Source organism: Juglans microcarpa x Juglans regia, chromosome 2S (genome assembly GCF_004785595.1).
Source record: "Juglans microcarpa x Juglans regia isolate MS1-56 chromosome 2S, Jm3101_v1.0, whole genome shotgun sequence".
Taxonomy (NCBI): Eukaryota; Viridiplantae; Streptophyta; class Magnoliopsida; order Fagales; family Juglandaceae; genus Juglans; species Juglans microcarpa x Juglans regia.
In genome coordinates, this window is record NC_054597.1 from 11,511,673 (window position 1) to 11,573,161 (window position 61,489).

The window sequence follows — 61,489 nt, forward strand, 5'->3', positions numbered from 1 at the left end:
TAAACCTCTTGGCAAGGGTCACCTCGGGTCAGGAAGAGGCCCCTCTTCCGAATCGCATTATAGCCTGAACGGTTGACATGCCAGCTATTGGGATCAGCATATCTATCGTCCAGCCATCACTGCCGGAGTGGGTTGTCAATATCATAATGTACCTCGGCGAAGACCTGGTCCCTGGCGACCAAGAAGAAGCACGAAAGATTAGGAACAGAGCAGCGCGTTTCACGTTGTTGGAAGGAGTTCTATATAGGAGAGGCTTTTTTGAGCCATTCTTAAGGTGCGTCTCGCCTGAGGAAACCCAGTATGTCCTAGCTAAGATACATGAAGGAATTTGCAGAAATCACTTTGGAAGGGCGCTGGCCACCAGGGTCACACTTGTGGGGTATTATTGGTCCCACTCCCTTAGGGATGCAGAGGACTTCGTTAAGAAATGCCCCAAGTGCCAAGAACTTGTGCCCGTTCCCCACTGCATGCCAGAAGAACTGACATCCATCATGTCCCCTTGACCCTTCGCACAATGGGGGGTTCGACCTTATTGACCCGTTTCCCGGGGGCAAGGGATGAGTGAAGTTTTAAGTAGTAGCGGTCGATTACTTCACAAAGTGGGTGGAAACAAAAGCATTGGCAACCATCACGACCCAGCCCATCACGAGATTCCTCTGGAAATCCATAGTCTGTCAGTTCGGCATTCCTCAGAGCCTCATATTAGACAATGACAAATAGTTTGACTGCTTGCATTTTAGGAGTGGTGTGCCGAGCTCAGGATCAAAACCAAGTACGCATCTCTGGGACACCCACAAGCCAATGGATAGACATAGGCGACTAACAAAACCTTACTGAATGTGCTGAAGAAGGAGCTGGGGGGACCAGAAGAGGAGATGGGCCAAGGAACTCCCTAGTGTATTATGGGCATACCAAACATCCGTTAATACCCCTGAGGGAGAAACACCTTTCGCGCTTGTCTACAGGACCGAAGCTGTAATTCTAGTGGAGGTGGGAATGCCCACTTACTGAGTTCAACACTTCAACCCAGACCGCAACAACGAAGGATTAAAAGAAAACCTAGACCTCTTGGAAGAAAGGCAAGAAGAATTAGCAAGTCAGACGACGAAAAACAAAAGTAAAGTCGAATAATACTTTAACAAACGAGTCCGACTTCGGGCCTTCAAGGTAGGAGACTTGGTCCTGAAGCAGACGAGGGTCACCACCTAGGAAGAAGGAGAGCTAGGTCCCCGATGGGAATGACCTTTTGTGGTGACAACAAGCGGAAGTCCTGGTTCTTACTGTCTAAAGAACCAGGAAGGTCGCGAGCTGTCCCACCCATGGAATGTCGAGCACCTAAGAAAATATTTTGTGTAAGGGCCATGGAATTGCCCTAACAATGTAACCAACGACTCATGAATGAGAAAACACTTATGATTTCATCTCTATTTGCTTTTATCTAAAAGCTTCGATCATACAAGCTAAGTCTCTAGACTTATCGTGATGCATTGCCTAGGGCCAGAGCCTCCCAAGCTCTGCCCTGTCCACAACAAGTCGGACACAAGTCCTTTGACTTGTTGACCTTCATGCTACAAGCTAAGTCTCTGGACTAGCTGCGATGAATTTGCTAGGGGCAGAGCCTCCCGAGCTCTGCTTCACCCACAGTCAGTCAGACACAAGTCCCTTGACTTGCCGACCTTCGTGCTATAAGCCAAATCTCTAGACTTGCCGTGAAGCATTGGCTAGGGCCAGAGCCTCTCGAGCTCTGCCCCGCCCACAACCAATCGGATACAAATTCCTTGACTTGCCAATCTTCATGTTACAAGCCAACTCTCTAGACATGTTGCGAAGCATTGGCTAGGGCCAGAGCCTCCCAAGCCCTGCCCCGCCCATAGCCAGTGGGATACAAGTCCTTTGACTTTCTGACCTTCGTGCTACAAGCCAACTCTCTGGACTTGTCGCGAACCATTGGCTAAGGCCAAAGCCTCCTGAGCTCTGCCCCTCCCACAACCAGTCGGAAACAAGTTCTTTGACTTGCTGACCTTCGTACTACAAACTGAGTCCCTAGACTCACTGCAAGATTGAGGCCGGGCTAGAGCATCTCGAGCTCTACCTACATGGCCCTTGGATACAAGTCTCTAGACTTGCCGAGCCCCGTGGTCGACAAGGCCCAGACCCTAGACTCACCGCGGGGGTGAGGCCTTGAGGTGAAGGCCAGACTCGTCGCGCGGTTTACATGTAACCGTGCGGACAAAGGTCCCGATGAAATAAATCCCGAGACCCATGTGCAAATAAAAAGGAAAGAGAGAAAATGCGAAAGAAAAAGTATGCAAGGAAAAAGGAGGAAAATGTGATCCATATATATACATGAGTCAAGTAAATTTACATAAAAGCTTGGGTTAAAAGAAAAAGGAAGAAAGTGAAACAACGAAGGGGCTTAGAGCCCGTACAAAAGCGATTAAGAGGACTAAGGGGGAGCATCCGGGAGGAGTAAAGGCATTCCTGGCTTCCCAAGGTTCTTGATGAACGCATAAGTCTGAGGGTTCGGTTTCAAGGTTGCCAGACTCGAAGTATTGAGATCCATCTCGAGATATTCCTTGTAGTCCCATGGCCCGAGTGCACTGAGTCTGGGACCTAATCTCCCCCATGTACTGGGCGCTAGCCTCTTGGCTAGATTCCATGATCGATATCTGTGTGTCTCGTGCCAAGATGGTGTTCGCTGCATGCAGCAACTTGACTTTAAGGCCAGCCTCCTTCCGTTGCACCTCAGCCCTCTAGCGTTGGACTTCCTAGATGAGTGAGAAATGCTTGAACAACTACCGACAACTACCGGGCATGCCTACGTGCAGAAGGCCTGTTATTGGACCATCTGGTCCTTCTCCTCTCAAAGTGTTAGGAGCCCCCTTCGGAATGGCTGCAATTCCTCCTCCCTCTTCTCCAGGTCCTTCTGCACGTAGGCATGCCCGTCCCAGAGACTCTTGGACTCTAAGGAAACTCGGGTGAGCTCCACTTTGGTCCTAACCAGCTCCATCTTCAGCCCAGATTTTTCCCTCTTTAGTTTTTGGACTTTCTCCCTAAGGAGCCCATGGCGCTTCTCCAAGGACTCAAGGTTCTCTATTAGCCCGTTGCGCTCTAAGGAGAAGGTCTCGATGTCTCGGTTCTCCTCTTCGAGCTCCCTGCGCTCCTCAACGATAATGCTCACCAATTGGTCCTCGACCTACAAAAGAAAAAGGAGGAAGGGGAATGCCCCACTGGATGAGCTAAGTAAAAGGCAAAGCGCACCTAGGCAAAAAAGAGCCTTAGTTTCTGGGTCTTCCACTCAATCGCCTCTGCCCAGGCCTGTTCAAAACCTGGGCCAGTGATCTGGCTCGCCCCCGGTTCGGCACGGGAAGAAGAGGCTACACCCCTTAACTGCCATGAAGACTGCAACATGTCCTCGACGAACTCTAAGGAGGGACCTGCGTAGGAGGCTTCCGGCACGTCATCCTCCACCCGTTCGGGAACCTCACTTTCCTTCATGGGTCCCTCAGATACAACTGGGCCCAAGGAAGGTTCTTCAGTTTGCGAGGGCCCCCCATCAACCATAGGCTGAACCTCCTCCTCTGTCGGGCTTGAGGGCTTGGCTGGGACGCCTCCTTCGGAGAAGCAAGGTAGAAGTCCACCTCTGGCTCTAGGGAAGATCGCAGGGAAGGCGACGGGATCGACACCCGATTGTCGCTAGCTCCACAACAAAGGGGGAGCTCGGGCCCTCTCTTTCCCTATCGTCGAGCATTGGTACTGTAGAGGAGGATGGACCCCCGACACCAACACTTGGGAGCCCAGGCATTGAAGGGGAAGCGTCATCCCGATCGACAGCCTCCAGGATAGAAAGAGAGATCGAGGACCCCGTGGCGGCCATGGGCAGAACAGGCAGAAGGGCCACTTGATTAAGTGTCTCCTCGAAAGAGACAGAAGACTCCACGACCGCCGCCCCACGAGGGGCTGGTTGAGTGAAGGCGTTGAAAATGGCAGCCTGAAAGACTTTGTCATCTTCCTCCTCTTTGACCATAAATGTTGATGGGACACACGCCGATGGAATGAACGACGTGGCGAACGTCAAACGCTACATCCTGGAAAATGAAGTGGACCCCCAAGTAGGTGGAACCGAGACCTTAGGGGCGCTTGGGACGCGTGAGTTGGGATCCCCTAGCCTTGCTCCTAGTGGACCCCTAAGTAGGTGGAGCAGGGACCTCTAGGCGCACTAGCATGCGCGCTGGGATCCCACGGCCTCGCTCCTTAAAGCCTTGTGGGGAGAGGGGGATTTGGTTTCTCTGACTCCGCTCCGGGACGAGCCTTCTCTGCTCTGGGACCCCTTGGCGTCGCCTTTGGGAGCTTGGCTTGCCTTGCCTCGAGAAGCCCTGCCTGCCTCGTCATGAGCCTCCTTTGGCCATTTCCCTTTGCTACCAGTCATAAGAGAACTTGAGTGATGCTTCTGACCACAGGGCGATGAGGGGACCCTCAGGAAGTTGAGCCTAAGCACGTACGAGCGGTCGGGAGCGGTCAAGTAGTTTCTGATATTGACGTCGGAAAACATTGTGTCGGTCTCCGTGTCATAAGGGTGGGCCGATACACAGGACAACACTTTCGCTAACCTGGCCTCCTCCCTCCAATACAAGTTGACGGACAAGCTCTTGGCCAAGGGGACGTACAACTAGACGACTTGAGCGGGAAACTCTTCATGGTCCTTTTCTCCCTCGGGGTACTCCCATCCTGAATCTGAAACAAAGAAGAACTTCTGGGACCAATCCTTGATGAGCGAGTGGTGCGATTCGAGGTTGGCGATGTGCCTCCCGAATGCGCGCGCCTGGAAGCTATACAAACTCCCATCCAGGCGCAGCATATGGTACACTGACAAAAACTCTCGAGCTGTCTAGTCGAGATACTCCTCTGAACCGGCGCTGAGATTCTCCGATAAATAATGCACTGGCCACTAGGAGTGGCCAGGTGTTCGGGTGAAGTTGCGCGGGGGCCAACCCTAACAAATTTTGAACGTCCTAAACGGGGTGGCAAATTGGGAGGCGAAGCCCGTTCGTGAACATGAGGGGGTAGAGCGCCACACGGCACGCGACGCCCTGGGACCTCCAGAACAACCGACGCAGGGATATTGTATTTCGCCCTAAACTCCTGAAGGGCACCTAGAACCACCGACGACTCCTTGCTCTTCCCGGCGAAGTACAGAGGCTTGGCACTTGAGGAACTCTTTGGGGCCATCGAATTGACACAACAAGATGACGAGAATGACGGAGGGGAAGATAGAAAGCTTGAGTAACGGAGAGAACCGCTGTGGAGAAGAACTCGAAAGAGAAACGACAGCAATGGAGGAAGTGAGAAGACGGAAGCAATGTGGGAAATGGGGAGAGAAACTAGCGAAGGAAAGGAAGACAATAAGGCAAATGATGAAAATGAGAGGCATCCTGACATAATGGTTGGCCTCAAGAAGACCAACTGGCGTAGGACTCCGCAGACATGGGAAGCCACGTCGGGTGCATGGGGAGCACGGGCCAATAAACGGCCCGGGATGTGGGTAAACGCACCCCGTCGAACCCAACCGGCATAGGACTGTAGAGACTGCAAAAATCGAGGTGATCCACGTATTTAATGATGTGGGTAGGTGGCCTCGAGAAGCCCAACCGGCATAGGATTGTGCAGAAGTAGGAAGCCTTGTCAGGCGTGTGGGGAGCATGGGTGGATAAACAGCTCGGGATATAGCACACGTGTTGTCGGAAAGACAACAGAAGCCAAAGTGATCTCATGTTAACGACGGGGGAATAATCGCAAGAAACACACCCGAGGAAGGTGCGGCAAGAATGCTTTGAATTCCCACTACACGTGTGCTAGGAATTTGCGAGGCACTATGAGGGGAGTAATCCTCGGGGCGGAGTAGGCCCGATCCACAAGTCCCAAACAGTCCCAAAGAGTCCCAGAGCCCAAGGATAAAGGCTGGCCCGGAAAGGGAAGCAATCGAGCAAAGCACGCAGACTAGAGGATTGAAGGCAGGACTGTCTGGCACCACTACCAGTTGACATTTAGGGACATCTCATATCCCTGAACCCTAGCGACCGGACAAGTTAGAGGGATGGCCATACAAGATCGGAACCACGCCACATTTAATGTGACAGAGATGGGCACGCCACGACAGGGAGCCACGCCGCATTTAATGCATCACACAGCTCGACATGCAATGACGTGCCTCCTGGGGTGTTAGTGACAGCTGCAATTAGGTCTGGAGAGTCTGTTGCGCAGTAGGGAGGGTGCAGGGACACCTGACCCCACTATGGACAGCACACCCACTACCTCCATCTCAAGGATCGCCTCAGTCAGGTATAAATACCCCCTCCCCAAGCTAGGGAAGGGGTTAAGACTTCCTCATACTTTAGTTCATTATGCTCTCTGATTGAATGCTTCTTCCTTTCACTCTATCTCAACAACTGACTTAGGAATTAGAGGTACCACGGTACCCCGAGCCCCCATTCTCTATCTCAATATGATCTAGACCGAGCTCAATGGCGTGGAGTTGTCCAGCTGTGAAACACGATATCAACACCCTGAATCCAATAAATAATGATAGATAGATAATTTTTTTTGAACTCTTCTCACAATCATTTTTTTTAAGAATAAAATATTGTTCATTCATTATAAAGGTGTATTTTTCAAAAGAAAACGTGAGGAGTTTTGCTATTCATCATCCCCACACAATACGCAACACACTTTTTTATTTTATTTTTATTTTTTGGCTTTATTCTTCTTAAACTTATTGAATTATTTTACTCATCATCCATATAACACACATTTGATAAGAATAAAAAAAATATAGTGTATGGTGTGTAGGGATGATAAATATAATTTTTCAAACATGAATCATGGTTAAAGGTAGATATCACTTCTCACCCACTGTTTAATTTTGACAGGAAACCAGTCCTCTCAGTTGTCTTTACGATCTTTACTTTTTTTTCTTCTTTCCAAGTCAATCACAACATTTATTTATTGCTAAAGTCTCGTTTATTTTTATGGATGAAATGAGAGGAGATAAGTTGAGATTAAAATTAAAAATTGAATAAAATATATTTTTAATATTATTTTTGTTTTGAGATTTGAAAAAGTTGAATTATTCATTTTATTTTGTATTAAAATTTGAAAAAATTATAATAATGAGATGAGATGAGTTGAGAGAAGTTATGAAAACAAACGAGGTGAAAACAAACAAGGCCTTGAGTACGCATGGGGAAAAAAAGATGAAGAAAAACACACACGGGGACGGTTTTGGTCGTTAACGTGTCCAGTTGTGGTACGCATGCATCTTTGAGCTTCAAATGATAAACTGAGAGAGAGTGAGGGGAACTGTGGGAGAGGTGAGAGAAAGAGGAATTTTCTTTGTTCAGTACTTTTTAGAAATCGTGATGTTGCTTCAGCGTCAACCCATTAATGGGTTCTCGCAGTACCCCCAAGTGAGTCCATTGTTTCGAAGACGAGGCAAGACAGCTTTAAGAAACCCGAGTTTGAGAGCACAATCTATTCCCTCCAGAACCCAGGTACCCCTTTCTGAAATTTCTCAGACAATCCTTGTTGCCGCAGGAATATTTTGTTTCAGTTTTTGTTGTGAGGTAATGGTCCAATTTAATTGTATGACAATTTAATAGAGTATGCTTGTGTTTTGATTTATGTAGAGAATAATGGAGAGTATTTCAGTGAGTGGTGAAGTTGGTGGTGCTGGTGGAGCATACTCATATAATGCCTTGAAGAGATTGGACCAGCTTTGGTCTAGTATGTGCTCTGCTCAAACAGGTTTGAGTTTATTTCACTTATCATAGGTTTCTACCCCTTTTCACACTACGAGTTTCTCTAACTTGCAGTCAATTGTCTGAAATTTACGTAATTTTTACGTGTGCATTTTGCAGTTGTTCAAGAACCCCAGCAAGTGGTTTCTAGAAGTCGCGGTACCTTCAGCCATTCTGATGTGGATGAAAATGCAGTAGATACATTTGATGTGGTAGTTTGTGGAGGTACTTTGGGAATATTCATTGCAACAGCCTTGAGTTTCAAAGGTCTTCGAGTAGGCATTGTGGAAAGAAATATACTAAAAGGGGTAAATACTGAACCGTGGAATTCTTCATAAATATGATTGATGGCAAAGAATTATTTTTAAATGATCAGTTGTTGCAAGTGAAGTAGATTATATAATTTGATGTTGATTCAGAGGGAACAAGAATGGAATATCTCGAGGAAAGAGCTCCTTGAGCTTGTTGAAATTGGAATTCTCGTAGAGGATGATATTGAAGAAGCAACTGCTGTGAAATTTAATCCTGTAAGTTTTTGAAATTCCCTAAATGGTGAATATGAAGTCCACTTCACCTTGGGCCCTGTAAATTCTGCAATTGGCGTCAACAATTGTCTTTACTGTGAATTCTTCACCTTGGTTTGAACTTTGTTGGCTAGATGATCCTTAGGTGAACTTCACCTACTTAGTGGCTTGATGCGAAGCATTTGTTTTGATAGAACTTCACCTACTTCTATAGTTGGCATGTCGTCACGGTACATATTCATATACTTTCAACATAGTTCATATGCATACTATAGGAGGTCTTGGAACAGTGACCATAGTCTGCGATTTTTGTTGCAGCCTTATTCTAGAATCATTAATCTTGCCATAATAATTCTAAAATTTGACACCATACAAAAAAATTCAGACTTGGATACATTAGTCCTGAAAAAAAGTTGCAAATGCTTTTTGAATGGTCAGTAAGGCAAAAAACTTTCAACTATGCAGCACTGCAGCATTAAAGAAACTAGTCGTGCAACTGCTCGATGTGTGACTGATTGTGAAGTCATGGAAATGCGATCTTCTTCGAATTTTATAATGCAATAAATTAAATATAATGAAAAGATGAAAATGGTTATATAGGAAAGAAGTAGAAGTATCTCAAATTATTAGAATTCCAAATTGCATAATATACATCAACACGAACTTTCAAATTACTTTAAATTTAAGTTACCAAATTTGTGGACATTTAATATAAGAATGGATGATGTGGCTCAACAGAATCAAATTCCTGCTTAAAAAAATGTATTCGTTATTTATAACACAGTTCTATAAATATTTATATCCAGACTCAATTGTCATAGTGCATAATGGAAGTGATTCATTATGTAAAGCATTAAGTATTCAAAAGAAATTCAATATTTTGAAAATTTAACTTTCAATGTAGGGACATCTTAAATGTTGGACTCTCCTTGAGTTATGATCCAAGGAGGACCTTCACGGTTTTAGCAAAACAGGTTTTTTGTAACCGAAAAATTCTTCCTAAAGTCTATTGACCTGTGCCACCAAACACACTTTCCTAAAGGGTTTTCACCGGGCTGGAAGTTCTTATAGCAATTTGAACATGCCAAATACTGTCCACTGCCAACTCTCTCCTGTGTCATCGCTTTGCTCCTGATGCTATCCTAATTGTTTACACCTTTTTTTTGGCGTTCATGAATATACAGAACAGATGTGGATTTGAAGGGAAAGGTGAGATCTGGGTTGAAGACATTCTTAATCTTGGTGTCTCGTGAGTTTATCTTGTTTCCCTTTTTTACATTTTGTTTCACCGTTCATTGTTTTTAAAAAGCAAAGGGGAATGCTAGATTTTGAATTATTGTTCATAATATTCTAGATTTTGAATTACACAATTCCACTGATTAAGGAAATTGGTAGTTTTAAGAAAAGAGAAGAGGGCCTTGTTTCCGATACTCATTTGTCATACTTATTTTCAGTTTCTATCATAACAGGCCTGCAAAGCTTATAGAGATTTTGAAGAAACTTTTCATTCCCATCATATTGATTTTCAGTTTCTATAATTACAGGCCCGCAAAGCTTATAGAGATTGTGAAGAAACGTTTTATTTCCCTTGGTGGAGTCATCTTTGAAGGTTACAGTGTCTCTAACATTTGCATATATGAGGATGCAGCAGTAAGGTTTCTGACAGTTGCAAAGTGCTTCTTTTAGATTATCTTATAAATCTGATGAGTCTAATTAACATTTTGTCACAATAATAAGCTGCTATGAGAACCCACACCACACGACATGACATGTTGGTAAGCAGAAACATGATTCAATTCAGAACTTTAATGTTATGAGATGAGGATGTCTACATGGAAGATTGGGAAGACTAGAACTAATAAATTAGCGTTGGGGGGGGGGGGGGGGGGGTATAGTTTGGAGATCAAGAGGTAGTTTGATGGGTCCTGGTTTTAAAATTAGTAAAGAAGGCCAATTACGATGATGTTTGACTTTTGCTAGTTTAAAGTGTTCAAATCCCCTGAATAGAAATGGAAATTGAATTTGGATATAAACAATAATCTCAGTCCATGAACATTTAGATTACATAAATATTACTGCCACCTTTCTCTGTAGGTCTTGCAACTTGCTGAAGGAAACATTTTGTCATCTCGTCTCATCATTGATGCAATGGGGAACTTTTCCCCTGTGGTAAAACAGGTCTGGTTTCTCTTCTCATTCATGATTGTTGTGCATATATGCTATATTATTCTTCAATCTTCAAGCATATATTGGCCTACATTAATAATTATCTTCACCTATACATGTATATGAAGCAAGTATACTTTCTAGGTGTGTGTTTGCACATTTGTTGTGTTAGTAGCTATTCCTTTTTGCTTAAAAGATTGTGACTGGTCAACTATATTGCTGACTCTGATTTATCCTAGTCAACCTAATGGCTATGTGGCCTTTTTAACAAAATCTTCCTTTTATTTTTTTACAATCCTTGCATATTGGAATCCGATATCCAATTCACTTTAAAATCTGGTGTCGTTAACATTATTATCAAATTAAGTACTTGATGCATGCCACAGTCTGGCTTGAACTTCTACTTGCTGTAATGAGTTGTGATTTACAGATAAGATGCCAGAGGAAACCAGATGGTGTCTGCCTTGTTGTTGGATCCTGTGCTCGTGGTTTTAAGGATAACTCTACAAGTGATGTCATATACAGCAGTTCATCAGTGAAGAAGGTTGGAAACTCAGACGCTCAATATTTTTGGGAGGTAATTCTTTCTCCTTAGTGTCAACTTTTTTTTTGTTGGGATTTTAGCATCAAACTTTCTCTGAATGTTCCTCAGGCATTCCCCGCTGGCTCAGGTCCAATGGATCGTACTACTTATATGTTCACATATGTTGATCCTCAACCAGGATCCCCGAAATTGGAAGAACTATTAGAAGAATACTGGGCTCTGTTGCCAAATTATCAGGTTATATTTCTGATCTGTAGGCAATAATCTTAAATATCATGCTTCCTCTGTATCCCAATAGGTGTGGAATCTTTTTGTTTTTTCTCATCTTAAGTTAACTGCGTCTTAGAAATCAAACTAGCTCAGCCTCCTTTTGTTATTTAGTTTACGCCAAATCTCTGACTGATCCTTACACATGTTTGGTTGTTTGGCTATTGGTTGTTCTGGTCAAGTTTCACTAGTTTTTGAATTGTAGCTCAAGGTCCTGCTATTTACACTATGCAAGCTGATTGATGCCCTATAAGATCATCATTTACTCAATATGTCCACAACCATTATAGAATTTTCAAAATGAGTGATATGCGCATGCCATGCGCACTTGCATGCATGCACATGCTTGTATGATGAATGGAGTGACTGCTTTTCAGTCTACGCATATTGGAGACGTAAGAGAGAGTTCTTTTATGCATTTTCTAAACACACGTATTGCAAATGAAAGTGATGGCCCTTGGTTTTGTTTTAACCTTGTTTACTACCTATTCTCAGGAAATTCTTTTTCTCCCAGAATTATACTTCCCACTTGTTCTCTCCCCCCTCATAATTTCGTCTTGATTTCCTTAATAAGTTTCAACTTCCCCCAAAAATATACCCAATACAGTCAGTAGCTTGTATACTACCTTTCCTTTCTTTGATGCCTTGCATCAGTTAACCATACAATTTTAATGCGTACTTTGTAGGGAGTCTCTCTTGAGGAACTGGAGATACTGAGAGTTATATATGGGGTGTTCCCTACATATCGTGACAGGTACAGGAATTGCGAAAATTTTCATAAGGTTTACCTCAATGCTATTAAAAGTATTATATGATATCCATGAAAGTCTTATGTCAAAACTCTTTAGAAAATGTGTCAGGTTTTCGTATGTAAAGAAGTTCAAAAATGAAGTATTGATTGTAACCTATGGAATGGGAGGTGAACATGATCATAAGCTATGTTAGGTGAAACAGATGTTGTCTTTGTTTTGGTTGTATTTCGGTCATAACTCTCAAGAGTCATAATGAAATCCATGTTTTAGGCTCATAATGTATAACTTATTTGTAGCACTAAGACATATTCCCCTGATAGCTTAGTAACTTTGTAGTATATCTGATTGTATATATTTTGGCAGCAACAATTAGCTTTGATTTTTGGGGTTTCATATAATGGTTAACAGATAGCAATTGTGAACAATCTTGTAACAGAGTTGTTAATTTTCAAATTCTGAATCAAGATGAATGGATGGAAATAGATGTAAGGCCTATCTCTTTCTGAATTATTAATGATACGCAGCCTCTCATCTGGTGATAATTATGTAATTTGAGGCTTGTGTTTTTCACTGACACTCTTGATTCCTTTATTATTTTAGATTCACCAGTTCATACTCTTTTATATCGTCTTTATCTTATATTCATGAATATGACAAATATTCTCATACTTCTATTATCTACTCTGACAATTTCATCATATATGACACGTTTTCATCATTGATGGTGGTGAATCGACTGGACAGCCCACTGCCAGCAGCTTTTGATCGTGTTTTACAGGTGATGTATGTTATAAACTTCTAAAATCCCAATATATTATGCTCTTATACCAATCGAATACAAGCGTCACACAATCATTCTCTGCAGTTTGGTGATGCTAGTGGCATACAATCACCTGTGTCATTTGGTGGTTTTGGAAGCTTGACTAGGCACCTTAAGAGACTGTCGACTGGTATACTTTATGTATAATTTTAGCTGCATATTATTTTTCCTATTTACAAGGTTCTAGGATCAATGTGCAGCCCCCACACTAAAGTGAAATCGTTTCAGTGGGTTTTTCATGACATATGGGTTTTATTGCATTGGTCACAGTTCCTGTTTTATGACTATGCTGTATTTGTCATGGTCGGAACCTAAATAATGGTGTTGGAACCGGGGGTAAATGAGATGCAATCATTTATTATGTGTCTATACATCAAGTATTGATAATGTGTAATAAATGTTATTTTAAGGGTGAGATTTACTAATATTCTTCTTCCCTGCGAACAAAGGAATATGCGAAGCAATCAATGGAGATTTTCTTGACCCTTACAACTTGTCACTGCTTAATCCATATATGGTAGGTGACTTGGTGCTTTCTATCTACTACATGGTTATGCTGCTTCTGTTATGGTCATCTGAAATCCTAATTAAAACATATGTACTGCAGCCCAACTTAAGTGCTTCATGGTTGTTCCAAAGAGCAATGTCGGCGAAGCACCAATCTAATGTCCCACCAGGTTTTATTAATGAACTCCTTCATGTCAATTTTCAGAGTATGCAGGTAGGCTTCTGTTTCTATATAAGAAAACAATATAATTTTTCAATTTCTCCATCGTTATCTTCTCACTCTGTTCTCTAATAATTTTTTGGCTCTCATCTTTAGAGGTTAGGTGATCCAGTTCTAAGACCGTTTCTGCAGGTTATTTTCCTATTTTATCTTTTCGGCGCTTTCTGATTGCCATCTCATTCAGTATAATTACTTATTTTTTCAAATTAGAAATTATAAAATAATTTCTCTTCTTCTGAAACACTATATTGTGACAGGATGTCGTACAATTTGTGCCTCTTGCCAAGACATTAGGCCTAGTCATGTTAACTAAACCTCAACTTCTCCCATCAATATTCAAGCAGGTAATTAATAAGTTAGTTCCCTTCCAAATTTCTTTTCAACTCTCCAACTTGTGTGTGTCTGTTACTTACATCACAGCGCAACATCTTTGCATACTATTTGTATAGACATGTCTCCCACTTATTTCATTTTATAACGGCAGATACTCCTATTGCATATGATGAAAATAGGAAAAGCTTTTTTTGATTAGGGTGTAGATTATCATCTTAAGAAAACACCATCCCCCTTTTAATTGATATTAGCAATGACAAAGCAGAGAGAGATATAAAAGCAGAATTTGGCAAATCTCTTCCATAGCTGGCCTGGTATATGACCTGTCTTCATCCAGGCATAGGACTGGCAGTGTAGCATGTTTTCAAATAGTCCTGAAATGCATATTGAATAGTAGGGCACACATATTGACTCTTTTGTTGGTGATGCGTAAATTGACATAAATTTAGTAGATACCGTGTAAAATCCTTATAGCTCCTTGATGAATATGCACAAAATAGCTGTCACCCGAAATTCAGATATTGTCAAATAAATTTATCATTTTTCAGGTTGGTGTCCCTGTGCTTCTTGACTGGTCTGGACATTTTTTTATGCTGGGTTGCTACACGTTTCTCTCAACCTTTGCTGACCCTGTCATAAGGTAATTGTTTCTCCACACTCATGTTTTCACTCTCAGTTAATCAAAGGACAAGCCTTAAGAATTATAGTACTATCCCCAACCTTAAGACACTTGTTCATATTCATTTTATCTGTTTCTCCACGATTCTTACTAGTTAAATATTTTGCTAGGCCATTGCTCAGCTCACTTCCATCTAAGATGAGTTATGAGTGGAAGCGGCATCTTGAGGCTTGGAAATATGGAGCCGGTTTAGATTACAAGCTGTAAGGAGTCACTCGAAGATGACTGAGACAGAGATAGTAAGAAGGGACATGCAGCAGCAGACATGTCTAATTGGATAGGATGGTAGTTTTTGAAGAATATGTGAACCGCCATGGAATTCCTTGTACTACCAAGCTTGTGCTAAATAGATCTTGAAGGGTGGCTAGTCAATGAAAATTGATTAAAGATATTGTAGCACTTCCTTCCACCCAATACTCATTTTTACAAATTTTTGTATTGTTGTCTGATGACAACTCAAATGCCCCTTCACTGTGCTAACCAATTTACTCATTATTTGGCTTTAGTGATATAAACAAATTGAAAAGGCAATTTTTACTTACAAACACAAGCAGAGGCTGGATGGGTAAGATTGCTTATTTTGGACATCTATTACAACAGGATCTCCCAAAGCAAGGTTGTGAATTGCAAATCTAAATTACCTCAAATGGATTCAGATTGCTAAAAGAGAAGTCATGCAGATCGATCAATGGTTGTCCTACATATAAGGATAAAGAGTATAATCAAATTTCAGATTCAGCACTCATCCGTTATAACAAACCCATTCGCACAAGTATTTGTATTATTTCCCCCTTTTCTCCCCACTACACGCCTTGCAAATGCCAGCCATATGCTGATCTTTTCGTGACAGGCCTTTCTTTATTATCTTCCTATCTTTCCAGGTGCCATTTCTTTGACATATTTGTTGGGTTGGATGTGGAGTCTGGTTTGCGAGCAGAAAAGGCACAGACAGAGAGTTTGTTCTACTATCGCTCGAGCGAAGCTCAATTTGTGAGTTCGCTCGAAGTATACTTGAACGAAGCTCAACCCATGAGTTCGAGCGAAGCACTAACCCTAGTGTTTGCTCGAACAACACTCGATAGACCGCTCGAGCCAAGGTTTGATTGTGTGATTTTAGAGAGAACAAAAAGAGGCAAAGTGAGAGCATGTTATGAGAGAGAAAAAGCCCTAGAGAGAGAGTTAAGATTGTGTGAGTAGAGTGTGCTCTTGTAACTCACCGTGTGGTTGTAATCTCTTATGGAATAAGATCCCTTGTAGATCTGTGAATGTAGACACGTTACCTATTATAATTTTAGCCTCTCACAAACAAGTATTCAAAAAAATCAAATTAATGTAACTGGTTATAATATGCAATTTATAATTGAATATCAGACAACCAAATCCCAAGAAAATATATGGTTAACGTGATCGGTTTAGTTTTCTATTTAAATTAATTAGAAAACCCGAAATCATAGTATATATTCATGCAAGATCAAAATAAAAGCAAGAATAATAAAAGAAATGCTAAATCCATACAAGAAATTACGTGGTTCGACTCTAATGGTCTACATCAACGGCATAAATAGTCTAGGAGTTTTTATTGTTGAAGAATGCATCAAAGAAAACTTGAGTTTACAATCACTTACAACCAAAGATCACTGCACAAAATATGGACTGGCTTCTTCATATTATCCTCCAAAGAAACCACACCATAAAAACACATTTGATCATCTCCTCAATCTTCAATTTGATATTGGAAAAACTAGGGTTTGAAAAACCCCTTCGTTTCTATCCAGAATCGCGTGTGGCGTCGAATGAAAGATAAAGTAATTTTTTTTTCGATTCCCGTAGCTTGACTAATATTACAAGTTTGCCATCACTCAAATATTACAAGTTTGCCATTAATCTATTTACAAATATGCCATTAATGAAATACAAACTTAAAAACTTGACACACCTTCAACAAATCTCCACCTTGACAAGTCTTTTATCCTTACAAAGTGATATTCTTCTTCCTCTAGACTGTTCCTGCAAAGTAATCCGAGCTCTAATAGCTACCCATATCAATCAAATTTAGGCAATGCCTAACTTGGTAGCTGGTAGGGATTTTGTCATCATATCAAAAGGGTTTTCCTCAGTTGGAACCTTTTCTATTTTAACCTCTCTAGATGCTATTACATCTCTCACAAAATGAAGTCAAATGTTTATATGTTTAGACCTTTCGTGGTATACTGAATTCTTGGCAAGATGTATAGTGCTTTGGTTATCACACCTTTAAATATGTCTAACTCATGTGAAAAACCCATTAACCACATAGCCTTCTTTATTGCTTCTGTCATAGCAATATATTCAGTTTCGGTTGTTGGTAAAGTAACTACAAATTGTAAATTAACTTTCCAACTAATAGCTCCTCCGAATGCTATAAATACATACCCACTCAAAGACTTTCTGGTATCCAAATTAGCAGCATAGTTAGAATCCACAAATCCCTCTAACTCACTTCCCTGTTGCATATCCCCTCCAAACCTCAAACCTAGACACTGAGTTCCAATTAAGTACTGTAATACCCACTTCATAGCATGCCAATGTGGCTTCCCAGGGTTACTCATAAACCTACTTACCATGCCAATAGCATATGTTAAGTCAGGTTTAGAGCACACCATAGCATACATGATGTTTCCCACCATGCTTGCATAGGGTATATCTTGCATAAATCTAATGTCTTCCTCGATTTTAGGGCCTTGATTTATGGATAGTTTTGAATGCTGTCCTTTGGTGTGTTAACAAGTTTTAAATTAGACATGCCAAACCTGTTGAGGATTTTGGTGATATAATTTTTTTGAGATAGATAGAGAAATTTTCTTTTCCTGTCCCTAACTATTTCCATACTTAATATCATCTTAGCTGGCCCAAGTTCCTTCATCTCAAATTCTGTTTTCAATATACACTTGACTTCCTCAATTAGATCGGCATCCCTACATGCTATAAGTATGTCATCTACACACAAGAGTAAGTAGATAATGTGGTCCTCGAAATGCCTAAAGTATACACAGCTATCATAATGACTCATTTAAAACCCATTATCCAACATATGAGAGTCAAATCTTTTGTACCATTGCCTTGGGGACTGTTTAAGTCATACAATGATTTTTTAAGTAAACAAACATGCTCAATGTTGGACGCATTTACATAACCCTCAGGGATTGCATATAAATAGTCTCATATAGTTCATCGTGCAAGAAAGTTGTTTTTACATCTAATTGCTCCAAGTGTAAATCTTTATAAGCAGCATAGGATAGAATTAACCTTATTGAACTGTGTTTAACAATAGGTGAAAAAAATTCATTAAAATCTATCCCTTCCCTTTGAGTGAATCCCTTTGCTACCAATCTAGCCTTATACCTAGGACCATCAACTCTTGGTATGCCCTCTTTCCTTTTGTAGATCCATTTAGACCTTACCAGCTTAGCCTTTTCAGGCTTAACAACCATTTCCCAAGTATGATTTTTTTTCAAAGAATCCATTTCCTCATCCATGGCCTGTACTCATTTATGAGACTCAATACTTTCTATGACTTCCTTGTAGGATCTAGGATCTATTTTTATAACTTCATCTACTATGGTCAAAGCATAAATAGTCATCTCAGCTTGACCATACCTCTTGGGGGTTTTATAACCCTCATTTTTTTATCTTTGACCAAGTTGTATGAACTAACTCCACCTTGGTCCTTATCACCTAAAGTGGAAGTTTGAGTCTCAGCATCCTAGCCTTCTAATTTTCTCAAATTATTGTCAGGTTGCTCCACCTCAAGATCTATATTCTCAGGGTTAGTATCCTAAGTGAAGTTTTTTAGTTTTAACTCGAGTCATTTCATGTTCATTAAAGGCCACATCTCTACTAATGATACATTTTTGTATCCCTTGCTCATCAATCCATAACTTGTACCCTTTTACTCCCCCAGGGTACCCTACGAAGATACATTTCATAGCCCTTGGTTCTAGTTTGTCAGTTCGGGTGTGAGCATACGCAACACATCCAAACACCCTCAAGTAGTCATAATTAGAAGGTTTTCCAGTCCACATTTCTTGAGGAGTCTTAAACCCTATGGCTGAAGAAGGACTCCTATTAATTAAATGGATTGCAGTTGTGGTAGCTTCAGCCCAAAAAGACTTAGGAAGTCCTGAGTTTGACAGTAAGCATCTAACCCTCTCCAATATGGTCATATTCATCATTTCGGCTAGACTATTCTGTTGAGGGGTTTCCCTTACTGTTTTATGCCTAACCATACCCTCATTCTTACAAAACTGATTGAATTCACCTGAGAGATGCTCAAGCCCATTATCAGTTCTTAATTTTTTAACCTTCATTCCTACTTGAGTTTCTACCAATTTCTTCATTTTTTGAACTTTTCAAAAGTGTCACTCTTATTTTTAAGAATATACAGCCACACTTTTATGGAATAGTCATCAATTATAAAGGGGAAATAACTTCCCCCTCCATGTGAGTTGACCCTAGCTAGAGTCCAAAGGTCCAAGTGCACATAGTCTAGGGTTTGTTTTGTAGTGTGAGTGATTGTTTTAAATCTTACCTTTTTTGCTTTTCCAAGGATGCAATCCTCACAAAAAAGGTAATTTTTTTTCAGCTTTTTCTCACATAACAATCCCTGTTTATGAAGTTTTAAACATCCCTTGTGACTTACGTGAACTAACCTTTTGTGTCATAGAACAACCCTATCCCCACCCTTCTCAAGGATAGAAGAAACCTCACCTATAATAGTTTTCCTAATGAGGGTATACAAGCCATTTTTAATGACTCATTTCATCACGATAAGTGAACTCTTAGCAACCTTAAAAAATCCAGATTCAGATCTAAAGGTGTACCCGGATTGGTTTAACACACCTAGTAAAATTAGGTTCCTTTTTAATTCAGGTATGTATCTAACCTCAGTTAAGAGTCTTTCAATACCATCATGGAGCCTTAGTCTCACTGACACTATACCCTGGATTTTAGAAGACTTATTGTTGCCAAGCATCACAAACCCCCCATATAAACCAGTAAAAGTTTCAAACCATGTTTTATTAGGACACATGTGAAAAGAACATCCTGAGTCAACCTCAGACACGTTTAGAACCTTAGCACTCTCATACTCATCACTCACAACCAAGGCATCCCCCTCCTCCTTAGGTCCATTTCCTGTGTAAGGTCTCTTCTTGGGATAATCTCTTTTGAAATGCCCCTCTTTGTGACATAGGAAGTATTTTAATTGCTTCCCTTTAGACTTAGACTTACCCCTCACATTATTTTTACTATTCTTTCCCTTATGACCTCTTTTTTCAGCTCTTCCTCTCACAGTCAAGCCCTCCCCAGCTTCAAATTTTATTTTAGACATGGCTTGTAATTCCCTGGAGTGTAATACGGCCTGAACCTCATCTAAGATTAGTGTTTCCCTCCCATACATCATGGTCTCTTTCAAACTAGCATAAGAATTATCTAGAGAACTTAACAATAAAATTGCTTGATCTTCATCGTCAATTTTAATATTAATATTAGCCAAATCTAAAATAATTTTACTGAAAGCATCGAAATGGTCAGAAATCGATAAACCTGCGGACATCTTGAATGTGTAGAGCTTTGTTTTCTTGTACAGTCGATTGGCCAGAGATTTTGTCATGTAGAGGCTCTTTAATTTCAGCCAGATTCCAGCAGCGGTGTCTTCATTGGATACCTTCCTCAAAACTTTGTCTCTGAGAGAAAGAATAAGTGTGCTGTGAGCCTTCCTCAAGATTTCTTTCTTATCCTTCTCTTCAATAGATTCCATTTTCTTTTCTCCAAGAAGAGCTTCTTGGAGACCCTGTTGAGTGAGAATGGCTTTCATCTTGATCCTCCACAGCCCAAAGTCATTTTTTTCCATTAAACTTTTCGATATTGAACCTTGCAGTCCCCATCGAACCTAGCTCTAATACCACTTGTTATAATTTTAGCCTCTCACAAATAAGTACTCAAAAAAACCAAATTAATGTAACTGGTTGTAATATGCAATTTATAACTGAATATCGGACAACCAAATCCCAAGAAATATATGATTAACGTGATCGGTTTAGTTTTCCATTTAAATTAATTAGAAAACCCGAAATCACAGTATATATTCATGCAAGATCAAAATAAAAGTAAGAATACTAAAAGAAATGCGAAATCAACACAAGAAATTATGTGGTTCGACCCTAATGGTCTACATCCATAGCAAGAATAGTCTAGGAGTCTTTATTATTGAAGAATGCATCAAAGAAAACTTGAGTTTACAATCACTTACAACCATTGATTACCACACAAAATATGGACTGGCTTTCTCGTATTATCCACTAACAAAAGCTTACCATAAAAACACACTTGATCATCTCCTCAAGCTTCAATTTGATCTTGAAAAAACTAGGGTTTGAAAAACCCATTCGTTTCTCTCCAGAATCGCGTGTAGCGTCGAATGAAAGGTAAAGTAATTTTTTATTTATTATTTTATTATTTTTATTTTTTTGCTTTCGATTCTTGTAGCTTGACTTTAAATATAAACTTATAATATTACAAGTTTGTCATTAATATATTTACGAAAATGCCATTAATGAAATACAAACTTAAAAACTTGACACTTCTTCAACGTTACCTAACCACATAAATTTAGTGTTGTGTAAATGTTGTTTTTATTTGTTTGTCATCACGAAACAGTTGAAAAAATCTATTCATCATATCAATTCTCGTCATCTTCTCATCATTCCATGATGTGATATTAAATGATAAGTTTATAAGTGAAATATAATATATAATCTTCAATCATCTAATGTCACATCTAATGCTACTTATAAGTAGCATTACTCACAATAATATTATAAGCCTGCAATCAAAAGAAGGCTGGCTTGTTTGACATATTATATGATCTGGTCAACCGCTTATGCCCCAGGCAACCCGATCGATCGATCGAGTTCCCTTGAGCTACCATATATAGTTCTTTTTGGGGCCGGGGTTTACGAGTGATTCTTTATTTAAATAATTAACTTAATTAAATATACCATCGTTTACTTATTTTTTTGGGCCACGGAGTACTGATTTGATGATTGATCGACAAGCCTTAGGCTCAAATATGACATGCGCAAACATATAGGCAGGTCGCGGAGGCACTCATGCAACCATGCAATATGTGCACTAACACAGGTTGGACCAACCGCATCCTCGTCCTCATCACAACCAATTACACAGCTTGCCTAGCTAGTTTCTAGAGCCACTCATTAATGCTGCTAGGATATATATATATATATATATATATATATATATATATATTATAGGCAGGGAGTTTCCCGCTTTCATGCTCTCAGCATACCTTTGGCACATAATCTGATCTCTAGTACTGTTGTTTTGAAAAAGGTAATTGTTTCTGCTGATGGCTCCAAAAGTACATCAAATATGGGAGTAGTAGCACAACAGAAGAGAATTACATAAAAGGTTCTGTGGTTACCCTGGTCCTTACCTACTACTGTATTTTTCGATGATTGCTGATGCCTTATATTCTATTGGAGGAAGTAATGCATATATACTGAACCCTTGATTAGGACCAGCATATATTTCTTTTATGTCCACAAAAAATGGGTTTCCTTAATTGCATGCATGTAGTTGTATGAAAAACAATGGGAATTTACACCATGCATTCATCATTCAAACTGAGGCCGGGCGCGCGGGGGCCTATCATCCTAGATCATGTGCGGGAACTATTATGCTTGATTGTGGTAAAAATTAGTAATTACTGATCATCAGTGTCACTGTCAGAGACATACACCCAATTGGGTCATCTGATTATGGAAGAAAAATGATCTTCCTTGGGTATAATTTCGTAGAGAATCAAAACTTATTGCAAGTAAGCCAACCAGGAAAAACAAGCCATGACTTCTAGCTAGCTAGCTAGCTAGCTAGGCTTTGATAAGAAGAATGCTGGATTAAAAGCAAATAATGTTTCTAATCATGAAGCTCATTCCTGTGTATAGAGTTCACTGAACAACACAATGAATCAATCCTACGATACTTCTAACATTTATTATTGCACAAATATATATCATGAACCGTCTCGCAGCAAAGAGGCAGATTAAGCCTTCCAAGTACTAACAGCAAGCCTGATATTATTCTTCTTCTTTACCATGATCTATACAACATCTCTACCCACCAAACTTATAGCTAGGTATTCTAGACGCTTAAATTATATATATATATATATATATATATATTTTGTGATACAAATTAAATAATAAAAGATAAAATAAAAGCAAGATACATTGTGATCTGATTCATGGGTTTGATCTTCTTCCCCCTCCCAAAAAAGTACTATCGTCGCTTGTTGTGTAATGGGTTGGAACCAGAAGGCACCCTTCTCATCTCAGACTGGAAGTCTCTGGCATGGCTTGCGAAGGGAGTGTCAACCTTCGGACGAAAAACACGTACTTGAGCGGTTGCCGTGGAAGGTGGGCCGGAAACGCTGCTCACCCGAATGCCGTAAATTAGCCTAATTGGAGTAAACACAAGGCCGAGAAGAGCAACCAGGAGGCAGAGGCACTGAAACCGGTAATTCATGATGTTTGAAGAATATTTGAGAGCTAGAGGCGTGAAAATGCAAGGTACGTACGTAATGGCCTCCTCAAGTCTTCTCATATATAATAAATACGTTTATCCTTCTTTGTTTTGAATGTTGGCAGGCCGCCATATATATATAATAGCTTTGACATCGATCGTCCTATCATGATCAAACGGATGGCAAATCTTGCCGCATTTTCCTTTTTCTAATCCCATTTTCTTGTTCTTTCCTCGTAACTTGCGCAGTGGGAAAATTAAATTAAATTTCTACCTCCATAATCAACTATGTTTGCCTATATTAAAAAAATAAAAAATCGGTGCCTAACACGTAGGAGATGACATGGGGGTATTTTGGACATAATGAAAGAAGTCAAAGGTTCGATACATGCCGACGCATGCACTCGATTGGCCTTGAAGAAATTGGTAACAACTAGGGTACTACTCGTGTGGTTAGCATTAATTAGTCAAATTCATGTGCATCGATCATTGTACAACATCGTCTTCGTCAACCGATTAATTAATTACTACATGAGATCATTTGTATAGACAAAAGTACACGTGGACTTGTAACAATATTCTCAAGAATTAAACACAATGGTCGTGTAATTAGAAAAACTGTCTGATCATCTGCTATATATATATATATATTCCAGTGGTACTACTACTACTACTCATCCAATTAATTAATTAAATAAATTGGAGCCTTCATTTTCCTTCTCATGAAAATGCCTCCAAAATCTTCTTTTGAATGATTGTGTCGCATAGTAAGTTAAAAGAGTATGATTTATTAACGTCTGTGGTGGGAAAATGGTTAAGATACTCCTTTTCGAATTCTCCTTTTTAATTACTCCCTACTTTGAATTTTATAACCTAAATTACAATATATATATATATATATATATATATATATATATATATATTAGTTTGTCTCAGCTCATGTGATCGATCTTGACCCACTTTCCCCATTTCCAATTTCATGAAGACTGACCTCTTGCATCTATATGTTGCCCTTCTTTACAAATCAGGCAATCTGGTAATAATTTGTCAAAACTACTAATAAAGACGATTTTAAATTAGATACATGAAGTGAATTTTATAACATTTATGGATGAAGATTAGAGTATGCATGCATGCCCCTATCAAGATCTCTTTCTTTTAACCTTAAAATTAGAACAAAAACTCTAAAATATCTAAGTCTTATTCTCTAGAAGATGTAAGAAAATCATATTGAAAAATGCTAACTGTACTTAATAAAAATATACCTTTTCACGTGTTAGTTATTGATCAATTGTATTTAGAGTAGCCAGGTGAGAAGATATAATATCATTGATGGAACTCTAAAAAGATTTGGGTAATGCTAGGGATCCCGCTAGGGGATATTCCAGCTCATACTCCCGCTCCTTTTTCTTTTTATATATATATATATTTACATTTTTTGTTTTTTTTACATCATTTTTTTAATATTTTTAAATATTTTTTTAAAAAAATACAATATTGTTAAAAAATATTTTTTTAATCACTAAGTAAAAAAAAAAAAAAAAACTAAAAAAAAATGTGAGCGGCAGCATGAATAGGATCCCTATCATTTTTCAAAAGATTTCTAGAAATCTTTTGATGGAAAGTCATTATGATGATGAACTTATAGACAAACATGATCAGTTTCCTACAAATATGAAAAGGTTTAAATTCATCATAGCTAGTAACTTTAAAGATAACATAAACTACTTGAGAAGTGGAGATCAACAATAATAATACTAATATTCATGCACGATAAAGTTGGGAATAATAAAATGCATGGATGGTATTAATTGGGCCAATGGAAGTTTCTGGTTTGTACGGCAGAGGCGTGTGGAGGCGTTTACTTTTCTCATCTAACCACCAGAGAAATCCAGCTTGGATTATATGTTGGCACTGACTTTCCCTGGTCCGCCCTCTGCACTATATTTTATATCACTTTCAAACCTGTATTTATTTTGGCAACATTTTACCACGCCACCGACCGACTCTCCGGAAAAGAGACGGAAATGCGGTGCATATATATAATTTGAAGCCAGTTAATTAAACTACTTAATTTGAACCAAAGTCTGTGGTCTGGTTGATATAATCTCCAGCTTTCAAAAATAAAAGTCTGGAATTCGAAACCCGGCAACTTTCAAAAGAAAAAGAAAAAAAAAAAAAACTACTTAATTTGAAGTTTTGAAGCCTTTATCATATATGGTGAATATATAATGATCATAGACACAATTCTTTAATTTATAACTCTCGACACAATCATGTTTTAAAATAAGGGTATCTTTATAAAATGATGATAGTTTTATAAGTTGTTTTTACAAAAATACATTTCATTTTAAACATTGTTGCATAAACGTAAACAATGGAAATTATTGCGAAAAGATCAGTTGTGTGTTTATCATTTTCTATATATGGTTTGAGATCAGATAATGGTAATTAGTGGAGGATGAAAAGGATCAATGGCCACCATGCACAGATGGATGTGATGATATTCATGTGATTCTTGTCTAATTTTCCATGAGTGATCAGATCCTTGAATTTGATCCTAATGTGACATCAAACTTTGACGCTTTTTCTTTCCATTTATATATGTTTCCCACCATTACTACAATTATTGCCGCATGCACGTACAATTAATATTTCTTCATAATCAATAACTGATCTGGACTACTCTTGCATGCTAGCTGCACTAGAATGCAACATTATTAGAGTTATTCAGCTTGCCACTTATCAATACCTATAAATGTTAGCTCCTCCCATATCTGCCTTAGTCCTAAAGTGCTAGCTGGTGGCCGCCTAGAAGCCCATATATATTGATGCATCAACGTTTTTCATGAGTGGGTGAAAATGTTGGATGGCGGCATGTCTAGCTATTATGATTAGATATCATGTATTGTTGTTTGGTTGCAATATGCAAAAGATTCTGGGGGAAAAAGTAGTCAAAATTCACTTCATAAGGTGAGGCGTGGCATCGACTCCAGGCTCTTCAAAAGATATGTGGGAAAAGCACTCCGTTTTAGACTAATTTGTGGGAGGAAAAAGTAGTCGGTTTTGCGTAATATTGTAAGGTTGGGTGTGGCATCGAGTCTCCGTAGATCTGAAAGGCATCTTCTTTTACTTTATGTGGTTCTTGTCTAAAATGACACTTGATGATATTTTGAATAAAAGAAATACCTGTCCATGCTGATCTCATACATTAATAATACTGATCATCATGGTTTCCTTCTGGCCTTATGGATGAAGCCTTGAAGGACTCGTGCAGATAGTCAACCCACTTCCAATTTTGCCAAAATCGTATATTTTTTGGGATCAGTTTCAAGGAATATTATTTATACGAGTCAAACCCCTTAATTCACGAAACCATGTGAAAATTTAAGCATTTAGCTGGCTCCAAGTTTTACCTTCATTTCAATATTTGAGATGTAAACCAAATAGGATCCATTTAAAATGAGTTTTAAGTTTTTATCTAAATAATCATGCTATTTATGATGAAATGAGATAATGTGTAAGATTTTCAAATATTAAGAGCATTGCTACCCGTAACATCCGAAAGAAAAATACTTTAGCTACAAATAGATTACATTAAAATAAACTCACAAACTGTTAAGGATAAGGAAGCCGTAGAAGATAAAGATGCCAAAGCTAGAATTTCAATTCCAGTAGACTTAGTTATCTAGTTGTCATCCAGTTGCTATACTTTCTCTTATCGGTTTGTTATGGCTTCTACTACCATCGTACTTGTAATTCTCTATTAATAATACAATCAACACAACTATAAAGTGTGTTGATATTTTCTTCAACATGGTATCAAGAGCCTAAGACTAACGTCATCTATGGCAAATCCCAGTCCACCCATATTAGAGACTCACGTCTCTTCCCCTTTTCTTCATCCACCCGTATTTACAAACACCTTCCCTGCACATCTTACATCCCTTCCCAATTTCACCCCTATCAAGCTTACAAGAGATAATTACCAACTATGGAAAACGCAGGTTGTTCCCTATCTCAAAGGTTAGCATCTGTTTGCTTTTGTTGATGGATAATCCTTATGTCCTTCCCCCATGATCACTACCGCTACCAACCAAACCGTGCCCAACCCTGCTTTTATGCAATGGATCATGCAAGATCAATTAATTCTTTTCACTCTAAATTCATCCCTCTTCGAAACGATCCTCACCCACATTATCAAATGCTAAACTTCTCATCAGGTCTGGTCGATGCTGGAACGGATGCTCACCTCCACATCCCGTGCTAGATCCATGAATCTTCATTATCAATTAGCCACACTCCAGAAAGGTGGTTCCTCAATTTCGGATTATTTCCATAAATTTACTACCCTTGCTGATACATTAGCCACCGTTAATCAACCTCTCAATGAGTTGGTCTCGTTTCTACTTGCAGGTCTAAGACCAGAATATGATTCTTTTGTTATATCTGTAACAATCTGAGTTTATCCACTTTCTTTGAAGGATCTATACGACCATCTGAAAGCTCATGAAATTCGGTTGGAACATCACCAAGCACCCAATGATCTCACTCTAGGAGGTGTGAATTTTACATCTCGTTCGCGTGGGTCTCATGGTGGACGCAGTTCTGGACGTGCCTCTAGTTTCAATGCTGGTGCCCGTGGTTATGGCCGCTCAAATTGTGGCAGGGGTCGTGGTCGAGGCTTTAGTCCATCTGAATCTCGACCCGTTTGTCGAGTATGTAACAAACCAGGTCACACTGCTTTACGATGTTATCATCGCTATGATGAATCTTATGAGCGTGATCGTCTTAGTCCAACAATCTGAATTGGTACCCAGACACGAGTGCCACTTATCACTTGACCTCAGATCTCTCCAATCTCAATATCACTGATGAAGAATATACTGGCTTAGATAAAATCCGCGTTGGTAATGGAACTGGTTTAACCATCACACACGTCAACACCTCTAAGCTCTCTACCCCTACAATTTCCTTTTTACTTCATAATGTGCTTCATGTGTCGCAAATTACCAAGCATTTAATTTCTATTAAAAAATTCACTACAGCTACTAACACTTTCTTTAAATTTCATCCCACTTATTTTTTTTGTTAAGGAGCAACGGGGAAAATTCTACTGCACGGACTGAGTAAGAATGGGCTTTATCCCTTCTCTATTTCAAATAAAACTTCTTCTCCATCTGCTCTTGTTGGCGAACGAGCTTCGCTTCCTCAATGGCATTCTTGGATGGGTCATCCAGCTTTCAAAATTGTTCGTCATGTTTTATTGAAATTTTCTTTACCAGTAACCGCGTCTAAGTCTAGTCTATCGTATTCTGCATGTTTAAGTTTTAAAAGTCGACAGTTACCATTTTTTGAGTCATGTACTCGTGCTTTGGCACCACTTGAATTGATTTATAGTGATGTTTGGGGCTCTTCTCCTATTCTTTCTCATAACGGTTTTCGATGTTATGTTACTTTTCTAGACTCATATAGTCGATACACGTAGTTCTATCCCATAACTTTTCGATGTTTTGTTCACTATCCACGTTACTGGCCTCCCTTGGCATTTTTCATCGCCAATCTTACCCTCATACTCATAAACAAAATGGTGCTATAGAACGTAAACATCATCACATGTTGAGACTGGTTTGACTCTCTTAACTCATAGTCATGTTCCTCTTAAATATTGGGATGATGCATTTGATACTGCATGCTATTTAATCAATCGGATGCCATCACCTGTCTCTCACAACCAATCTCCTTTCACCTATCTTTTCTACAGTGATCCAGATTATTCATTCCTTCGTATTTTTGGTTGTGCTTGTTGGCCCAACATCCGACCATATAATCGCCACAAGTTACAATCTCGGTTCACTCATTGTGTCTTCCTTGGGTCCCAATCACAAACGTTACAAATGTCTCAACCAACTTATTGGAAAAATAATTATTTCCCGAGATGTTGTTTTTGAAGAATCCTTATTCCCATTTCAAATTAGTCCTCTACTCCGACCCAACAAGAGTCTCCCTCGGCACCATTTATCATACCCATTTTAAAGCCCAATACTTCCTCATCCCGTGCAACAGAGCAGGCCCCGCTCGTGCAGGTCCTTCCACATCAAGCCCATTCCAACATCCAAACCCCTCCAGCCCACATGGATCCTTCTCCTTCCCACATCTCCTCTAACCTTTCACTCTCATTACCATCACCAATTTCTTCACCATTGAATCCTCTAGAAAATCCCAGCACTCACTCAACCTCAAATACTCCTCCATCCCAACACCCTATGATTGCTCGCTCGAAGCACAACATCACTAAACCAAAAACCCATAGCAACGGCACCATCAGGTACCCTTCCCGAAAGCTCTAATTGCAGAAACAGAATCTCTCATGGTTGAACCATTGTGTTACACCAATGGGGCCAAGCACCCTCAATGGTGACATGCCATGAACCAGGAATTTGATGCGTTACTCAGAAACAGTACTTGGATTCTAGTACCCCTCACTGCTGCCCGAAACGTAATTGGGTCAAAATGGGTCTATCGGATAAAACGAAAAGCAAATGATAAGGTGGAATGCTACAAGGCACGTCTAGTAGCCAAGGGCTACCTTCAACAAGCTGGAGTTGATTTCTCAGATACTTACAACCCAGTGATCAAACCCACCACAGTAAGAACAGTTCTATCTATTGCTATTTCTTCAGGCTGGGAAATTAGACAAATTGATGTGCACAATGCGTTTTTAAACGACACATTGACAGATGAGGTTTTCATGACCCAACCTCAGGGGTATACTTACCCACAATTTCCAAATCATGTTTGTAAATTGAAAAAGGCTCTGTATGGCCTAAAACAAGCCCCAAGGGTATAGTTCTCACGCCTCAGTAATCGACTTCTGGACCTTGGTTTTCATGGGTCACGATCAGATACTTCTCTATTTATTCACACTTCATCCACATTCACTATGTATATCCTCATTTATGTGGATGACATTTTGATCACCTGCTCACACAAGCAAGCTATTGATGAGTTGTTAAAATCGCTACATTGTGACTTTGCTATCAAGGATTTGGATAGTCTGAATTTTTTCTTGGGTATTGAGGCTATTAAGTCAAACGGGCAACTTATATTATCTCAACATTGGTATATTATGGATATACTCAAAAAGACAAAAATGCATGAGGCCAAACCCATCAGTACTCCCATGGCTACCTCTACCAATCTTAGTGCTTTTGACAGTGAAGATTTCAGTGACCCCACACTATTTCGTAGCACAGTTGGCGCTTTACAGTACTTTTTAGTCACTAGGCCAGACATAGCATTCACAGTTCCAAGTTATCTCAGTTCATGCATAAACCAAAACTTGCTCACTGGCAATCAGCAAAATGCCTACTTCGGTATCTAAAACAGACCATCAACTATGGTCTTTCATTTAGCAAGTCAAGCAACAACACTCTCCAAGCATTTTCAGATGTTGACTGGGCTGGGTCTTGTGACGATAGACGCTCGAATCAAGCACTGAAGCGGAATATAAAGCACTTGCAAATACAGCCGCTGAACTTCAATGGCTCCAATCTTTACTGCAGGAACTTGGACTTAAAGCATCAGCTCCTCCCATCTTATGGTGTGACAACATAGGAGCCATATATTTATCATCCAATCGAGTTTTTGATGCTCGTACAAAGCATATAGAAATTGATTTTCACTTTGTGCGGGATATGGTAGCCAAGAAACTTATTGAAGTGAAGTTCTTATCCTCCAAAGATCAACTAGCCGGTATTTTTACAAAGCCCCTTTCTTCATTCAGGTTTGCAACACTTCGATCCAAGCTCAATGTAGTCTCTACTTCATTGGACTTGTGGGGGCGTGTTAAGGATAAGGAAGCCGTAGAAGATAAAGATGCCGAAGCTGTAGGAAACTAGAATTTCAATTCCAGTAGACTTAGTTATCCAGTTGTTATACTTTCTCTTATTGGTTTGTTATGACTTCTACTACCACTGTACTTGTAATTCTCTATTAATAATACAATCAACACAATTGTAAAGTGTGTTGATATTTTCCTCAACACAAATTAACGTGGTTTAATGTGGTACATCATATTATAAAGTTACTTTTATTGTAAAATAAATCTAACAGATTTCATGAAGTCACGTCAGTTTGTTGATTTACTTTTGTGTGTTTTTTTATTTTTACTTTTTGTGTTTATAGCAATTCTCTATTTCAAATGCACCTGTCACACAATTGAGTATAAATTTTCAATTTTCAATGCTTGTTGGGATGTTTAAAATTGGCTATTTAAGTATGGACATGAAAATCTAGTGTTGCCTTGAAATAAACATCATGTTAGCATAATTTAAAACCCGGGACAAAAAAAACTGGCTACTAGAAAGAGAGAGAAAAAGTGCAAAGGGCTTAGCTGAATAAAGGTTTGCACATCTACTAATATGTATTTCTTGAAGTACTACTTGTTGCTTTGTGCTCTCCCTCCGCACAAAACCTCAATCCCCTTATGTTGTCTTGGAGATCATCGTGAAAATTAATGGAACGATATATAATAGACTAGTTAAGTTTGTAATTTTGACGGTCCAGATGAAGCAAATGATTAGACTCCTTATCACTCCTACTTTTGATGATTCATGGTGACAATCAGGAATCGGAATACACCATGATTGTAGCTATATATAGAACCTCCCCCACGAGGCCTTGCTTAATTTCTTCTATAGCAATGCCTTCTAGTTCACAACATTTTTGTTCATGCAAAGATCATATCATGTTATGAGTATGAAAGAAAAATTTCCAGCAAAGTGAAATTTTAGATTTTCCTGGATTTCTAAATGGTACTGATCTAGAATGATCAGATTTGGCGATCATCAGATGCTTATTAGAAAAAATGGTAGGTAGGAAATTGTGTCCAATTTTAAGAATTTATCATATTCGATAATGAAAGTCAAGCTGCCACATTTCAGTCTATACTCTAAAAGGAGTAGTCAACAATATTATAATTGGAGTCCTTTAAAATCAAAATGAAGGGTAATAACTTTTCAATATTCTCAAATAATGTGAGATCTCATTCTCCATTTCTTATTCACCTTTTTTGAATTGTTACACAATTTATATCAAATTTTAAAAAGATTCAAAGAAGATATCATGCACGTTAATTAACATATAATCTTCCATTTCATTTCATGTGATTTCATATATATCAATATGCATATGTAGCCATAAAATGTTTTAAATGCTTAAAGATTAATGAGTTGTTTTGTTTTTTCGTCAATACGTACAAATCATGTATCAAGTAGTATAACTTGCTTAATAAGATCGCTCGGCACACAGTGCCACTATATTACAATCTCATCAACTGATCCTAGGCACTGTATGAGCAACTGAATTTGCCTCTTTTCCTATGCGCTTAATAAATTTGAGTTTTGGAAAGAAAGTGGCCAGCTGATAAATGTCACCAAAGATGGCGTCGCATAGACATTTTAATGGCACAGTTCTTGAGCTTGTGATCTACTGTAATCGTAGAATCAGATTCTACTGTCAAATACCCAGATGGGTAGTTAACTATAGGTCGCCTCTCAAAATAGCTAAGCCTTCAATATCTTCAACTTCCTGTTCACCATAGTACTCAAATTTGCATGTAGCCATCAAAACATTAGGTCAGTGTAAAAATAATAAGTTGGCATGCTTTTATGACAAAACTTAGTACAATTGAGTTGTAAATACGTTAGATAGAGTCTAGAAAAAGTAAATGATTGCAAATTTGTAAAATCTAATGAGAACTAGGGGTGTGCATCCGGACCGGTTTTTTTCCGGTCCGGTCCGGAACTCGCAAATTCGGGTGTATCCGGGCGGGTGAGAAGAATCTGGATCCCGTTACCGATCCGATTCTATGACCCGGTTATCCGTAACTAGGTCATTTAAAAAAAAAGAAAAACCGCCCCATGCTGCAAAATCCCTAACTTTCAAATCCCTTATGCCTTTCTAAATACCTTCTCTTCTCCTTTCTCTTCTCCGACTCTCTTCGACGCAGCGTCTCTTCTCCTTTCGAATTCCTTTGCAGTTTGCACATTTGGGAGAGAGATGCAGAGGCTACCATCCAACATTTTTGAAGTCTAAGCTTGTAAGGTATATTTCTCAAACCCTTCTCTACTATGTCATCTCTCTTTCTCTACTCTGTTAGTTTCTATACGGTATGGTCATCTCTCTTTATCTATTTTGTTAGTTTTTGTAAATGATGGGTTTCGAGATTTTTGATTATGAGTGTTGGGTTTTTTTTGTAAACGATTTGTGTTTTTTTTTTTTTTTTTATGTATGATATGAGTGGTTGTTTCAGATGGGGAGGGTTTGTTCTGGTTTTGGGGAATTAACCAAGATTTTTGCATATTATTTTAGGGGGCAAGGTGGGTTTGTTTCTTGTTTTGGGGAATTAACCAAGGTTTTTGTTTCATGTTCTCACATTTTCGGACTTTCAGTAGACTTGTTTCAATTAAAATGAATTTTTCAGTGGGTATAACTCTATTTCTGCTATAGAACACTCAGCTAGTTGTTTTATTAATTTATACATTATTATAAGGGCTAGGTATTGCTTAAATGGATTCCTTATATGATGGAAATATCTACAAATACGATTAGTATGATAAAACCAGTTCTCTGAAAACATGTAATGGGAAATTAGAACTAAGAGGTATAGAGTCGAGGAAGCAATTGGCCTCCACAGTCTGAGTTGGGTACTAGAATCCACACAAGCAAACATTTTTGCAGATATTGAAAAACAATACAAATGAAAAGAGGATGATAAAATAATAGAAAATAATTAAGACCTTGCTTATTGTAATCCTTCTAGAGTCAACCTGATTTGCAATTTGCTCATAATGATATATATATATATATATATATATATATATATATCATTATGAGCAATTAATGTACTAAACAAAAGTCATATTAGTCATATTAGTTGTTGCATTTTCAAGGGAGGGGCCAGAGAAGGAGTATGTTCAACATAAGTTGATGGACAAAGTAAGTAACTCAATGAAAAAGATTCCAGGAACAGAATACTCCACAGGTGATTATTAGGTTATAGACACTTATTTTAGAAACTGAAACAAACATGGTTACATATTGTTTTATTCTCTTGTTCTTTTTGACTTATTGTTTCTAATCATTATAGTTTTCATTTATCTGTTGTAATTGATGTTGTTGGCAGCTTATGGAGACTCATTCCAGTAGAAAATTTCCCAAAATGGCATCACCAGATCAAGGTGAAAGAAATCAATGTTTCGCCCTATTCCAGATTCAAGATGTGAAGACTAATGCATTTTTTATCTTTGTAAATTTATGTTTTATTTTAATTAGTTGTGATGTATTATTATTTATTTTATTTTTTGTAAATTTATGTTTTGCATTGTGATGTAATAACAATATTATTTATTTTGCATTTTTATTTATTTTTTTGTTAATTTATTTTTTTATAAAAATATTTTAAAGTGTTTAAATTATTTTTTAAAAAAATTTGGGCAATTTAAGCATATCAGATTTTTTTTTTTAAAAAAAAAACAAGTGCTATAAAAATATTTTTTAAGTTTTAAAGTCTTTGTTTAAAAAAATAAAAAATTAAAACCGGATTTATCCAGTTATAACTCGGATTAAATCCGGTTACAATCCGGATTGAATCCGGTTATCCGCCCGGATTAAATCCACGCCCAGATTTTAGCATCCCGATCCGGATCCGGTTATGGCCGGATATCCGAATCTAGATCCGGTTGAACACCCCTAAAGAGAACGACCTAGTCAAAGTAAATTATCTATAACTTTTGATTCTCAAACCTGATTGAGCTGATTTTTGTAGCATTGAAAGAATAACTCAATTATCTAAAACTTTGAGTTTCACAGTTATGTTCAGATTCATACGCTTAAGGGGACAAAACAGCTCGACAACTTTGAGTTGGCTCGACTTTTGCTCGAATGAAAATCCTGAGAATTGTCGTGTTTATTTATTTTTGAGAGAAATTAAACATTAAGGAAATCCACTGCATATTGAAGATCTATTCTCTCTTGATAAGCAGACCTCCATAATTTTGATTGTGCTTGAGTGTTGTTGAGTCCATTGGTGTAGACATGTTCGTTGGTTGGATGGTTTTTCAGAGCTACTTGGCTGCAAAGATTGAGTTGGTACTCGTGGTGAAACTATAGAAAGAAAGGTGGTTTGGAGTTACTAGAATGTAGAGATCGAGTGGAATATTCGCGATGTTGCAAGTCAGATTTAGTTACTTCAAAGATTTTGTAAGTGTTTTTAAATTAATTGTAACGAACTAAATTTCTATAGTAGATTTTAGATAGTGACTTACATTCAGAGTGTTTCTAGATTTTGAAGACGTTCTTTAAATAAGTTTTCATTTCATTACCAAAATTATATAACTTACATAATTTTAAGCATTTCATTTACTCTCATCAAGCCACCTAATTAGTATTTTCCTACGTAGCTAAACGCTTTTACCGTTGGTTACTTAATTTTATTATTCTCTAATTAATTACAACACCAACCTTTTCAGTACTTCACCCATGGTGATAACTCATTTACTCATATTTTACATTCTCCTATTATTTAAATGAACATTTGTTGCGTAAAAGATCGATTATTGATCAATTACAACATCCCAAGAAATTGTTCGATTTCCACTTTTCATAAGACCGATCGAGTTCCGATCCACTGATGTATTCCAATGATCATGCCTTGATGATGATCATTTTTAAGGCCGGATTAATCTCGTGGACCGTCATGTTATCCGACTAATGGCATCTTCTTCAGGTATGGGCTTATAATTAGGTTCTATATATTGGGCTAGCTGTCACAAAGCAACCCAATATACATGCAGGCCAGGTAGTTCAATTTTAATTAATTTATAGGTGAATTACTAGGTAATTCGCATGAGGTTGTCTAGCTGAATCATCTTAATCAGTAATGAGCTGGCATGCTATTAGTGGTACTTAATTATTAATTTGTTCGTGTTGGGTAATATTATTAGGTAAAGAATAAATTAATTAATTAGCAAGCCAATTAAAAATGCTCTCAGTTACGTCTGATCAAATGAATTATATGGGCCTGGTAGTAGTATCTTAAAACCTTCATTCTTCTAGATACCTGTTAATGAAAGACTGCTCGCGCTAGCTGCTAGCTGCTAGCGTCTTTTGAAACTTTGCGGCCTCTTGGTGGAAATTCTTGCTAAGCTGAGATATAAATTGCTTAATTATCATGTATCAGTAGTCATGCTCATTCAGTAGTCATGTAAATCATGTCCTTATATTTATACGTACGTACGACACTTGTTTATCGAATGTATCAGAATAATTTACTCATGATTGTGATTTTTCTGAAACTTCTGACATATCTCTTTGGTGGTCGACCGTCTGACTCCCTCAAGGAAATTGCAGCCTATATGGTTCTTACTAGTATCAGAACTACATATGAGTAGTAGTACTTGTTTCTGCATGCTGCTTGCAACTGTTCCATGTCTATCTGGGAAATACGATTCAACCAATTCCATTGTTTTATTTGATATGTATATACATATTAATATAGTACGTACTTTCTTGATATCAAGATCACTGATCATTTAAAAACATATGCATAAATCTAATGATAAAAAAAGTAGCCTTCTCTAAGCTTCCTTTTAAGGAGAAAGCTTGGGTGAAGGGAAAGTCTCGGCTCACATACTGAGTGAGGGAGGAGAAGTCTTCCCTAATTTTCTTTACTCATAAGACTGGGTCGGCGGTAATGGAGGATTTCGAGAAACGGTGGGATAAACTTCAACTTACGAAGGAGGAGAATGAGGTAATTGAGGTAAGCACAGGTCAAATAAGCAAGGTGACAGAGGAGGGTAATAGAAGTTTGGTAGGAAAATTGTTATCTAATCGAAAGATAAGTAAGAAGGTGATTAAATCAACTATGAACAAGATCTGGAGGCTGGGGGGATCGTTCACCTTTTATGACATAATTTCAAATATGTTTGTAGTAACTTTTGAGAATCAGAAGGATAGATAGAGAGTATTGGAGGGCAAGCCGTGATTATTCGATAATCAGTTGTTGGTCTTGAAGCCATTTGATAGGGTTACCCTCATAAAATGAGTTTTGACTATGAGGAATTCTGGATACGTACACTTGAACAATCTGCGACTGACATGTATGCCGTGAGAAATAAGGAAACAGATTGGAGCAACGATAGGGAGTGTCAAAGGAGTAGATGTAAGGGAAGATGAGATTGGTTGGGGAAGCTAGCTAAGGGTAAAGATTGAAATAGATATGAGGAAGATAATTGCAAGAGGTTGAACTGCTAATGTACTGGGTAACAGAGTTTGGGTTCTCTGAGCTACGAGAAGCTCCCTTATAAATTGTGTTTTAAGTGTGAAAAATTTTGTCATGGGTTAGAAGGGTATGGGTATGGAGGGGAGGAATGATAAATCCCAATATGGGACAGTCACACTGGAAGGGGGAAATACTCAAAGAAATACAGTAACAATTACAATGAAAGAATGGGGGAGAGTAATGGGGAGTTCAATAGTAACTTTGTGAATGAGGAAGGCGTGGCTAAAGAAGATACTACTTCTACTCAGGGTGTTATGGAGGGAAGGAGGTAGAGGAGTTGAAAAATGAGTCACGGGGTTCAAAGGGAGGGGTTGAACTGAACGTGTTTGTCGAAAATACTAAAAGATGGGAGGGGGAGGAGAGTTATAGAAGGAGAGAGATGCTACTAGAGGAGCTTCTTGTGACTGGAACTGTGATCAAGTTGCAGCACTTGAATCAAGTTGAAAAAGGGATGGATGAGGATAAAGGGGGAGCTGAGAAGAGAAGATAGAAGAGAAGGGCAATAATTGAAGGAAAGAAAGGTGGAGTGGGCTCAACAATTGGGGGAAAACATAGCTTGAGGAGTGAGGCCTTTGATGACTGCAGTAAGGGCCTATTAAAAAAAGGAAGATTGAATATTGATGAGGGGGGATCTAGGAGGAACATGTTATTGGTAGAGGCTGCTAGCTACCAATAGCCATGAAAATACTAAGCTGGAACTGCCGGGGGCTTGGGAACCCCCGAACAGTTCAAAATCTTTACCAATTGGTGAAGGACAAGAAATCCAAAATGATCTTCTTAATGGAGACAAAGTTTGTAGCATGCAAGTTTGAGAGTATTAAAAAGAAACTGGGATGGGAAGAATGCTTTGTTGTAGATTCATTGGGAAGAAAAGGGGGATTGGCATTGATGTGGTGCAGAGAAGTGAATGTGGAAATAGTTAACTTTTCCCAACATCATGTTTATGCTATTGTTATAAGTGAAGAGAAGAAGCTGTCATGGTTGTTTATTGGTTTTTATGGGCATTCCAAGGTTAGTAAAAGGAAAGGGACATAAGTTGATTGGTTTGAATTCACTTGCAACAGATGGGTTTTTAGCTTTGGGAATCAAAGCTACGTGCTAATAGGCTGAAGAAAGTGCTTACTATCATCATTTTTAGCAACCAAAGTGCCTTTATACCAGGAAGACTCATAACTAATAACGTTATGATAGCTTATGAATCTTTGCATATGATGAAGACAAGGCAAAGAGGAAGGTATGGTAGCATGGCTCTTAAGCTAGATATGTCAAAAGCCTACAATAGGATAGAATGGAAGTATTTGGAGGCTGTAATGAGAAAGTTGGGATTAAGTGAGAGACGGATTTCTTTGATCATGAAGTGTGTTACAACAGTGACATTCAATTCTTGTCAATGGGGAGCCTGGAAAGATTATTAAACCAACAAGGGGAATAAGACAAAGGGATCCTATCTCCCCTTACTTATCTATCCTTTATGCAGAAGGGTTAAGTTCTCTTATTAATTCAACTGATAGAAGGGGGGAAATAAGTGGAGTGGTAGTAGCAAGAGGAGGAACAAGGATAAACCACTTACTTTTTGCTTATGATTGTGTAATATTTGGGAGGATAAAGGTAGATAAGTGGCTAAAGATAAAAAATTTACTGAAAAGGTATGAGGAGACCTCGGATCAATGTTTAAATATGCAAAAAACTACCATGTTTTTCAGTTCAAACAATAATGGAGTTACCAGATCACAAATTTAGAGTGCAGCGAGGGTAACTATATGTGGAAGTTATGAAAAATATCTTGACCTCCCAGCAATGGTAGGTAGATCAAGATACATCACATTCAGGAGCTTAAAGGAGAGGGTTTGGTCTAAAATCAGCAGTTGGAAGAACTCATTCCTATCACAGGTATGGAAAGAGATATTATTGAAGGCAATTGCTCAAGCAATACCGAATTGCTATGAGTGTATTTAGACTACCACAAAGGCTGTGTAAATAAATAGCATCCCTCTTGGCAAGATTCTGGTGGGGACATAAATAGAATGAAAAGAGAATCCAATGGAGAAGCTTGTTTAATATGGGAGAATCAAAAAGTAAGGGAGGATTAGGTTTTCGAGACTTTAAATGCTTTAATAAGACTATGCTTGCAAAACAGTACTGGAGAATGCTGAAGCAACCTAACTCCTTAGTGGCTAAGGTAATGAAAGAGAGGTGCTTTAAAAAGGTGGGGCTAGTAGATGTTAAATTGGGGTGTGGACCTTTCTTTATATGGAGAAGCTTGTGGTCATCTATTGGTTTAGTGAAAAATGGGTTATTGTGGAGAGTGGGGGATGGAAGCATAATCAGTATTTGGAGGGATAAGTGGCTGCCAAATCAAACTTCTCATTGTGTGTAATCTCCCATAAAAAATCTACTAGATAATTCAAAGATGCAACAACTTATTGAATGATGGTAAATTCAAAGGGGTATGGAAGAAGGATTTGATTTTTGACACTTTTAATGAAGATGAAGCTGAAACTATATGTAGTATTCCTCTAAGCAGGTGGGGTGCAATGGACAGGCTGGTGTGGGGGTGTTCAAATGATGGTAAATTCTCTGTGAAGAGTGCCTATGACCTAGATCATGAAAAAATGAGGAAGAGGAAAGGGGAATCTTCAACTAGTAATAGTGCAGGAAATGTGTGGAGATTGATTTGGGGTTTAAATGTACAAAATGTGGTGAAGCACTTTCTGTGGAAGGTAGCCCATATTCTACTACCATCAAAACAAAACCTATTCAAGAAATAGATCACTGAGTCTGATGATTGTCCAATATGTGAGAGGGAACTAGAAACAATAATGCATATAGTTTGGAGTTGCCCAACTGCCTCAGATGTATGGGCTGAGAATGATAGTCCAGTGAACAAATGGAGCAGTTCTGAAGATGGTTTTGTAGAGTTATGGGTGAAACTGAATGCATATCTGAAAGAGGAGGAAGTGGAGTTGGTAGCTTGCATCATGAGGAAGATATGGTTGAGAAGAAATTCACTGCTATTTGAAAGAAATTCGAGAAACCGACAAGCCTTATTACAGCTGCAACTCATGCACTAAGTGATTTCAATCTGGCTCAGGACCATCAACAGAAGGCTTAGATGTATGGGAATTGTGGAAATCCCGATAAATATGGAGATGGAGTAATTAGTGGTAGATATTGAGATCTTGTATTAGTGGAGTAATTAGTGGAGTAATTTATGGTAGATATTGTTTAGGAAGTTTCTGTTTTCCTATCAATTAGTTAGGCAGATTTTCCTGCTCTTATTCTAGGAAATTCTTTCATTCTTTGATATTTCTCTTTTATCTAAAATAGAGATCACTAGCATGTACAGAAAAATATGTAAATATCATTCTAATTTCATGGTATCAGAGCTAGTGTTTTTCCTAAACCTAGCTATCAATGACGGAAACTGCCGTCAACAACAACTGGTTGATGACCTATGAAACTCACGATAGCGAAACATAAGTTATTTCCACCATAGGTTCAACTGGACTTGATAATTCATCCTTTCAACTCATGGTGAAGAAGCTAAATGGGAAGAATTTTCGTGAATGGCCCCAATCGATTAAGCTCGTAATCGATAGCAAAGGAAAACTGGGATATGTTACCGGTGAGACAAAAAGACAACCTCAACCGATGCTTCCTCCCTAAAAAAATGGAAGTCAGAAAATTCAATGGTGATTGCTTGGCTTGTAAATCCCATGAAGCCCTCCATCGGCAAGACCTATCTATTCTTGCCATTAGCAAAAGATGTTTGTGAAGCTGTCCGTGAAACATATTATGATATTGAAACTCCTCTCAAATATTTGAGATTAAGACTCGGCTATGGCAGATGAAGTAAGGGGAGAGAGAGGTCACGATTACATGGAGAAGACAACCCTTTGGCAAGAACTCGATCTGAGTTTCGAAGAAGAATGGAAGTGCACTGGCGATAGTGTGCGATACAAGAAGCGACTCGAAAATGAAAGAGTTTTTGAATTTCTTGTAGGTCTTAACCAAGACCTGGATGATGTTCGCGGAAGAATTCTTGGCCGACGTCCCCTGCCTTCAACACGCGAAGTCTTCTCAGAGGTGAGGCAAGAAGAAAATAGGCGTAAGGTAATGCTGAAGGAGATTTTCTCTACTGGACATATTGGACCTGAAATGTCTGCCTTGGTGTCTTGGGGCACTCTTTCTAGATCAGGTTCAAGACAAGAGAAGGGACGTCCTTGGTGTGAGCATTGCCGAAAACCTAGACACACAAAAGAAACTTGTTGGGAGATACACGGGAAATCATCTGACTGGAAACCAAGTCAGAACAACCGAAACTGTGGTTACCAAGTTGCTGTTGATCATCAAATCGAGCAACCTCAAGGAGAAAAGAGCCAAAATCCCACTCCAACCAGTGCGTTTAACGCTGAACAGTTGGAGCAACTTTATAAAATATTTTCTACCCTTCATGCATTGGGTCAGTCCTCCACAAGTGCCTCTTCTGGTTCTTTAGCACATAGAGGTAATTTTTTGAAATCCTTAAGTATCATCTCTTAGCACAAAACTCCTTGGATTATTGATTCTGGTGTCTCTGATCATATGACTGATTCTTATCATCTTTTCTCCTCATACTCACCTTGTGCTAGAAATCTAAAAGTTAAAATTGGAGATGGCTCACTCTCATCTGTTGCAGGCAAAGAGAGTATCCAAATTTCTGACTCTATAACACTAGAATCTGTTCTTCATGTCCCTAATTTATCATGCAATTTGTTATCTATTAGCCAGTTGACAAAAAACTCCAATTGTTCAGCTAAATTTCTTCCCTCTCATTGTGTCTTTCAGGACCTATCATCGGGGAAGACGATTGGCAGTGCTAAGGAGTCAGAGGGGCTCTACTACTTTGAGGAGGCTATTATGAGCGAGCAAAGTCAAATTGTTATTTGTGATTCTGCATCTATTCCTAAGCATAGTGAACTTTTGTTATAGCATTCTAGAATGGGTCATCCTAATTTTCAGTATTTGAGACTCTTATTTCCTTCCATTTGTTCGAATAAAACGTCTCTTGATTTTCAATGTGAAATTTGTGAACTTGCTAAACATCAGCGTACTTCTTTCTCAAAATCCAAATACAAACCATCCAAACCGTTAACTATGATTCACAGCGATTTATGGGGACCTTCCCGTACTCTTAATCGTTCCCATACAAGATGGTTTGTTACTTTTATTGATGATTATACTCGTATTTGTTGGGTTTACCTGTTGAAAGACAAAACTGAAGTTCGTTCTGTATTTATCAATTTTCATTCCATGATTCAAACACAGTTCCAAACAAAAATTCAAATTCTTCGTACTGATAATGGCACAAAATATTTCAATAGTATCTTGGAAAATTATTTTCAATAGCATGGGATAATTCATCAAAGTTCATGTGTTGACACCCCCCAACAAAATGGGTTTGCCAAACGAAAAAATAGACATATTCTTAAAGTTGCTCATGCGTTGATATTCACTACAAACATGCCAAAAATATTTTGGAGAGATGTCATCTTAACAGCTATATATCTCATTAATAGAATGCCTAGTCGTGTCCTTTCATTTACAACACCTCTAAAAAAATTCCAGGAATTTTTTCCTACCTCTCGTCTTAGCTAAAGTCTATCTCTCAAAGTGTTTGCTTGTACAGCCTTTGTCCATGTTCATGATCACCATCGGAATAAACTGGACCTTAGAGCTCTTAAGTGTGTTTTTATTAGCTATTCTCCTACCAAAAAAGGCTACAAATGATATGATCCAACCACACAAAAAATGTTTGTTAGCCATGATGTTACTTTCTTTGAGACTACTCCTTACTTCCAAAAGCCCTCTCTTCAGGGGGAGAATTTGAGTGAAGCTCGGCCTTGGGATTTTCTGGACTTCGATGTCCCTGTTGCTGAATCTGTCCCAACCATTTTTGCTGAATCTATCCCTATTGTTGAATCTGTCCCAACCATTTCTAAGCTGCTAGTTACAGAAGAAAACTTAAACTCAGAGGGAGCTGCAGAAAAACAAAATGACAAGGAGATACTTGTTTATTCAAGGAAGCCAAAATGAAGGTACAAGGAGAATCTCACACCTGAGGCACCAAGAGAGTTGGAACCAATGATAGATCCAAGCAACCATGAGTCTCTTTCCAATCCCAACCAGGTAATAGCTCAAAATTGTCATGAGTTCTCCTCTAATAAATTTAAGCCTACTGATATTGAGTTACCTATTGCTCTAAGGAAACAAACTCGATCATGTACTCTATATCCTATTTCAAAATTCATGTCTTACAATACTTTGTCTACAGGGTATCGGGCCTTTACTTCTAACCTTGATAGTATAAAAATTTCAAAGAATATTCAGGAAGTCTTGGAGATTCCAAAATGGAGAGAGGAAGTTATGGAACAAATGCAAGCTTTGGAAAAAAATGAAACTTAGAAGGTGATGAATTTGCGAAGAGGGAAGAAACCAGTGGCTGCAAATGGGATTTCACAGTGAAATATAAAGCTGAACTTGTAATTACTATAATAGTACTATACTATAATTACTATAATTATCAACTCCCAAGTTTCATTTTTTGCATCTGTGAAGATTTCTTAATAGTACTATACTATAATTACTATAATTATCTCAAGGGTTCTCCGGGCAAAGGACTATTTTTCAAAAAATATGAAAGCAAGGAAGTAGAAATCTTCACATATGCTGATTGGGCAGGTTCAGCAGAGGATAGAAGGTCCACCACAGGGTACTGCACCTTTGTATGGGGAAATTTGGTAACTTGGAGAAGCAAAAAATAGAATGTAGTGGCCAGAAGTAGTGCTGAAGCTGAGTTTAGAGCAATTGCACAAGGGATGTGTGAAGGACTGTGGTTACGGAAACTCTTGGAAGAACTACATGTCACAGTAAAATTCCCTATCACGCTTTACTGTGATAACAAAGCAGCCATAAACATCTCTCTGAATCCAGTTCAGCATGACAGGACCAAACATGTAGAAGTGGATAGACATTTTATCAAGGAAATGGTTGAAGAATGAACCATATGTATGACTTATGCTCCTACAAAAGAGCAAACAACGGATATCTTCACCAAATGGCTATCTAGACGTTTTGATGATTTCCTCTGCAAATTGGATATGATCAACTTTTATGATCCAACTTGAGGGGGAGTGTGGAAATCCCGATAAATATGGAGATGGAGTAATTAGTGGTAAATATTGAGATATTGTATTAGTGGAGTAATTAGTGGAGTAATTTATGGTAGATATTGTTTAGGAAGTTTCTATTTTCCTGTCAATTAGTTAGGCAGATTTTCCTGCTCTTATTCTAGGAAATTCTTTCCTTCTTTGATATTTCTCTTGTATCTTAAATAGAGATCACTAGCATGTACAGAAAAATATAGAAATATCATTCTGATTTCAGGAATACTGATAGAAGTGTGATTAAGTGGGAAAAACTAGATGAGAAGGTAGTAAAAGCAAATTGGGGTGCTGTTATGGATGCTAAACATAGAAGGGTGGGAGCTAGAGTGGTTTTCAGATATTCGAATGGGGAGTTGCTTGCCTACCTCTGTTCTAATTTTGAGCATAATCAGAACCCGAGTGTAGCTGAAGCTTTGTCTTTAAGGAGGGCTACAGTTTTATGTACAAAACTAGGGCTATTAGAGGTGACGTTGGAAGGTGATTCAAATTTAATATTGAATGCTACAAATAGTGGAGAGGAGATATGGGCTGAGTATGAGAATATTATTGAAGATGTGAGGAGAGTGATGTCTGGAAGGTTGAACTGGGGTATACAATTTGTATATAGAGAAGTAAACAATATAGCACACAAACTAGCTAAAGTAGCACTTACTTTTTCTTATGAGAGAGTGTGGATAGAGGATGGTCCAATAGAAATTACAAATGATATACTGAAGGAAAAATGTTGTAATGGCTGATTTAAGTTTGATTTCAACAAAGGAAGTATATTCTGATTTCAAAAAAAAAAAAAAAAGATCACTGATCTTTTGTGCCTCTAGCCTTCGTGGGGGATTTTGACAGGTACGCCTTTGGTGCTTAACCTTAGGCGCTAAACAAGTAAAAGAATTTGCTATTTGAGGTATATATTTATTGTAGATCGAGCTTTTGTTACTGTACGAGGACAATTTTTCCAAGCTGTATTTGAGCAATTGCATTTAGGGCTTGTTTGAATAGATCTCAGTCTCAAATTCTCATTTCATCTTATTTTATCCCATCTCATCTCATTTATTTAACAAACATAATTCAAATACAAACATTTTAAAACTAATCATTACAACTTTTCCAAACTTTCAAACAAAAAAAAAAAAATCAAAATTTTCAAATTCGCAAACAAAAATAATATTATAAAATTATATTATAACATTTTAACTTTATAATATTTTTTATTCAACTTTTTCTCCCTCATTTTTCAAAATCTAAAAAATACTCAATTCAAGCGATCTCACTACTGTTCACAAACTATCTTACTACTATTCACAGACTATTTAACAATATTCAACTTGTTTTGGGATTTGAAAAAGTTGAATTATATTTTTTTGTATTTTGTTTGGAAGTTTGAGAAAATTGTAATAATTAAAAAATGATTAGATAAAAAAGTTGAAAATTTGAAATTGAAAAATATTTGTGTTTTTAGTGTTTGGATATTGAGATAATATGGGATGAGACGAGATGAGATAAAAGACATTTGCCATCCAAACCAAGGCTAAAAGTCTCATCACATGCATATGAAAAGTACATCAGCCATGCATGCATTAGTCTCATTGTGCATTTTTAATGATTTTATACTTGGTAATTTTTTTTATTTTGTGCATATTATAAAGATAGTGCGATTACAAGCTGCTTTTGTGCATGATAAAGCTATTGATTCCTCACTTTAGTATTGTTTTAAAGTGAAAAGAGAAGAGAGAGCTACATCAGCCGGCTAGCGGTGGCAAAGCAGCCCGCATCATGTGACGCGCGCATGTGAGCACGGGCAATGGACTTTGGATGCTATGAAGCGCACTTAGCACTTCGCTCATACACATTGTCGCGAGTAGCTCTAAATTTATTTTGAAAATATTAAGAGTTGTCTACATTTGTTATACAACACAAATCTATTTGTTTTCCAATTGTTGAAATACATCATAATTAACAGATATTTTAAAATTAGAAGACATTATGATCGGTAATAAGTGGGTTATTTGATGACCATTATAAAAGATTTCAGATCACTATGTTATAATTTATGGTCCCAATTAACTTAGGATCGCCATATAATTTATTTGTTCAATTTTTCAAAGAAATATAGCAGACAAAAATTTTCCTTTTCAAAACGGGTGTTTTGAATTGTTCTATAAAAGGCATTGTTAGAATATTACAATACTTAGAAAATATTCATAATATTCTAGTACGTATGGTAATATGACTTATTCTCTATCATTGATTAGTTTATTGTGTAAATAAAACAATATCAATTACTATCATTGATTTATTGTATTTTCATTATTTCTTTAGCTTTGTTTTTTCTATAAATAGGGGCATATGTTATGTATTCAATGACACACTTAAGAATAGCAAAGATGTATACCTCAAATTCTCTCCCTCATTCTTTCTTCTTCATCAATTTTTCTATTTTATTTTTATTTTCTACATGGTATCATAACCTTTGATTAATGCCAGATTCAATTCTATAGATTATTTCTTTTAAAATTGTTCCACTAACTTTACCTCTCACAATTTTTTTATATCTTCCCTGTGGTCGAGTAGCCTTCACGACTGGAACATGAAGATCGTCAGATGCATTGTTTTCAATGCCTACTTTAGGCGAGTTCTTCTCAATACCTACTTTATTGCTGAATTGTACAATTTGCACTTGTCACAGTTTGTGCGATGAGGATTAGGGCACGAGAAAGGGGATGGTCTAGAAGGGTGGGTTGAAGGCTTAGGCCTAGCCCATAAGTTTACTTCATCTTAGTTTAAGTCCATTTACTTTGCTTTGGCCCCTAAGGCCCAGAACTAGTTCTTGTTAATGTTTTTACTCTTTTATCCTTTTGTTTGTTAGGTACGAATATTTCCTATTGGCTTGTAATGGCATGCCCCAGGAGCATGCTCCCTATATAGTAGTGGGAACTATCTGTGAATAGGCATTCGAAAAATTATTGTCTCTTTCTGTTATTTTTCTTTTGTTGTCTTCCCCTTTTTTGGAGGTTCTCACCCTCTAAGTGAGCATATTCCCCCATTGAGTGCAATTACATATGTGAGTCTTTGACAGTCTGGTATTAGAGAAGTTGGATCCATAGTGAGTATCATAAATGGCGAAAGGAACCAGAATGAATCAATTACATGAAGGACTAGCATCTCTAAAACAATCAACAGATTTAAAATTCAAGACAACTAAGACTGAGATTTAGGCACTGAAAAGCCAGTTTGATGCAGTTGTCCCATAGTTGGCAGCCCTCACGGTGGAGATGCAGATAAGGAACCAAGAAGCTTCTCATGGGGAGACATCCTAGGCGCCCCCCCATTACCAAGGACAGGAGGAGTCTTTTGAACCAGTTGGAGACGCATACCCAAGGCCAGTAAGAATTGATTTCCCTAGTTTTAATGGTGAAGACCCTAATGGTTGGTTATATAAGGACAATCACTTCTTCACCTTCTACAACACCCTACCACAACACAAGTTTGAGGCATGCTTCCTTCCACATGGAAGGACAAGCATTAGTATGGTTTCAGGACCTAGAAGAGTCTAGAAATCTGAGACACTGGGATGAATTTACTAAGGCCTTATTAACTAGATGTGGACCAAGTTTTTGCGGTGATCCCATGAAGACCCAAACCTGTCTCAAGCAAAGTGGTTATGTTGAGGAGTACAAATCTAAGTTTGAGGCCTTATCTAATCGTTTAAGGGGATTATTATATTCTTATAAATTGAGTTACTTCCTGAGTGGGTTGAGCGATGACATTAGATTACCACTAAGAATGTTTAATCTTGATACCTTACTCGTTGCCTGTAGCCTTGTGAAAAAACAAGAAGAACACTTGGGGTTACTAAGAGGTATTGGAAGGGAATGACACCATTTTCTGAATCAAGGTTGCTAAAACCCCCAAACGTGGCACATACAGTAAACCCTAAGGGCTTATCCAAATCTCTTGTGCCAACTTAGAAGATTAACCAAAACCAGATGAAAGAAAGAAGGGCTAAAGAGATGTGCTACTACTATGATTCCAAGAGGAATCTAGGGCACAAGTGTTCTAGCGCAAAACTATTTTTAATTGAAGATATAAAGGAAGAAGTGTTGGGAGAAGTGGAGGAAAAGGAAGAAGTATATAGTGAGGAAAAGATTGAAGTCAAACCTAAGGGCAGCCAACCTAAAATTTCATTACATGCTATGGTGGGCTCCCAGGGCCCCAAAACTATGAGAGTTTGTGGTAGGGTTAGTAAACAAGAAGTGACTGCTCTTATCGCTTCGGGAGGTACCCACAATTTCTTAGACCCCTTGGTTATTGAGAGAGCTAATCTGACCATTAATAGGTTTGAGAGGGTGAGGGTCAGAGTTGCTAATGGTAAAAAAGTTGTGAGTGAAGTTAAGTGTGCTAAGATGAAGTTCAGGGTGCAAGGCAATATGTTTTCCACAGAGGTGCATGTACTAGTGCTAGGTGGATGTGACATGGTGTTAAGGTTTTAGTGTTGAACCCTAGCCCCCGCTTGGGATTGGAGGTGACTGAAGCGTCGGGACATGTAACTTAAGGTTACATACCCCCATACATGACATTTAATATGCAATGAACTTAACATATTTCTAGCAGTATGCAATAATCGCAGTAGAAATTCATAAAGATATAAGTAAAATCATGAGCAATTTCAAAAGCATGGTACCATTTAACTAAAAATCCCAAAACATAATTGTTCAAAAGCTCCCAAAATAAAAGTGAGTTTTAAAACCATATCTCTCCTTACTAATCATTTTCATAAAGTTTACTTTTTTCTTTCAAACTTCTACGAGGCTTTTCCTTCGAGCCTACGTTGTTTTGTCCTTGTTGATGGTTTTTTGCAACTCCTCAAATAGCTTCAGTATTTTACTTATGAATTGGCCGTCTGCCTCTAGCCTATCCTTTAGGGATGGCTCTGCCGAGCGCTCAGGGCTCTTTGGGGCCTCCTTAACTATCAGGGGATCCTGCCTCTTGCTCTTTCCATTGTTTGGTCTCTAGTCCTATTATAATTCCTACTATTCTAGGTGGGGAATGGTAGTGGAAACTACCACAGCGAAATTTCAAGAAATCGCAGTAAGTTAATAAATAACATATAAGGAAATAATATTAGCATATAAAGGCAAACCATGAGAATATATTCATGGACATGTACTTTACCCGAAAACTTGACTTATGCATGTACATTTCAGAAATTGCTGATAGTGGAATATTGTAACAGAAAATCATGCTTTATTTTTCAGAGGAACACTTTTTTCTTTTCATATTACACATTGCTCATATCCATATAGTCCTTGTAACATATAGGTGAACACCTCACAAATCCCTTACGCACTTTAGACTCTCTGCTAGTTACCACATCACTTTTCAACCCATTTGATCGGTGGTGACTATGCCAGAATTCTTATTATGCGGCAATTCGCACTTTGCCTTCACCACATCCATCTTATGGCACTCACTAGCGTTAGGTGCTACTCGCTCCGGAATCCTTTATGAAGGACCCATTCGAGGCCCACCGACTGTGCTTCTCTGACTCAGGGATTACCATTTCTAATTTATGCACTCTAGAGTGGATAGAGAAGTTTCACAATGAAATTCTCCCATCCTAACATTTGGGATCGTGACAAATCAAGTAATGAAATTTTCTTTACAAAACGATGCACAACCCAAAATACATGTGACATGTACTTTGAAAACTCTTTCTTTCTTTTAAGAGGGACCTGATCATGCATAGCCGTGGTTCATGCAATACTTCTAAGCATATCACATTTGCAGCTTGGAAATATTAAATGGATGATACACTTATCAAAAAACAACAATCGGGACATAGCATGTTGAGCAAATCCATTTTGATCATGGCAAACTAGGTATGGCCGATTATCACAATATCCATAGGCGACACATATAAATGTGGCAAAGACACAAAAAACAACATATAAAGCATTCGACAGTCAACAATTCCATAATCCAATTTGTTCGATAAAATGCAAAGTTCATACAATACATACGAACATTATCCAAATGTAGGTTAAGAGCTAACTTACAAATATCTGAAGAAATGAATGCCGACGACAAGCAAGCTATAAATATATTGTGCAAATCATCAGATTTAGTGAAATAACGAAACTCTAATCCAAGAGTGAGTATGTGGCGTGCTAGGTTTCATTCCACACAGTAGTAGAGTTGTTTTCTTATCTAGTGAAACTCTTCATATGCTCGGCCTAGAAGGGTTTGCCCTAGGCCGAATGATGTTCATGCTCGTTTGACCATGGCTTGGTCTTGGAGGCGTGCTAGTGTACATGGCATATGTGTGGTGCACATGCCGTGTCTGTTGTTATGATGGCTGAAACTTCATGAGAAGAAAACCCTAATTTGGACTTAAATGGTAGTTGAAAGTCTCTCTTCCTTCCATAGTTCTCTTGCTCCCTTGTACTTTGCTAATGGTGGTTTGGTGTTCCTCTTGAGGAAAACCCCAGTTTTTCATGGTTTGACAACAATCCAAACAAAACTCTAAACACTCTAATCTTCTTCAAATCTCGAGATAGAGTGGTGTCTTTCTTCACCCAAACCGAACCCTTTCTTCCCAAGAGAACACTTGTGAACGTGTGTGCTTTGAAGAAATGAACGTAATAGAGACTTAGTGGTTGTTATCGTGCAGATTTCCTTCTAACATTGGTTCCTTGCTTCGCTCCTCCATCGTGTAGTGGGATGAATGGAGATGGTATGAGTGTGGGTAATGTTTGATAGGAGATAAAGTGAAAGGAAAATAACTTGTTCTTCCCCTATGGTTGATGTGCTTGAGAGAGAAGAGAGGGGAGGAGCTTTTTGCAAAATCACAAATTGACCTTTGGGTGACTTCTTTGGAAGGTTTAGGGCGCTGGCCCCTAAAAGAAGCTCTTATATACTTCTCAATTTCCCACACACACTCTCTCTCTCCTATCATCATTTCTGACATTGGAAACTCAAGAGTCTATGTGCATGGATGCCATGTGGCATGCCTTTCCTCTCTTGGCCGAAACTTCCCACTTTCCTTCACGATCATTGATTTTCTTTGGAAAACCAAAAGACTCTTCATCATGCATGACAAGTGGAGCTTTCTTGCCCTAATTACGAAACCCTAAAATTCCCTTTGCATCCTCCTTTTGTGTCTAGGTTTAGTGAACCTTCGGGGCATATATGTCTTCTTACAAAAATCCTTAACCAAAACCTAGGGTTAGGTGTGTGCATGCTTGCCATGTGGCAAGTGGTGTGTGTGTGTGTGTGTGTGTGTGTGTTTTTGTGCCCATAACGCCGACCCTTTCTCTTCCTCTCTTCTTACAAAGATTCTTCTAAAACCTTAGGGAGTGTGTGCGCCCCTTCCCCATGCAATCCTTCCCCTTCCTTATCATTTCTTTCTTCTAGAAAATCTCCAACCTTAGTGCATGCTTGACACTGGCAAAGTGATGGTTGGTTTCCTTCGGATAGGCGTAAAGCCATTGGCCAAATTCCTAAGGTCTCTTAGAGACTCGTGCTTGAGGCCCTTGGTATCCCCATGTGCCTCTTCCCCTTCTTCCATTTTTTAAGTCTAGGTTCATTGTATCTTAGACGTGGACTGCATGTGATCCATGTGACATATGGGTGGTTGAGTGGGGCGTGTGCCTTATGTATGCCGAAGCCTTCATTCTCCTCCCTTTCTTTGGCTTCTTCTAGAAACCTTCATGAATAGTTACTAAGTGGCAACTTTATTCTAACCAAGAATGCCCCTTACCTAGGTCTCAAATGATGAGATTTCTAGGGAAAGCACAAAATAGTCTTCCTTCTCCCAAGTAGGAGCCATCATGCCCTAAACCCTAGTTAGGGTTTTTTTTTCCTAACCCTTGGGCCCTTAATGGCCCACCCTCACTAGCCCATAATGGACCTCCTAGTAGGCTTGGGTGCCCTTTCTCTTAAGATGGACAAGGCCCTTACTGCAACTCACAATTCCTTTCATGCTAAAATTTGGACAATATCTAATAGGCCTGCTACCCGCATGGTGCGGGGCGGGGGGTGCCCTTCCCCGCACCGCGCCCCGCACCATGCGGGGTTGGGGATTTCCCCCCCGCCCCCCTCCCCCGGGAGGCGGGGGCGGGGTCCCCCGCCCCGGTGCCGGGGGGCGGGGGAAAAACCATCCGCCCGGCCCCCAGCCAAAATGTTAAAAAAAAAAATTTTTTGGTCTAAAAATATTTTTTTAGACCAAAATTATAATATATTTTAAATAATAAATTAAAATTTATAAATATAAAAAAATTTAAACTCATTAGAGTTAGATTTTGGATTGTTTTGGCCTCCTAGGCCAATCTTTATATAGGAGGCCAAGGCAATACAATAGTCATCCTTAAGCAATGTGGGACTTAGTAGTAAGTCCCACATTGCTTAAGGATGACTATTGTATTGCCTTGGCCTCCTATATAAAGATTGGCCTAGGAGGCCAAAACAATCCAATGACTTGAATATAATTTTAAGTCTTTTATAAATTGTGTATATCTATATACAATATATTTATTTAATATATATAAATAAAATTTTTTTTTTAATGTGGGGCGGGGCGGGGCCCCGCTGGGGTCATCCCGCCCCCCGCCCCCGCTATACCCTCTCTATGCGGGGCGGGGGACCCCGCCCCCGCATGGGCAGAGCGGGTTAGCCCGCCCGCCCATGCGGAGGCGGGGCGGAAGCCGGGCGGGGCAGCGGGGGCGGGCCCCCGCTGCCCACCCCTAATATTATCTAAGTGGGCTAAGACTAAGAAGATAAAATGACAAGTAAGGACTTAGCAAAAGGCCGGGTTGTCACAACTGGAGCTAATTCTGTGGGACTTTGTGAATCTATCCATGAAGTTCCAGTATAATGGCGGGACAGTATGTCTTAAAGGACTTAACCCCAATGCCCAAATTAAAGAAGGGAATCCCAACCAGAACAACAAGTTGGAAAAAAAGGGGTTGCCATTCTAGTTAATAAAAGAGGAAAAGAACTCGTGGCCTGAAAACCTACCCCAACCCCTCTTGACCCTATTAAACCAATATAGCGATGTGTTTGGTGAACCAAAAGGCTTGCCCCCAAACCAAAACCAAGATCATGCAATTATCCGGCTGCCTAACACACCCCCAGTTTTTGTAAGACCCTATAGATACCTCTATTTTCAAAATGATGAAATAGAGAATATTGTGAGGGAGTTACTGAGTACTGGAGTAACTCAACCTAGCCAAAGCCCTTACTCATCTCCTATTCTGCTAATAAGAAAGGTTGCTTGATCTTGAAGGATGTGTGTGGATTATAGAACTTTAAATAAAGTGGCTGTGAAGGACAAGTACCCCATCCTGATTGTGGAAGAGCTGCTAGATGAACTTAATGGGGCAAAATGGTTTTCTAAGTTGGATTAATGCTCGGGTTATCACCAGATCAGAGTAAAGGTTGAAGATATTCCTAAAATTGTCTTCATAACTCATGAAGGCCACTACGAATTTTTTGTTATGCCACTTGGGTTAACCAATGCCCCATTCACCTTCCAAAGTCACATGAATGAGATTTTTAAACCATACCTAAGGAAATTTATTCTAGTATGTTTTGATGATATATTAATCTATAGTTATACAATTGAGGACCATTTTCTGTATTTACAAACTACTCTGGAGATTTTGAGGCAGCACCATTTACTGGCCAAACCTTCTAAATGTAAGGTTACCAACAGGGAAATGGCCTCCCTTGAGCACCTAATCTCAGGTGAGGGGGTGAGGGCAAACCCTAAAAGACTTAAAGCCATGGAGGAATGACTTTTCCCTACCTCCCTTAAGATTCTTGGGTCTAACTAGATACTACAGGAAGTTTATCAAAGGGTATGAGGGAATTACTGGGCCTCTCACTGCTTTGCTAATGAAGAACCAGTTTGCATTGACTCAAGAAGCCAATGAGGCATTCTGTGAACTAAAGAAGGTTGTCATGAGCCCAATAGTACTAATATTGCCCAACTTTTCATTACCTTTCACAATAGAATGTGATGTCTCGAGAACAACCATAAGGGTTGTATTCATGCATAAAAATAGGCCAGTTGCATACTACAACCAAGCCTTCAAGGGTAGAATTTTCGGCTCAAGGTAGGCCACTTTCCTCAAGCCATTTTTCATACCAAGCTTTATGCTATGAAAACTAGACATACTATGAAAAATAACTTTATGCTTTAGTGGAAACTATACAAAAATGGAGACTCTATCTCCTTGAGCAATCTTTCACTATGAGAACAGATCACCAAAGTTTGAAGTACTTACTTGAGTAGAAGGTAGGGACCCCTCGACAACATAAATGGATTTCTAAACTTTTGGGATATGACCTTAGGGTGGAATTTAAAAAAGAGCAAGAGAACAAAGTGGCTGATGCTTTGTCCAGGAGGGATGAGAGAACATTTGTCCAGAAAATGAAGTTGGCATCTTAGCTATGTCCTTTTTAACCCTAGAATGGTGGGACAAGATTAAGGCAGAGTATGAAAATGATCCCTACACTTCCAATTTAGTCACTTAGCAAGTAGAGGGTACTTAGGACTGTTCATCTGACCCTAACCGACTTGAAAATGCAAGCTTTCGAGCAGATAATTTCGAACAATGCATATTAACCAAATTGAATATAATTCTAATAAAAACGGGTTTTTTATTCAATTTTCATGTTAAGCGGTCTTCTAGTATCTGGAGGAGGATATCAAAACACTGCAGAAATTTAGAGAAGTGCAAAATTTATGTATGTTGGGGTCTAACACGCTCTCTCTACTCTTATTCGTTCCTCGCGATTTGTATGACCTCTAAGAAATCTTTTGATTTGATTTGATTTTCATGCTTGATATTATTTTGACAGCCCGTAAAAAATATAAAAGGATATGCTTGCACACATAATTACTGCCGAGTGATAAAGTAATAGAATCTCGGTTGTAGTGATAGTGTCCTAGGTGCAATGATAGAGTTCTAGGTGCATTATGCTTGCTATATACAAGGCTTTTGAAAAAATCTTTTACCCTTACGTTTGAAAAATATTTCTTCATTCATTTGTAATTATCCTTGCAAACTCTCTCTTCCTCTCTCGATTGATCATAGACTCATGGATATAGAGGAACAGGGTAAATGTAGAGCCCCGTAGGCTGCAAAAGCTTGGATCCTTGGTCAAGTAGAAGCTTCAAGATGAGCATCCACCAAACTATAGTCTGTAACTAAGAAACTTGGGGAAAGAAAAATGATTGACACCGTGAAATACCTAACAAGTTTCGTCGAAGTAAGCGGCTACGACCCCAAGTCCACAACTGAGCAAGTCACTAAGACCAACTCTGATTTGCACCTCGTCACAACCATTATCATAGGTAATCATTTTGTACATCCCACATTCATGGTCTTCAAATCATCACAACTGGTCTGAACCTATTTGCATTTAGCATGTGGTTTTTTTTATTTTTGTGGCTTCAACTTTTGCCATAGGCTCTACGTTAGGGATCGGAATCGAGTCGGCTCGTGTCTGGCTAAGGAGGATCGTTGTCCTATTTGGGTATCAGGTAATTATCCGACTCAAACCGATCAAGACCAGAAATAAATCGGATATTTTCAATTTCGATTTTCTTTGTTTCGGGTCGGTTATTTCAGATCGGCGTGGTTGGGAAATTCAGGTCTGGTCGAGCATGCGGGTTAAATGTACAGTCCTAAGAGTACTCTACCTTAGAAATTCTCTAGTAAAGGGGGTTTGTTCCTGTATAAATAGAGGGTGGTGGTACCTAATGCTGGAGATCTCAGGGGAAGTTATTACAGCAGTTCGACAACAACCTAGTAGGGGGCCATTCTAGTTATGATAAAACACTACGTAGGGTGAAAAGGGAATTGTCTTGGCTTGAACAAAAAGTAGATGTCAAGAGGTTCATTAAGGAATGTGAGATCTGCCAAAAGTGTGAAAGCAGATCAGACCAAACCTAATTGACTTCTTCAACCCCTTCACATCCTTTTACTGCCATGGACCCACATACCATGGATTTTGTAGAGGACTGCTTATATTTTAAGAGTACAACAACCTGTGGGTAGTGGTGGATAGGTTCACAAATATGCACACTTTATATACCTGACCAATCCCTTCACGTCTAAGACTGTGGCCCAATTATTCATCAAACATATTCTTAAACTATATGGAATGATTCATTCCATAGTTTGAGATAGAGGTAGCACATTCACTAGCCTCTTTTGGCAGGAGTTTTTCAGATCACAGGGGACCCAATTAGACCTCAACACCTCTTGCCATCCTTAGACTAATGGTTAGACTGAGGCCGTAAATAAATTTTTAAGTTTGGAAGTATTTGATAAATGTTATTTTTATGGGATTTTATCATTCTCTTATTTATGAAAAGTATCAGTTTTCCTTTAATTCTATTTTATTTCTATATATTTTTCTTTATTTTCTTGGATTTGAAGGAATGAGAAGATTTAGTATAAAATGAAAGCAATTTGGTACAAAAGAAGAAACTACGGATCCAGACCGACGAGAGGTAATGAGATCAGAAGAGAGCCAAGGAGATTTGGGTGAGGAGCCTTGTCTCGTGGGCAACAAAGAGATTTTTCTCGTTCAAAAGGTGAGAAGACTTTCCACTCGGTAGGCGAGGAGACTCAATGGTGAACGGAATTGGCAATAAGAGTTAGGCGCTGAGCGATATAATTTACTTTCTGGACGCTAAGACTTGGCAGGCTCTGGGATACTAGTCTAAACGACCAACTTAAAAGACCAACCTAAACGACATCTTGGACAACAATGAGACAAAATGCAAGTAGCTTTATCGGTCGGTCGGTTGGCGAAAGGGCTCTATCATCCCGATCGGGAGTCTTTCCTCTCACTTGGCGAGAGGATTCTATCATCCTGATCAAGAGTCTTTCCTTTCAGAAGGCAAGGAGACCAGTTATATTCAGCGCACACGGCATCTACTCAGTGAGACCCTTTCCTCCCGAACTCCGTAAATCAAGCCACATATCACTGAATCTTCCATTTTAAATAATTTTAATATTCTTGAGATAATTTCCTTTTATGTTAACATCTATGTTTAGAAACTATTTTCTATGTTTTTAGGCTAGATGGTAGTCGTATTTTTTCTAGATTTATGTTTTGACATCTATTTAATCCCATCTTGTGGGATGAGTAGGAGAGTTTTTGGTTCTAAGTTTTTTTAGAGAGTCTAAGTTTTAGATTTGAATAATCCAGAGTTTATCATTTGAGTTTCTTTCAAGGAGGCGGATCTAGGGAGCAGAGGCGAGAGCCGCATGCTTCATCAACTAACTCCAATGAAAAATACTAATTTTATTATTTTTCTTTTCAATTTCCTTATGAACTAATTCTATTTTCTAGAGTTTTGATGTAGTCTAGCATTGAACACACAATTTATATTCTAAGTTATTTTATTTTCAATATTTGCATGATTGAATGTTTATTCCTTGTTCTTAATGCTTGCAATTTTCTAACTAATTATTGTTTGATCTATTGAATCACAATGAGACCGAGAGGTGATTTGTGATTTAAAATTCTAAGATTAAGCACCATTAATTGAGTGAAAGTAGAGATACTTTACCGCGATTAGTGTGATTTTCAAGAAAAATTCAAAGAACTTAATAAGTCTCCAATTAGTTAAATTCACATAGTTGGAGATATGGAATTATTAGTTGGAGATATTTTTGGTATTGTTCGAGAGAAAATATTGAATAGTTAAGGAATTTTTATCATCAACTTGAGATAATTGGAATTCTATAATAAGGAAGAATAAATTGTGTGGAATTGTCTAGGTGAAATCAAACGCTTTAGATCTATTTCTATTATCTTTAAAATTTTAATTTTGATGCTATTTTTTTTTTCAATTTAATTTAGATAATCCATTATTCAAATTTCGGTTTTTCAAATACTAATTAATTTAATAAATTTCCTTGCATATATATATTTTTAGTTTACCTCCGATTGCAATAGTATCAACAACTTTATGTTGCCTGCCGCAGGAACTTGAAGCTTTCCCCCCGCTACTTTGAGCCATTCCAGATCACTCATCATGTAGGGCGGTGGCTTACTATCTACAACTACCACCAACATTTTTTAATCACCCAGTATTCCTTGTATCAAAGCTGAAAATGAAGGTTGGATAGTAAGTGGATGTGCTCCCAACCCTTCCACCCATGGATTCTAAAGAAATTTTAAAGCCTAAAATTAAGGAGATGTTGTCGAGAAGGGTGAGGAAGTGGCACAATCCACCACTGGTGGAGGTTTTGGTCCGATGGCAGGGACAACAGGAGGAAGACGTGATGTGGGAACCCTTTGCTCAGATGAAAGAGGCTTATCCACACCTTGCGGGCAATGTGTTCTAACATGGGGGGCTCTGTCACAATTCATTCAATAAGAATTAGGGCATGGGGAAGGGGATGGTCTGGCAGGGTGGGCTAGAGACTTAAGTCAGATAGACAACTCTGATCAAGTCCATTTACTTCATCTTAGATCAAGTCCATTTACTTTACTTTGCTTTGGCCCCTGAGGCCCTAAACGAGTTCTTGTTAATGTTTATACTCTTTTATCCTTTTGTTTGTTAGTTACGAACATTTCCTATTGGCTTGTAACGGCAGCCCCAAGAGCATGTTCCCTGTATAGTAGTGGAGACCATCTGTGAAAAGGCATTTGGAACATTATTGTCCCTTTTTGTTATTTTTCTCTTGTCTTCTTCCTCTCCTTTTGGAGGTTCTCACCCTCTAAGTGAGCATATTCCCCTGTTGAGTGCAATTGCACATGTGAGTGTGTGACAAAACTTTCAACCTTTTGAGGATATTGTCAAATTGTGTGGTATCAAATGCCCAATTGTTTTGCTGCTCTTTTTCGATCTTCGCGCAGAGGACTCTGAATCGTCGGCCTAAGGTTAAGAAAGACTTGACACCAGGCATGACCTCTCTTGAAGCTCCCTTTTGCTTTGTCTGCATTGCCATCCAGCTTTTACCTCTCACAAAACCTTCTCATTGTTGTTGTCATTTTGATCTTGTTCCACTCCAACGCTAGGTTATTTTTCGGGCATCATTTTTCGGCAAGCTTGTCGCCGCTTGGTGCTTTCCAACTTTCAACGCTATTCGTTTTAAAACCAAATTTCATAATTAAGTTCGAATGGTACAAATAATCTAATCTATGAAAGTATGATGCCATACCCCATTTACATCCATGCATTTGCAGTATCGTATTAGCTGTGAGTCTTCTCCTCTTTTAATTGGGTTTCGACCTTCTAATTTTGGTCCTAAAGGTGACTATGACCACATATAGCTCATTGTTGGCCATAACTCCATATTTGATGCTCCAATATCTAGTCACGTCGTCCCTAACACCATTTTCACCATCTCATCGGCTATCAATCAATGGATAATGAAGGTTACACTCAAATCTCAAACTCAAGATTTCAAAGTTCTTCATCCTAAGCTTGAGGGAATGTTAGAATATTATGTTAAAAATTCTAATATGTATGGCAATATAATTTATTCTCTACCATATTTAATTTATTGTGTAAATCAACCAATACTAATTAGTATCATTGATTTATTATATTTTCATTATTTCTCTAGCCTCATTTTCATATTTTATGCATTCAAGAACATACTTGAGAATATCAAAGATATAGACTGGCCTCAAATTATCTCTCCCTCATTCTCTCTTCTCCATCTTTTTTTCTATTTTATTTTATTTTTTATGGGTGCTACTTTAGAACAACGAATTTGAGGGTTTCATTAATGTATCCTGAGAACAATTTTATCAATACTCTACAGCACATTGAAAGTGGACAAAATATATTCTAAAAGAAAGCATTAATGTTACCATCAAATCTTGGAGTTCATTTTTTTGTTTTCTGCCTTCGTGATTTTCTTATTTTCATTATATTTGTTAACAATATTTAAGAAATAAGAAAGAAAGTTAAGAAATTACTGGCCCCGTCTTATTTGAGTTAACCACAAGAAGCTGAAAATTTAAAACTTGCGATACACAAACTAATAAAGAAGAGAATCATAAATGCTAAACTAGTTATTGATTTATTTTTTGCTTAACATCCCAACAATATTAATATGCACATGTTTAATTAACAGATAAGTCACGCATCATTAAGGTAAAAGATATTTTAAAACAGTTATATATATTATTTTTAATGAAACATATTAAATTATTTTCATCCATTAAATAGATTTACGACTAATGCTTGGGTCCCATTTTGGATCCGAGCATTTCTTTCGATATCATTTTTTTATTTAATAATTAAATAAGTTTTTTTTTTTTTTTATGTTTATAAATTTTATTTTAAATATTTTAGAATGTAAGAAAATACATGAAAATAAAAACATTTAACTTGGCAGTGTCGGTAGCTCTGGCACTAGAATCTTGGTAAACTATTGATAATGATGACGGCCGCCTTTTCAACTGACCAATAATTTTCGGAAGAAAAAATTTATACAACTTCTTAGTATAACTTTCACACGTTACATTCTTTTTAATTTTTAATATTAAATTTTTTTATCAAATATTTAATATTTAAATAATAAATAAGAAAATTGAATTAATTTAAAAAAAAAACTCAAAATAAAAATTTAAAAAAATTTTAAAAATTTTAAAAAATATAATATATAGATATTAGAGAGATTGTATAACATTATCCCTCTCCGAATCAGACAACTTGTCTTTCATTTCTAGAAGATAAAGAAATAAAAAATCTCTACCAAACACGCCAGACTTACTATC

General features: G+C 38.3%; 2 protein-coding genes across 4 annotated transcripts; both read left to right on the plus strand.

Annotated features, from left to right (window-relative positions):
- The first annotated feature begins 7,305 nt into the window (after positions 1-7,305).
- On the plus strand, positions 7,306-15,076 carry LOC121252778. The gene is made up of 18 exons (XM_041152579.1): positions 7,306-7,547; positions 7,683-7,800; positions 7,914-8,101; positions 8,213-8,320; positions 9,502-9,566; positions 9,862-9,967; positions 10,412-10,495; positions 10,914-11,060; positions 11,136-11,264; positions 11,981-12,048; positions 12,791-12,824; positions 12,912-12,996; positions 13,316-13,383; positions 13,474-13,587; positions 13,690-13,725; positions 13,851-13,937; positions 14,475-14,566; positions 14,716-15,076. The coding sequence occupies exons 1-18, from the start codon at positions 7,416-7,418 to the stop codon at positions 14,810-14,812; spliced, it is 1,758 nt and encodes a 585-aa protein (XP_041008513.1). The 5' UTR covers positions 7,306-7,415; the 3' UTR covers positions 14,813-15,076.
- Positions 15,077-41,143: 26,067 nt separating this feature from the next.
- LOC121253694 lies at positions 41,144-43,270 on the plus strand. Of its 3 annotated transcripts, none has more exons than XM_041153702.1 (2): positions 41,144-42,036; positions 42,357-43,270. In XM_041153702.1, the coding sequence occupies exons 1-2, from the start codon at positions 41,370-41,372 to the stop codon at positions 42,389-42,391; spliced, it is 702 nt and encodes a 233-aa protein (XP_041009636.1). In that variant the 5' UTR covers positions 41,144-41,369; the 3' UTR covers positions 42,392-43,270. The 3 variants fall into 3 exon arrangements, with proteins under 3 accessions (XP_041009636.1, XP_041009638.1, XP_041009637.1); XM_041153704.1 differs by having other exon boundaries at positions 41,144-41,740; positions 41,808-43,270; XM_041153703.1 differs by having other exon boundaries at positions 41,144-41,737; positions 41,805-43,270.
- Positions 43,271-61,489: the final 18,219 nt, after the last annotated feature.

What these genes read in the sequence shown, in the direction of transcription:
- LOC121252778 (XM_041152579.1), top strand. Translation starts at nt 7,416, where the DNA reads ATGTTGCTTCAGCGTCAACCCATTAATGGGTTCTCGCAGTACCCCCAA. An exon ending in GCATATATGAGGATGCAGCA is followed by an intron (nt 9,968 to 10,411) that starts GTAAGGTTTCTG and finishes CTTTCTCTGTAG; the next exon opens with GTCTTGCAACTTGCTGAAGG. An exon ending in CACTGCTTAATCCATATATG is followed by an intron (nt 13,384 to 13,473) that starts GTAGGTGACTTG and finishes TATGTACTGCAG; the next exon opens with CCCAACTTAAGTGCTTCATG.
- LOC121253694 (XM_041153702.1), top strand. Translation starts at nt 41,370, where the DNA reads ATGGCAGATGAAGTAAGGGGAGAGAGAGGTCACGATTACATGGAGAAG. An exon ending in TGGTTCTTTAGCACATAGAG is followed by an intron (nt 42,037 to 42,356) that starts GTAATTTTTTGA and finishes TGTGTCTTTCAG; the next exon opens with GACCTATCATCGGGGAAGAC.